This window comes from Neolamprologus multifasciatus, chromosome 22, assembly GCF_963576455.1.
Source record: "Neolamprologus multifasciatus chromosome 22, fNeoMul1.2, whole genome shotgun sequence".
In the NCBI taxonomy this organism is placed as follows: Eukaryota; Metazoa; Chordata; class Actinopteri; order Cichliformes; family Cichlidae; genus Neolamprologus; species Neolamprologus multifasciatus.
This window is the reverse complement of record NC_140459.1, coordinates 29947952-30019181: the sequence shown is the minus strand read 5'-3', so window position 1 is coordinate 30019181 and position 71230 is coordinate 29947952. Positions and strand designations below refer to the sequence as shown.

The following is a 71230-nucleotide window of genomic DNA, read 5'->3' as shown; positions in this document are numbered from 1 at the left end:
ATTTGACCATATTTTAAAAGCAAGAACTAGGTGACGGCTCTCTTAGTTTACTATCTATTAAAGAGAGTGTTATCTTACGTAATGTCTACTTTGGTGCACTGTGCAGCCTGTTGCTACTTATTAATTAATGTGTTGCAAAATAAAGTGAGATTTTTTTGTAATTCTTGTGTGCTTTGGTTACTTTCTTCTAAAAAAAAACAAAAAGAAAACTCAGGGAGTAACAAGTTGCTCTCATGTGTGTGAAAAGTGTCGATAAAAATAACTGATGAACATACAAGCAACAATGTATAGTGTTTCCATCCTCCTTCAAGCCCTCATGCTATAAGATCAACTCAGTAGATCCCAGCTGTGAGCAACTATTAATCTTGGTTCTCCTTTATCTCTTAGCAAGAATTTAATTAACTAAAGATTACTTATTTAATGTCATTATATTAGCAATTACTTACACTATATCATCAGAAATATTTGCTTGCCTTCCTTCACACATACGAATGTGAGTAGCATCCTATTCTTCGTAATCCACAAAGTTTAATATGAAGTCAGCCCATTTTTTGCAGCTATAACAGCTTCAACTTTTTGTGTAAGGCTTTCCACATGGTTTAGGAGTTTGTTTATGGGAATTTATGACCATTCTTCCAGACCCACATTTGTGAGGTCAGACGCTGATGTTGGACTGGCTTGCAGTCTCTGCTTTAATTTGACCCAAAGGTCGTCTGTCAGGTTGAGGTCAGGCCAGTCAAGTTCTTCCACACCAAACCTGCTCATCCATGTCTTTATGGACCTTGCTTTATGCACCGGTGCTCAGTCACGCTGGAAGAGGAAGGGGCTATACCCAAACTGTTCCCACAAAGTTAAATTGTCCAAAATGTCTTGGTATGGTGAAACATTAAAAGTTCCTTTCACTGGAACTGAGGGCAACTGAGGGGCTTAGCCCAAGTCCTAAAATGCAACCTACACCTCCAACAAACTTTATACAGCAAAACCCAGACACGTTGATCGGATTGCAAGATGAAGACGGGTGAATCGTCGCTCCAGCACATCTCCACTGCTCTAGACTCCAATGGCGGCGTCCTTTATGCCACTACATCCGACTCTTTGCATTGTGTTTGGTGATGTAAGGCTTGGATGCAGCTGCTCAGCCATGGAAACCAATTCCTTGAAGCTCTCTGTACAATGTTCTTGAGCTAATCTGACGGCCACATGAAATTTGAGAGTATGTATCAATTGACTCTGCGCACTCCACGCTTCACCATTTGTTGGCATGACAGCAATTCCCCCACAATGACACACACATTGTTACAATGCCACTAACAGCTGACTGTGGACAATTAAGGAGTGCGTGGACAATGCAAAACTGTGCTTTGAGCCCATTGTAAATGCATTCATGATTACACAGTTCAGCCAGTATCTCAAACTCATTTCTGTTCATCGCTGATCTGTACCTGCAAAGAGATGAGCAGGTGGGTTTCTAATAGGACACACATTTCACTGGTCCCGAGTCTTGCAAAATCAATTAGACAGATTGGTTGCAGTAAAGAACAATTTGCGCCACTGAACACTGGAGTCTTTGGCTTGCGTAACTGAGGTTTTTAACATCAGCAGCTGTTGTGAAGAATGTTTGTGGAGGCGAACGATCAGGTGGAATGTGCATGATCATCCCGTTGGCATATTTAAGCACTGGTATGTTGTTGACAAGCGGAAGTGAACAACAATTCTAGTCACGTAGACATGAGGAGACAGCGTGACATGCTACTAGCCTCAACAAGAATCCTGTTCTCCAATCTGATGGTCAGAAATGTGTCCTCTAAATCTACATCGAACAATAGAGTAAACTCTCATTCAGTTGTTTTCGTTCATTTGTATTGAATGACAGAAGTGAATCCACTTTACCATTCAGCTGCTCCTCCTGGTGGGAACAGATCTAGATGGGAAATAGTGTACCTGGAGGTAAAAACATTCCCAGTCTTTTTCTGTTTTAGTTTCCACCTGTTGATTTTGTCACAGTTAAGTCCTCTGTATAAATAATAATAATAATGGATTGGATTTATATAGCGCTTTTCAAGGCACCCAAAGCGCTTTACAATGCCATTATTCATTCACTCTCGCATTCACACACTGGTGGAGGCAAGCTACGGTTGTAGCCACAGCTGCCCTGGGGCAGACTGACAGAAGCGAGGCTGCCATATCGCGCCATCGGCCCCTCTGGCCAACACCAGTAGGCAGTAGGGTAAAGTGTCTTGCCCAAGGACACAACGACCAGGACAGAGAGCCCGGGAATCGAACTGGCGACCTTCTGGTTACAGATACGTTTCCCAACCCCCTGAGCCACGGTCGCCTAAATGAAAACTGTCATAAGATTTCTTCCATCACAGTGAGGGACTTAATGGACATACAGTAAAAGCATCATTAAAAAGTGCTGAACTCCAAGACAGCGGAGAGGTGATCCATGGGGAAACGAGTGGGTTACTGTTTTTTTTACTGCAAAAGAGCACGCTGGCCTTGGCGGAGCATGCGCTCCCTGAATGCCCATTTAGGTTGCGTTTATTTCTGTGTAACCAAGATTTAGATCTAATTCCTCTTCCAGTGTGCCTATTTCAGATAACTGCTATCCCATTAGTGGGATGCAGTGAATCAAACCCATGACAATCCAAAATTACTAGATTTCCACAACAGTACAGATTGTGGTAGAAGTATAACTTTTTAGAGCAAAAAGAAAAGCTGTTTAAAGGCTTATTTTAGGGCATAGTCATTTATATGGTTTGACTTGTTCTTCCATACATGCAAAATCAATAGTCAAGTGACCTCTGAAATTAAGGCTAATTTAGCCGTGCTTCAAAAATAGAGGAATTTTAAGATGGCTGTAGTGTTGCAAGAATTACTTCTTCTCGTCTTAAATTGTATTTCATGAGCTGTGTTGTGCTAGTAAAGCATAATACATCTACCTGATGGAACTACTATTTTCTCAAGTTATTTGACTGCCCAAGGGAGACTGTGCCTGTGATTTACTCTATATGGAGGCTTTTTCATACCATAAGATGACTTCTGGAAACGTGTTGGATTTTACTGACAGTCTGACTAATTGCTGAATCAGACTGTAATTTGAGATATGTTTTCGTCTACCATCTGTACTGAGACTGAAACCAAAAGATGTCCAGTCAGAATTCCCCCACTTACGGCAGGAAGCAAAAGTGAAACAATAATGGTGAAGTGCATTACTAAATGGCATGAAATAAGACAGTGGGAATTGGAGGTGAAAGGAAAATAAATCTAGGTAAAAAGGGTTGTCTTTCTACTTTTTAGAGCAGTTTTCACTTCTTTTTTTTTTTTTTTTGGCACTTTGAGGAAAGGATCTAGCAGTCAATTAATAACTCAAAAAAACTAGTTGCAGCCCTAAGGGTGCTTGTGCATCCTGTGTAAATAAACTGCTACAGTGAATAGAGTTGTTATACCGTGTTCATTATTTCTCACTGCTGATTTCTTGATCAAAGCAACTTTAAGTTCAATTTATGCTATGACTGAGTGTATCAGGTGCAATGCTATTAAAGCCCGCACACACATCCAAACAAGTGGTTTAATGTTTACTATAAATATACCTCACTCTCATCTGGTAATCACCTAGATGTTCTATGAAGCTATGTGCTCCATATCTTCCCTCTGAATTATCAGCCATCATGTGAATTGAGGTAAGCAAACTCATACAGTAATACTCACTACAAGGAAGGAAACTACTTTTGTGTGGGAGACTTTTCTCTTATCTTTATGCTATGTCAGCATTGTTTTTTTAGTTTCATGCCTATAAAACACTGCATTTAGTAAGGCTGAATTGATTTCATTGCTGGGGGTCCACTAGAGGGGCGGGGAAAATTAGGGAGTCAGAGGTGATTGGACAAAGCCGGGCTGGAGCAGACGATGATTGGCCGTTCATGAACAGGACCCGCCCACGGGTGGTGCCCTGAACCTGCTGTATGTTGAAGCGTCGCGTTCAGCGAGCTTCGAGTTTAGAGGGTCTCTCTCTATCGGGGTGGCAAGTCAGACAACGGGAACAACCGAAGGGGAGTAGCTGCTGTTTGAAGAAAAAAATTTAAAAAACACACACTTTTCACGGTTTCACCGCTGGATACGTAACTCGCTCTGGAGTTGGATTAACTTAAACGCGCCTTTTTTAGTTTTTCTTTTTAATTTGCTTTAGAAGACCGCTACTCACCGAAGACAATGGGATCCCAGGCATCCAAGGGAGAGGTGGCCGCGGAGGCAAACGCTGCTGCCGCTGATGCTGCAGCTGCCAAAACCAACGGACAGGTAAATATACCATCTAGTGGCTCCGTATGACTACTTTATCACAGAAGGACGGCATAATACATTGTTAAAAGTTGAGTTTCTCACACGAAAACCTCGCATATAGCGGATTTGGCTAACGATGAATCGATTAAACTTGAATGTGAGGACATTTTGGGGCAAGTCAGGTGGGGCTTTGTAGCATCTTGTGCTCAGACGGGTGTTCACAGAGCTCCCCCCAAAAACATATCAATCCGCGGGGAGGGGGGCTGTTATTTGTCACGGTTTTCCCAGTTTCAAGTAAGTATGTGTTTATTTATCACTGAGGTCGAACCGAGAACGCTTTTTGACAGTGCCAGTCACAAAAGGGGGAGGGGGCGGCTTGCTCGCACGTAGGCAGTCTACTACTCCTCCCTGAAAAGAGCCCTGTTGCCGTCTCACCGCAAATCTTGCAAATTGGTACTTTCCAAAACGTAATGTAAGTAAAATTAGTCATTAATGAGATGTCAAATGTCACTAATATTCAAAACGATGAGATCATCATGAAATGATTTTCCGTCACTCTTATCAAATAGTCTTTTTTTGGGGGGGGGGGGGGGGTAATTTCATAAATAAATATTTTTCTTCTTAAATGTTTTTCCCCTGGAAAATTATAACATTTTTCTTGGGTAAACAAAAAATAACAAATGAAGGTGTTTTCATTCGTCCGTCGATGAGCTTCAGCCTCGTCTTTGTTGAGCCCGTCTGTCTGGCAACCCGGGCGGTCTGTGAGGCGCTGCCGCCGCCTATCGCTTGATTAGGGTACTGCAAGGCGTCGCCTCTTGAGCCAGACGACATGGTGGTTAATTGATGAGCGCAACGATGCTCGCCAAAGATACGAGACCTCCCCAACAGCAGTTGTTCTTGTTTGTATTTTATGTTTGTTTTTTAATTAAAAAACACAAGACTTGATAGAAACCTGACTTATTTTGTGTCTTTTTTTCTTCTTTTTTTTGTAACCCTTTCTACAGGAGAACGGTCACGTGAAGACCAATGGCGATGTCTCTACAAAGCCCGATGGGGATGCTGCAGCTACCAATGGCTCCGCGGAGGCCGCCAAGGAGCCTGAAGCCAGTGCGGGAGGTGACACTATCGAACCGGCGCCTGCTGCAGACGGAGAGGCTGCGAAACCGGAGGGCGAGGCTGCGGCCAAAGAAAGCACCAAAGAGAAGAAGAAGAAGAAGTTCTCCCTGAAGAAGCCCTTCAACTTCAAACTGAACATCAAGAAGAGCAAGAAGAGCGAGGCTGTGAAAGAGGAAGCGGCTGCCGCTGCCCCCTCTGAGGAGAAGCCTGCTGAGAATGGAGCAGCTGCTCCTGCCGAGGAGAAGAAGGAGGAGGTGAAGGAGGAGGCTGCTGACGCCGACGCCGCTGCTGCCTCTGCCGCTGAGGCTCCGAAGGTGGAGGAGGGGCCAGCTAAGGAGGAGGCCCCCAAGGAGGAGGCCAAAGAGGCAGCTGCTCCTGCCCCCGAGGCCACGAAACCGACAGAGGAGAGCAGCTCGACCCCCGCTCCGTCTGAAAAGAAAGAGTGATTGTACGTTTAGCTCACAATGAACTGGGTGAACTGTTTTTCAAGAGAGAGAGAGAGAGAAAATTAAGAGTATATATATATATATATTTATATATATGTGTATATGTATACATATGTATATGGATATATGTATATGTAAATATATACACATGTATGTGAGAGACTCCTTTGACGTGCCACTTTTTTCGTCATGATAACAAGACGACAGACTAGATTCACTAGATCACTTTCCTGGTTACTGCTCGACATCTGAACCTGGACTGAGTTTTAGGCTGCGGGTTTGGTCGCTGTGCGTGGGGAGGGGGGGTTGGGGGGATTTTTAATGGCTAGCTGGCCGGCAAATGACACCATGAAGTAACGATGGATGACGAATGGAGGTCGAAGCATCTTTTCCCTTAAAAATCCACAGCTCAAGATGCCTCCTGCCGAAGGAACGACGCTAGATAAGATACTAGGACACCACAACCACTTGAAATGACTTTTAAATAGAAGAAAAAGAAAAAGAAATCAGAAAAGACTTGCCAACTTTTTACATTCCTATATTTTAACCCAAATTTGAAGTATTTTGTGGTGTATTATAGAGAACCATCTTAAAGATTCAGAGAAGCTATGTCTTGTTTGTTCAAAGAAAAAAAAAAGATAGACGACTTTGATTTTTACCTTACTATGAAAAAAAAAGAACACTTAAGCTTGCTATGTTCACTGTTGCGGTTTGATATGAAGCAGAGTTGTTTATCTGTCGTGTGTGAGCCTGAATCTGCTTTGTCTCTGTAAATAAATTGGATTGATTTCTGTTCTTTATTTTGCTAATGTTGACAGATGTTACTGGTTTTATTGTAAAGTTGATAATGGTAAATAAATGTTGGTTACCTGCCTGTTTACGTGTCTTCATGCTTATTTCCATCATGCACTGCTCTTGCCACGGTACAGTTGACTTAGAATCTCTTGAGCGTGCGTGTCTATCACATTATCACATTTTTAACGAGTAAACCGGCGTCCACTCGCAGTAGTCAAGCAACAGGAATTTGAGCAACACACATAAACACCATTAGACAAATAAGTCCTTAAAGAAGCACACCTTTCCACTTGGACGTAATCTCTGGGCAGTTAATCAGAATCAGAATACTTTATTAATCCCAAAGGAAAGTTATTACAAATCTTCTTTGGGCAGTAATGTATAGAAAACTGTAACTTTGTTGCAAAGATTTTGTTCAGAGTTCTTTGAGTACAAATTTCTCTACGAAAGCACCAAGAATAAATAAATGCAGCCGCTGTGCTGTCCCCTCCAGGTTTGACCTCAAAATTTATTAAAGTGATAGTATCTCAAGTTTTAGAAGCTAGAAATAATGTACCCACTCTTCCACACGTAGAGCAGTGTTACTACACGGTCTGTGGTTTGGTATAACCACTTTCATTAGTCACCACTGTAACATTATCTCTTATGCCTGAATTATGCTTGAATGGGACTTACTTTGTAACTGGAAACAGCTTTTAACGCTACACTGTAACCTTTGACATAACCTAATGTGCACCTCCTAAGAAATGTAACTAAAGATCACGTCGATGCAGCCCGCAACGACTTCAGTGGCATGGCAGGGTTAAGAGGGGTTTCCAGTTATGTTATAAGTAAGGTAGATGTAGATTTCCTGCAGAAGTCTTAATCAAGCTTTAGTCAGCAATTTATACTTGTTTTGTGTTTTTGTATAAATACAAAGTAGTTAATGGGTTAACGTCAGGTGGCTCTAGTGACAGATTTAACCTCCTAAGACCCAAACTCATCCACAGCATGCATTTTTAATTTCTCTTTGATATTTGGGCTGATTGGGACCTGATGAATGTAAAAACAAAGAATTGCCAGATTTTTTTTATCTTATTTTTGTTTCTAAGAAATATGAGGATATTCATTTAAAATTTCGGTAGAACAGTAGCAGTATAATGTCCTCGTAAGTGGATATCAGGCCCTTGTAGAACAAAATTGACTATTTTGGTCTAAATAATCCAAAATGTGACGTCCACATATGTGGACGCCAGGTCCTAGGAAGTTAATTTACTACTACTTTACTACTCTGACCACATGAAGGACTTCATACTATCTATAGATTCAGCCTTCTCACCTAAATCTATGGAAGAACTCCAGATTTCCATGAAATTTCACAAAATTGAAGATGTTAAAAAGGTAAAACTAAGCCTTTAAAAGCATCCTTACAGGGTAAAGTCTGCAAACTGTCTGTTAATTTTTATAATAACATTTGTACGCTGACACTGTGTGTGCATTGTGTTTATATTCCTCCTGGAATACGTGCTTCTTTTGCGGTGGAGGAACACCAAAGTAATTGCTTACGGAGCTTGCTTCTTCGACATCTTTAAGAGTTCTGAACAAATGTATGTCCTTCTCCAGAACATCTTATGTGCGCAAACATGCATTCCAACTTCTTATTTGGTGCGCGTCTTTTATTTTGACAGCGAATGCGTACCTGCGGACGACTTATGTGCACCCCTGTGGCACATGGAAACCATCTGAACAAAGGTTAACATTTCAAAAGTGCTAGGAGGCATTACAAGATGACTTTCCAGGGAGAACTTTGCTGTTGTTATTCCATTGGGAATGTTTTTTTTTTTCTAGATGTATACTTGTAATCAGAAACAACCCAGTAAATCTGAACAGGCAAAGTTTTATTCTACTAATACATAAGTAATATGTATTACAAAAGTAATAATGATCAAAAGGGAGTTTTTCCTTCCCACTGTCGCCAAGTGGTTGCTCATAGAGGGTCATCTGATTGTTGGGGTTTTCTATCAGATATTGTAGAGAGAAATATTACCTTACAATATAAAACATCTTAAGGCAACTGTTGTTGTGATTTGTTGTTGTATAAATAAAAACTGAATTAAATTGAATTAATACACAAGTATGAACTACAGGGTGGGCCATTTATATGGATACACCGGAATAAAATGGGAATGGTTGGTGATATTAAAGTCCTGTTTGTGGCACATTAGTATATGTGAGGGGGCAAACTCCTCCAGATGGGTCGTGACCATGGTGCCCATTTAGAAGTCGGCCATCTTGGATCCAACTTTTGTTTTTTCAATAGGAAGAGGGCCATGTGACACATCAAACTTATTGGTAATGTCACAAGAAAAACAATGGTGTGCTTGGTTTCAACGTAACTTTATTCTTTCATGAGTTATTTACAAGTTTCTGACCACTTATAAAATGTGTTCAATGTGCTGCCCATTGTGTTGGATTGTCAATGCAACCCTCTTCTCCCACTCTTCACACACTGATAGCAACACTGCAGGAGAAATGCCAGCACAGGCATCCAGTATCCGTAGTTTCAGGTGCTGCACATCTCGTATCTTCACACCATAGACAATTGCCTTCAGATGACCCCAAAGATAAAAGTCTAAGGGGGTCAGATCGGGAGACCTTGGGGGCCATTCAACTGGCCCACGACGACCAATCCACTTTCCATGAAACTGTTCATCTAGGAATGCTCGGACCTGGCACCCATAATGTGGTGGTGCACCATCTTGCTGGAAAAACTCAGGGAATGTGCCGGCTTCAGTGCATAAAGAGGAAAACATCATCATGTAGCAATTTCAAATATCCAGTGGCCTTGAGGTTTCCATTGATGAAGAATGGACCCACTATCGTTGTACCCCATATACGACACCAAACCATCACTTTTGTTGTTCCAACAGTCTAGGACGGATCCATCCAATGTGGGTTAGTGTCAGACCAATAGCGGTGGCAATAGCGGTGGTTTTGTTTGTTAACTTCACCGTTCACATAAAAGTTTACCTCATCACTGAACAAAATCTTCTGCGTGAACTGAGGGTCCTGTTCCAATTTTTGTTTTGCCCATTCTACAAATTCTGTGCGCCGATCTGGGTCATCCTTGTTGAGATGCTGCAGTAGCTGCTGTTTGTAAGGGTGCCATTTGTGAGTAGCTAATATCTGCCGAAGGGATGTTCGACTGATGCCACTCTCCAGTGACATGCGGCGAGTGCTGCGCTGTGGGCTCTTGCTGAATGAAGCTAAGACAGACACTGATTTTTCTTCATTAGTGACAGTTTTCTTGCGTCCACATTTTGGCAAATCCAACACTGAACCAGTTTCACGAAACTTAGCAAGCAGTTTGCTAACTGTAGCATGGGAGATGGGTGGTCTCGTAGGGTGTCTTGCAATGAAATCTGCTGCAATGACCCAGTTACTGCGTTCACCAGATATCAACACAATTTCGATCCGCTCCTCACGTGTTAACCTCTTCGACAATGGCTGTGAACAAAGAGAAACTTGTAAATAACTCATGAAAGAATAAAGTTATGTTGACACCAAGCACACCATTGTTCTCCTTGTGACATTACCAATAAGTTTGATGTGTCACATGGCCCTCTTCCTATTGAAAAAACAAAAGTTGGAACCAAGATGGCCGACTTCTAAATGGCCGCCATGGTCACCACCCATCTTGAGGAGTTTGCCCCCTCACATATACTAATGTGCCACAAACAGGACTTTAATATCACCAACCATTCCCATTTTATTCCAGTGTATCCATATAAATGGCCCACCCTGTATAATAGGACACCTGTAGTATTAAAAAAAACAAACATATAAAACAGGACTGGTTTACTTGCATTATATTTGGCTTAATACATCCAACTGTCATGCCAAATTATTTATAAATAGCTAGAAATGTCAAATGTAATATAAATTTTAACAATGTCTGGTTACATATAACTTGCAGCCCGAGGCTGTATTGACTTTGTGCTTTTCCACTAATGGAAAATGACTGGAGACATCTCAGTGGGTTAAAAAAACAAAGAAAAAAACCCCAAAACACATTTGTCTCATCATAGTATTGATGGTCCACAGCTCATTAAAAAACCAAAGCCCACTATTTCTATTCTCATTGATAAGGAAATCCCACATGGCCCAAGGTTCTAAGATAATTGAGCACTCTTGACATTCTAGTGGGAGTCCGCTGACCCCTAGCTCCTCAATTAGTCCCATGGCCCTGAGATCACTACAGCTACATCCACCCCCCCCCCCCCCCCCCCCCCGTCCCCTTCACATTCACAGTGTTCCTTCCATTAGAAGGAAGGCAACAAGGCAACCACCCTCCTGAACATGGCAAGCTGAACACATCAGCCCTGCTCTGGGTGATCTGACCTAGTTCACATGCTGATTTGATGAGTTGAGATCTGAGCTACATTTGGTTCCAGCCTTCAAACAATTCTGAGTTATTGAAAAAAAGCCGAAACTCCCAGCTGACGAGGCGCCAAGCCTCTTGTAGATTTCACTTATTAAACTTCGACAGCAGACATTTTCTTACTAATAGACAGAAGTGTGCATAAAATAATGGCAGAAGAAGCGCACTTAATTGTGTAAACCATCCACATCTGCCTACACTGTGCACAGGCATGGAAGATACAGTGAGCTACAAATTATTGATGGCTGCTCCACACGGAGTTCACCTCTCCATTGTTTGGTTTGTTCTGTACATCGTTGTTCTGTTTGCACTGCGTGATGTAGGTGAGATACTGTGACTGATCACTTCAGAGCTGCTGCATTTTTCATTCAGCGCTGACAGGTTATGCAGAGATTTGGGAAGTTCAAGCCAAACACAAATGAGCGCACACCGCCATCTGGTGGCCAGTCTCAACTCCTAATCTGTTTCAGGTTTTGTCATTGAGTTTGTTATTAAAAGGAAAATGGGTTCTTTATGTACTTCACTTTACGTACATTTGTTAAAGTATATTTAGTAGAAGAACAATACCTCTGGTGCATTGAAACGCTTTTATTTTTCAATGAGAACAAACAAAACAAACCGACCACCAGGTTCTTTCAATGGCCGAACTCAAATTTCAAGTTGAGACAACAATCAAGACCCAACCTTCCATACATTAAACTGTGTCTAAATTTTGAAGCTGATATCAGCATGTCGTAAAGATGTGAGAAAGCGGGAATGTTGTAGAGAGCCGTTTATAAGTATGGTCGTCCACAACACTCCCAGTTTCTCATGTGATCCCTTGGGAATAAGAATTGTTATAAGCCAATCTATGCAGTAGCAGGAACGGTTTGTTACTGCGTTTAAAACATAGACAAACATCAATAATCTCTGTCAAATTGAGTATATTCTCTGTATTATTGGAGGGTCCTGACCATACAATATAAAGCAACAGTTGTGGATTGGCGCCATATAAATGTTAAAAGGAGTCCAGGGATTTAGAAGTAAATGGGAAAATGATCCCACTGCTCCCTTCACCTATGACCTCAGTAAACACATTCCTGATGACTTTATTGATGTATTTTCCATTTTTTCTGGTTTCAAGTCATATTGATTCCAACATTGTGTTCAGTTTGACTACAGTCCCCGATTAGAGCCAAAAAGGACGGAAAAGGAGAGTTGTTTTTATTGTTGGCCTACCTAGCTATTGTTTCGCAGCTTTCCACGCCTCACTTGTCACATCTGGTTTCACAACACCAAGATGGCAATGGCCAAAACATCCAGCTCAAGGCTTCAAGATTGGACTTCAAAAAGCAATGGTGTCCATGTACTTCATTTTATACAGTCTATGGTTTCACCCTGAAAGAAGTGGGTGATGACAAATTGATGTTGTTGAGTTTGTCTTTTGTCTTTCTTCTCTTTCCCCTGACTCACAACCATTTGTGGCGACTGGATGCCCTGCTCTGATCCTGGTGGTACCAGAGGTTTCTTCCTTTTAGAGTTTTTCCTTCCCACTGTCACCAAGTGGTCGGTGACAGGGTTTGTCTGATTGTAGGTGTTGTTTTTCTAATATTTTAGTGTCTTTTCTTTATTCAGGAAGAAGAAGAAACACTCAATGCATCATCGGAGTCCTCCAGCAGCCTACACCTATTGCAGCATAACTAAGTGAGGATTCAGGGTCACCTGATCCAGCTCTAACTATATGCTTTAGCAAAAGGGGAAGGAAAGGAAAATGATGTAGGCCAATTTTATGATTATTGCCAATTATTTTGAAAACAGCTTGGTTTATGGTCATGGACCTCTGAGAGTCCCTAGACAACACATTTAATGTATTACAAAAAGTATTAAACAGAACCTTGCAACAACCTTGCAATAAGATAAAAGAGATTATTTAAAGAGATCAATAAAATGTTGGTGTAACTGGTGTGTTTATGTTAAAGGGTGGATCATACTGTGGAAGTGAGAGCTGAGCACAGACACTACCGTTCCTATACACATTCAGGTATTTCTTCTGTGAATATCAGAGGAGAGCCCAACAACCCCATCATCTCCTAGGAAATTTTAGGCATCACCTCATTTCCTGCCTTCACGTAAATTTTTATGTAACTATTTGTAGCTTTCTGTTTCAATTTATGGTCGATATGAAATTATTTATGCATAGAAAAGTACACAAATCAATGCAGTGAGGTTCCCATGCATTTGGCATTTTCCGTTTTTGGCTTTTCAAATAATTATTCTCAACTGAAACCATTTAATATCATTCCCTGTGTATCAACACTCTTACATGTTTACTCATCTGCCTTCAGTATATTTTTTCCCGTTTGTTCTGGTGACCTCATTTTGGCAGGTGGAGTGGGCTAGGGGGATTGGGGGGAGTCCGTGGATTTTAAATATCGGGGGGTCATTTCAATCCCTTCTCGAATCTACAGTAAAGCTGTTTTTCCTTGGGAAAAACCTTGAAGTAAAAGGTGACAGGGGAAGAAGAAAAGCTCATTCTTATTTCATCAGCTCACGGACTGGTTGTTGCTGGAGATTACAGTGATTACAGTGACCACCCTCACATTGTAGAACTGACACGGACTACTATACGTGCAGAAACTTGCCTTCATTGCTTCTTGCAGCTTGAACCCAAATACCAAGTGCAACTGAAAACGAAAGGAAATCTTTGCCATAGAAAGCCCTGAAGGCAAACGGCCTACGGAGCGCACTAGGGCGCTCTTCGGTTTGTAATACCGGCGCCTCCCTGTAGGGCGGTTCAGCCTCTGTGATTGGTTGACAGGACCTCAACGAGTGCTCCCTGGAGCCACAGAGGAACCGGTGAGCACGGAACAGGGGGGTAAAATGGCGCTGTCTCAAGGAACAAAGAAGAAAGTTTGCTATTACTATGACGGTAAATATCGAACGTATGCATCTTGGTTTGCCTTGATATCGAAGTGGCATTGGAAGAGTAGGAAATATTACATGTATTTCATAAAGAATCGAAAAATGTTGTTATACCACCAGGCTAGCTAGCCGGTGTGGTGAGCTAATGTTAGCTTGGCTAACTAGCCTGCTTTAGCCACACGGAAAGCATAGTTGGCTGTTAGCTTAAGCCTGCACGCAGCACACTGGGGGATCTTCATCGAACTTTCAAGTGCTTTAGTAAAGGGACCAGTTTCGTGAAATTGTTAAAGCATTTTAGTGGGTTTTAGATGCGTGTGGCTAATAAGGTTTTCCCTGCAACATGAAGGAGTCGTGAAGCGATCCGACGCTAATCACATCAGTGTTACTCGGGAATTGCTAACAACTTCCGAGAAGTGTGAACGATGTACCGGCTTCCTCTAGATTAGCGCTATCTAGCCCAGTAGTGTCATAGAAGTTAGAATGCGTTTGACTCCATTTTTTAAAAAAAGTAACGTGCAGAACCGCATACATAAGAAACTTCTATAACACTGAGCTTATAAATTCCTAGCCGAATGATTTGGCTACATTAACGGGTGTATTGAGCGTGGTCCTTCTCTCAAGCCTTCTTGTGTGCTTTTTAAAATGTTTGTCTGGCAAAATAATTCCGATAAAAACTCCCACAAGTCAGCCCAAGACGTCCACAGTGTATTCTGCAGTAGTCGTTTAGTGAATATGTGTTACAAGTTTTAATTTAAAAAAGGGGTTTAGAGTTGGCCAAGTTCACAAAAAAGTCATCCTTACACGAAGCCTCGTAGACTTTTTTACTTAAAGGTGTATTTGAAATGCAGATGAGCAGGTTTTGGGTGGAGCTGAGCTTGAATTTGGCATTTTTAGAAGAACTAAAATGCCTAAGGCAATGTGGCTTTTCTTTCTTTCTTTCTTTTTGCAATATCTAAAATAAATTTGTCTGGATGATGTTTTTGCCCACAGGTGATGTGGGGAATTACTACTATGGCCAGGGCCATCCCATGAAACCACATAGGATCCGTATGACGCACAACCTCCTCCTCAACTATGGACTGTACAGAAAAATGGAGATCTATGTGAGTCATACCACCAGACACATCAGACAGAGACACACACACAGGGTTTCTGCCAGGACTGATAGTACTCAGAGGCAAACTGTTAATGCAACTGTACCTTGCAACAGTTTTTAAATGGTAAATGGCCTATATTTGTATAGCGCTTTTTTACACACATAAAAATTGTTAGTTATTTGCTGTTTACTGCAGAACTGCGATGAGGTTTTATAAAAAAAATTAAAAATAATGGTCACCAGTTGCTGTTTTAACTGTGTTAAGCTTTGAACGATGTCCATGTTGAGTAACATTTATAGAGCTTCATGCAGCTGTAATTGTGGTTTATGAGTCTGTGACTTATTCCTGTGCAGCCACAGTGAGGGTTTGGTCTCCAGCAGTAAGTTCAATGCCAATTTGGAATGAATTTGACTCAACCAGGGATCCCCTTTGTTACTGAGTCCCTTTCTAACTTTTATGGACAGAATTTGTAGGCAGCAGGTGAAAAGCTCTAGGTTTGGTGAGCTCAGCTTCACATCTTTGCTTTTTGCCAATGATGTGGTCCAGAGGGAAACACCTATCAGGTGAGACGAACCTTCTTGTTTGCAGTATTCCCCGAGTATTTGGTGTCCCTGTATATCGCCACCCAAAATACCATGACGCTGTGCTGAATCTTTTTTTTTCTGCCCCCTACCTCTACTGGTTTTAATTGAGTGATAGTGTCTGGCTCAAACTGGGGGAACTGGGCTGTCAAATGGGTTTTAGCTGGAAGTTCAGACTCATCAGGTTCTTGTTTGTGAGCGTGAAGTCGTAAGGTCGTTTGTTTTTGTTCCTAATCTGATTTAAGGCCAGAAACTTGGAGTAGTGACCAGAATCCTTTAATAATCCCTAAGGAAATTATGTAAAGAATATGGTCTCTGATACATTCAGCTCAGAGCAGAGCTGCTACTCCTCAGCATCAAAATGAGCCAGTTGAGGTGGTACAGGTGTCTTATTGGGAATGCCTCTTGGGTGCAAACTTAGATGACATATTTGAGGTATGGTGAACCCAGAGGAGACTCAGAACATGCTGGAAAGATCGTGGCTCTCTGTTGCCGAACCCCTCAATATCCCTTCTAGACTGGTCATGTGACTTTGATGTCAATACGTGATAGACGATTGATAGATAAATGGATAGTTTGACTATGGAAGGTTTCCATATTTGTTTTATCTCAGAAAATTAAATAAAAATGAATTTCGAAATATCTCAAGCTGCGTTATATAGGACTGTCAGTTATATAAGACAGGTAAATAGGGCTTGAATGATGGGTTAGCCCTGTCTGTATTCACACACCTGTACCAAACTGCACGAAATGTTAGTTACAACTAACAATTATTGACAATGTGTGTTATTTCAGAGACCACACAAAGCCAGTGGTGAAGAGATGACAAAGTATCACAGTGATGATTACATTAAGTTCCTGAGGTCCATCCGACCGGACAACATGTCTGAGTACAGCAAACAAATGCAGAGATGTGAGTGCGCTGTTTTCTTCTCATTAATCCTCGGCTTTTCCTTCTGTTCAGGCATATTAAAAACTGTTTTTCTCTTTCTTACAGTCAATGTTGGAGAGGACTGTCCAGTCTTTGATGGTCTCTTCGAGTTTTGTCAGCTCTCAACAGGTGGCTCTGTGGGTATGTTTTCCAACACACTTCACATAATCTCAGTCCTTTTGTTTACAAAGAGCAGCTAATCAGAAGAAATTTAAAAGGGGGGTTGATGCTAAAATGACTTGTTTCAGACAGGGTCAACTGAGAGGCCCAGAATAACATACATGAGGAATATTTTGATTGTTCAAATGCAAACTTACAAGAATCAAAATACAGCTAAAGCTCCCCTTAAAAGCTCCATCAGATTGTTTAATGTTGATTATTCTCTTCATTCCTGTAGCTGGAGCAGTGAAAGCTGAACAAGCAGCAGACAGACATCGCCATCAACTGGGCCGGTGGGCTCCATCACGCCAAGAAGTCAGAGGCCTCTGGTTTCTGCTATGTCAATGACATTGTGCTGGCAATCCTGGAGCTGCTTAAGTAAGCAGCACAGCTGTGCTCTGTTTTTACATGACTGTATATCCTTGTCCTCTGTCAGCAGAGTGCATTTATGAAAGCATCCAGAAATGCTCTGTTAGGCTCGCTGTCTTTGTCCTGTGTCTTTCTGAGTGGTTGATTTGCATCAACATTTGTTTGCTTTTAAGTAGAAACACACACTGGGTGCACTTTTGACCACTTTTGGAGTGTTTTTTTGTGTTGTTTATGTTATTATACAGTAGTAGAACTGTATAAGTTTATTAACTGAGTTCTATGCCATGTTCCAGATACCATCAGAGGGTGTTATACATTGACATTGACATCCACCACGGTGATGGAGTAGAGGAGGCCTTCTACACCACAGACAGGGTCATGACTGTGTCTTTCCACAAGTATGGGGAATACTTTCCTGGCACTGGAGACCTGAGGGTTAGTTTTCTTACTCTTACGTCTGACACGTGACCAGTGCAACTTGAACATGTGTGACCATGAATTCAACAATATTCCCAATGTGTGCAGGACATTGGAGCAGGAAAGGGCAAGTACTATGCAGTGAACTACCCCCTCAGAGACGGTATTGATGATGAGTCCTATGAAGCCATCTTCAAGCCTGTAAGTTTTCTTTGATAATGTTTCTGTAGCCAGCAGAGAGTATGTTCACTGTTCATGTTCTGACTTTATTATTACTGTGTGTGTTATAGGTCATGGCTAAAGTCATGGAGATGTACCAGCCCAGTGCTGTGGTGCTGCAGTGTGGAGCTGATTCTCTGTCTGGAGACAGACTGGGCTGCTTTAACCTCACCATCAAAGGTATAACCACACAGTCCAAAAGATAATGCTCAGATCTGCCTTTGTACCATCAGGAATTTCACGCCAATATGTTCTGACTCCTACAGGTCACGCCAAGTGTGTCGAGTACATCAAAACTTTTAACCTTCCTCTGCTGATGCTGGGCGGCGGAGGCTACACCATCCGCAATGTGGCCCGTTGCTGGACCTACGAAACCGCTGTCGCCTTGGACTGCTCCATCCCCAATGAGCTGCCGTACAATGATTACTTTGAATATTTCGGGCCTGATTTTAAGCTGCACATCAGCCCCTCCAACATGACCAACCAGAACACCAACGAGTACCTGGAGAAGATCAAACAGCGCCTGTTTGAGAACCTGCGTATGCTGCCCCACGCCCCCGGTGTCCAGATGCAAGCGATCCCAGAGGATGCCCCTCACCCAGACAGCGGAGACGAGGAGGAGGAAGACCCAGACAAACGCATCTCTAGTAAGAGACTTCAGGAGGAATTATTTTTTTTTAGGATTAAAGGAAACAGTGGCATGAGGATTTGTACTGATGCCTTTTTGTGTGTGTTCTGTTTTTCAGTCCGAGCCCACGACAAGAGGATAGCCTGCGAGGAGGAGTTTTCTGATTCTGAAGATGAGGCGGAGGGGCAAGGCGGGGGACGCCGGAACGCAGCTAACCACAAGAAGGCTAAACGAGTGAAGAAGGAGGATGAGAAGGGAGGAGAGGAAAAGAAAGGTGAGGCTAGTGAGACAAACCTATCGTAGAACATGATTAAAGATAACAGGAACAGTATTTACGCATGTGTCTTTGCTTCCTAGAAGTCAAAGAGGAAGAGAAGGAGGAGGAGAAAATGGACACATCAGGGTAAGAAACATTCAGACTGGGACAGAGTGGTTCACTTTTACTTGTCTCAGTTGTTCACTGGATATGGAGTAGAGAATTTTGACACCAGGTTCCCAGCTTGAAGCAATTTCAGATTCATGACATTGTGGTTTGTAACTGGTTGGTGTAGTGGTTTCTTACGTTTATCATTTAGGGTTTTCAGTTAAGGCCGTGTGTGTAGTAAGGCAATGCTGTCTACCTCTCTGCATACTGTGTGGCTCACACACAACAAAGCAGCTAATGAGACAACAAGAGGCATATAGTGGAGTTGCATTGCATGATTTGACCTACTTTTTAGTTGTTCTTTAGTTGAAGTTGTTCAGTCGGTTTTTAAGTGTTTAAAAAAATGGCTTCATGCATAGACAGGTGTATTAAGCTCCAATCAGAGGAGCTGCGTACCACACACATTCATTTATAGAAAGAGGTGTGAGGCATGAACAAGCAAATGATCACCGTCCATCCTAATCTGTTCTGCAGCTGGTAATGTTGCTGTATGAAAGTACTAATGATTATTCAGTGCTGTTGGTAACTTGCTATGGTTAGTTGTTGTAAAGCACGAGGTTATTGGTGTGTCCTGGCACACTGCTGGCTAATCAGTTAATCAGTGATATGACCAAAGCTTCATCTGATTGGACAGTTGTTTTGATAAAGAGATACAAGAGTACAGTGTGGGTGTAATATGGTGCTTCACTACATGACGTTCATAGTTAGTGTTTGAGAAAAGGGCTGGTAACAGCAGATACGTTACTGAAACTGCTAAAAGAAAGGGAACCCTCTTTGTCTTTGTGTTAGCTGCTTAGATGATGTTTTCTGAGTAAACTCAGTGTAGTAACTGTAGCAACTTCTAACCCGTTTCAGACCAAAAGAAGAGGTGAAGACGACCTGAAGACCGGCACACAGAGGAATGGATGGTTTTATTGTTATCCTCAAGCCCCTCTTGATTCCTGTATTCTCCCACTCCAGTGATAGGGCCTTTTTCTATTCCTGTTTTTATTATGTGCTCTTAGAGGCAAGCCTGATTTACACTGTCACCTGTTTACAAGCCCAGTGATGCGCCGGTATAAACACCACCCGCCCGGTGCTCCATGTAGAATAAAATGAATCCCTGTGAGCTGGTGTGTAAACCAGGTTTGCTCTAATAATATTTGAAAGCCACCCAGAGTGTTACTGTTCCTATCCTGGTATTTCACTCGGAAGTCCCTGCAGAGATGTAGATGATTTCCAAGTGCTCACATGCAAAAAGGCTTCGTTAGTTTTCAGACATCTATTTATGATACTGTGATACTGAATAACCAGCATGAGGCACTGTTTGCCTCTGTGTTGCTTCACTAGTGAATGCATGTTTAGATAGGTCTCGCCTTTAGCATGTACGTATTACTGCCTTTGCCCAACAATCCCTGATCTCTGCTCAGTAACTTATTTAAAATCACGAGTACAGTTCCCTCAGCCCATCTTATGAATATCTGCTCTGTTTTTTTTATTTTCTTCCTCCATTGTGTGTTTATGTAAGGATGAGTGTGACCCTCTTCTGGGGTTACTGTTGGGGTATGAGTGACTTATTTTAGATATTTTGTACCATTATACATGAAGGTGGAGTGAGCCTCTACACGTGCTTGTTTGGAGTTCTATCCTTGTGAAATGTGCATTATCAGAACTTTGTTATAAAAAAATAAAAGATAAAACAGAACCTTATATTGTTCTGACTTGTTATTCGTACTGACACTGTAAATTAAAGATACAAAGGCAAGCCAGAATTTACAGTACAGTGCCACCTAACTTGTCATCAAGAGTGTTTTAAGAAGACCCAGCTCCCCATGTTTGCTCGATCAAACTTCCACATGCAGTGTACTGAACCCCAAATTGTCCGTGCACGTGGCTTTGAATGCTCAGATTCATTAGCAGATCATTGAGCTTAGTAGAGAGAATGGAAGAGGTATGTCCCACATGAGAGTATAAGAAATAAAATCACCACTATAAAGTTGTATCACTCCACACTGTTCAGGCTTATTTTTACTATCAAGTGCTATCAAAATGAGAGATGACAAACTGGAACAACTTTTTAAGGTATTTTATAGCGATTTTTGGCAGAATGGCTTCACAACAGAAAAATGATTGATAAGTCAAATTCTTGTCAAATTAAATACACTTCAGGAGAATGGGTTAAAGTCCAGTCACAAAATATGCAGAGATCCAGACGCCCCTGATGCCACAGGAGTGTCAAAAGTGATGTTAGATAAAAAGCCTTACAATAAACACCACACTCTCGTCGGCTCTATTCCTTTATTGTGAAGTAATCTGGGAGAAGTGTACAGCGTAGACCTTTGTTGTACCCTGACTCCAGATCAGTTCAGATGAAGGGGAGGAGACAAAGTGCCGACTGTCCGTTATTCCTCTTTCCTGACTGGACTGAGTCTGATGTCAGCTGAAGCTGTGGGATCAGGCGGGCTGGCAGTTTACGCCTCCAATTCAAAGTCAAAGTACTGTGGGTCAAAGTAATGAATCCTTACGTATCCGTCTTCTCCTCCACTGCTGTAACTGCACAAAACGACAACAGCAGGAGAAAAGTGTTAACAACTGCTTCAACCACGCTGTCTGTATATTTGAAGATGATGGTCAGGAAGACGGTCGTCTTTTACCTTTTGCCGTCAGGGTGGAATGCCACACAGTTGATTGGGCCGAAGTGACCTTTGACCCTGCCAAACTCCTCTTCATAGGCTGCATGGAAGAACCTGAGTACAACAAAGAAGGTGGTTACCACCACAACACTACGTCAGGTTCCCGAAAGGACTAAAATCAAGCATTAAAAGGGGAATCCACATCTGTCACGTTAGCTTACCTGGCCTCAAACTTCCCGATCCTGGTGGAGGTCGTAGTGACCTCCATGGCCTCCTGTCCACCTCCCATTACCACCTGAGTGACACAGCATTGAGTAAATATTAAATGTCAGACTGATCCTCTGTGCAAAGGACATGCAGCACCTGTGAGGGGCTTCTCTTACATGGTCCATTATCGGGGAGATGGCAGCAGAGTTAACAGGTCTCTCTGTCTTAAATGTCTTGATGTGATCCAGAGAAGTCGAGTCAAACAACTACAAGAATATGAGGAACATGACCAACACTCAGTAACAGCATCACAAACATCTGCATGTGACATTAAAGTGAACGTACATCATTGACCTGATCTCAGAGGTTGTGTTTAAAGGCTTACCTTAGCAGTGTTGTCCTTGGAGGCAGAGATGAACATCGTCAGATCCACAGATGTCTGGATGTCGTTGATCTGCTTGGTGTGCTCCTTGGCCTTCTTCAGGATCTCTCCAGACTGTCCAAAACATGAAGCATGTTTCAACATGACGCTTTGAAGCGGGATTCATTTTTTTCTTGTTTCAAGCTCTGCATTTTTATTCATGCACTCAACAATTCAAAATAAGTCTTGTTCCTTTCATGTTACAGTGGACCTCATCAGTTCATCCTGTCTGAAACAAGTCGTTTTGGCTCTGCTCCCTTTAAGCCATTTCTGTCCTGATAAGCTGCCTCTTGCATGTCTGAGATAACCATACAAGGACACCCTCTCTGACATCACACAGGACCAGGGTAGGAAAAAAAGATGGTGTGAAACTGTTTGGAGCAGTCTGGCTTACAATGACTCCTTGTACATACTCTGGCGTCATATGAAATTCTGGTCATGTTTAATATGAGCAATCACCATGGTAACAGCATATACAGAAATCAAGGGAAAGGTGAAGAGGCTCCATTTTCGTAGCACTGTGAGCTGTGTGTAGATAGCACGTTGCTTTCCATGTTGCCTGTTTAATACATTCCCACATGTTCCCAGTGTGTGTGACAAACCTTGGCACTAAACTGGTTGATCTCTCCGTTCTCATGGCCGGCAATGACAAATTCTCCCAGAGGTCCCCACACAGCACTGGTGATCTTGTGGTCACTGCAAGGTACGGTCAGGTAGGGCTGGTTGTCCTCTGCAGAGAGAAGAGAGAGAGAAATTACAACTTTATACCACTGACATGAGCCATAATCTACATATACGACAATAATTCCACAGATACAGTAAAACTCTCTCTAAATACATATAAAACTGCGGACAAAGATGAGTTACTTCACACTGGTCTATGGAGGAAAATGTGCCCAATGGTGGCTTCAAAGCACCTCTTCTGATGTGTGACTCTTTAGTCTCGTAGCCCTTTTTCTTTTAAGATCAACATGACTGCTAACACTGTGTATATGCACCTATCTGCTGTGGATCCCGCAGGTCAAAGAAGTTCAGGAAACACTGGTAACCCATCTGCTTGTCTGTGGAGAACATGATGATGTTGCCGCTGAAATCGAAGCCGCACGTTCGGACAGCAGAGTTGGTGTTGAGCAGAGCCAGCTGTTTACCTGTGGACGACACACTGTGGGCTTTATGACACTGTAGAACAAGCTACTTCCGGTTAGAGATTGTCTCATACCTGAGTGGTTCAGACGATGCTGCAAAAATGGCATTAAAGTGGATACATTATGTTTTTCCTTTTTCTCTTATACACTGTTAAAATGGTCGATGCTTTTATTAAACTCGGACAAAATTTAAAATGACAAGTAATCCCCACAAAATCCTCAGGTTTTTTTCTACTCTCTATGTCATTGAAAACAGAAATTTTTAATATGGCCATCTAAGGCTGTGAGCACCCATCCCTTGCTCAAATCCTTTGTTTACAAGAAGCAGCCAATCAAAATATAGTTAGACTTAACATGAAAGGAGCTAAAACAGCCAGTCTGAGACAGAAGATCAATTGAGGGAGCAGAGCAAAGCCAAGTATACCACACATGAGGATTAGTTTGAAATCATGCAAAGCTAGTGAAAGAAAAATGATTAACTTGTTTTCAACCTACCGGTCTCACAGTCCCACAACCGACAGCTGTTATCTGCTGATCCTGTTAGCACATTTTTAGTGTCCCCTGAGAGAAGACAAATTAAGGATCCAAACATGCGTATCCTCAGCACAGACACATCACAGGATTACAAACTCATCCCAGAAAGTTTGCTCTGTTCATCTCAATGTCACATATCTAAGACTACCTCAGCTCATGTTTTTATGATGAACATAATTACTTTAGTTAAATTTCCTTACCTGGATGATTGAGCATGCACGATCGATACAGTACAATCTCAAGCTACATCCGTTTGCTACAAAAAACATTTCCAAGCATTTTTTCCAGAAAAATAAGGATACAGTCACAGTCCACACACCACACAGCTCCTGTGTGTCCGTTGTAGGTACCAAGCCTCTCGCCATTGACCGAGTACCATACGTTAGCTACCTGTAGAGAGAGATGATCAACGAGTTAGCCAGCTTCAAACAAACTAACAAACAATGGATGAGTGAGCTTGGCTATTATGAACCCACCGTGTCTTTAGCTACAGAGAACAGCAAGTCTCCTTCTCTGTTGTACTTGATCTGAGTGATGGACCTCTCGTGGCCCTGGAGCAGGATCGGTTTCTGTGAACAACACCAACATTGATTTTAAATCAGCAGGTCGCCCTGTTTCAAAGGGGAAACAATGCGCAGGGCTCTACGATGACGAAACAACTATTAACGTTGAAATGCTTGGCAAAACAGCGAACGAGAGAAAAGTGCAAGGAAGAAAAAGGGAAAGCAGCTTTCCACTTGTAGCAACCACCACAGGCCGGCGAAACCTCTTTTAGCTACACCCAGCTAACACTAGCTCAAATATAAGCTGTCGCTGGCTAATTTTCGAGCTAAGCTAACGGTAGCACCAGCAGTTACGCTAGCTAAGCTGGAGGCGATCCTGGTATCAACAAACCGCTTCATTCGAAAACAAATATTAGCATCAGGAACCATTTACCAAGAAGCACACTAACCATTTTTGTCAGCTAAGTGTCGGCAGCAAGTCCAGTATTGTCACCGTTCCTCCCGTTGAAAGAGAAATTATGAAAACTCGTGTTTCAGGAGCCGGAGCCGCGGCGGAAGAGGAAATGTTCTTCTTCTCTTGGCGGGTGGGGAAATCGCATTCGAGCGCATTACCGCCACCTTCTGATCAGGAGAGTAGAGTAACGCTTAATAGTTATAGTAGTTAAAAAGAAAATCCCCCAAAATCTCTAGTCTGTTTATCTTTTTTGAACCCTATTATTCCAACATATTTGTTGAGGCTCCAGTCTGATTAATTTCGTTTTCACCCATACTATAAACAGCGTATATATTGCTACAGATAGCTGTAATTTATAACAGTATATCATTTTAACTTATTTTCACATGTATAATTTTCCCTTTGCCCTTTCCTCAATTTTCATTTCATTTTGATCCATTTCCATGTTGAATATAAAAACACATAAAACCAGTATCATATATATGTATCAGGTCACATTTCACTGTGTGTTATACCTGCATAACCATGCACATGACAAATAAAGAATCTTGAGTAATAATTCAATACCAAGTCCAATAATTTGTAGATGCAGGCGGGGGAAATGATTATTAGGTGAAAAATAATACATAAATAAATTAATTAATAAACCTATCAGGGACTTAGCAAAAAAGTGTAGGTGTGGAATTTTTTTTGTAGTATCTACTATAGAAATTCATGTTCTTGTTTTTTAACTTTGCAGCAACAAACTCAGCAATTTTCTGAAAATAATATAAAAATCTCCTGTTTTATAATACAGGTCAGTCTCAGCAATGAGCTAACAGAACGTTTTTTTCTGCAGCGCATTCATTTCTTACAGTTTAAACCCAAAGAGTTTTGTTGACAGATTACTTTACTACAGTAACATTTGTCTATCATGCAAGACCTGAGATGTACTATTTAAATTGCACATCATTTCCTTATAATTAGATAACTCTGGGATTAAACATTTAATTCAACTTCTTTTCCCGCTTATAGTATGGGGAGCTTTACTGGGCCGGCCCCTTAAAGCTCAAATTGGGCCATACATGGTCAATGACGTAAAACATCTTTGACATCCCTGATCTTAAAGGTCTGAAGGTCCAGGGACTTCTGACACTCTGAAAATTCGGCACAGTATCGAAAAATGTCTGGAATTCCTGAACAGTTAATGCGGCATTTTTGGAAAACCACCTCAACTTAAAATCCACCGTGGTGCTGTAACTGAGGCAAAATTACACACATACTCAAAACTCAAGCATCACTGACCAAATATTTATAGAAGCATCAGATAAAAGCTTGAGTCTAGAAGGTCAAAGCTAAGTCAGTTCTTTTATTTAACAAGAAACAAAATATACAGAGCCAGAGAAAAGTACTGCAAAAGACCAAAAAACCCCCAACAAAAACAGAAAGATCTTTGGTTCCTTCTTATGGTGAGTGAACCTCCCGGTCCACTGTGGGACAGGAATGAATCTGTCCTACAGGACAATGGAAGAGATTAGGTTTGTCATTGCGATATCAGATGAAAATGAGTCGTCACTCTGTTCCCAGTGCTACATATTATGTAGTACACAAGAATGTCAGAAGACACGTGTTCAATGGTCCATTAAGAGGCGGTCTAACTTTTCCATCTGTATTCACATCGGCTCAGTCGGTGCATCTTTCAAGAGATTCACAACATTACACTCAACATCGAAACAATCCGGTGTAGCTCAAGTGTGGGCCAAAAGGAAAAACAAATCTATATGTGTGTGTGTTCCTCTGTGAGATGTCATGTGTGGTACAGCACATCCATGCAGGACAGTGGATATAATAAAAATACATTCTCAGCTGAGTGCTTGTCAGATCAGACTGCTATAGAATAAAACCAAGACACGAGCGTTGCATAGAGGTCTTTGAACATTCAACTGGGAAAAACTGAAAGTACTTCTATCACACACACTCACCATACACACACCAGACAACCATGGAGTTTAAAGAGGTCATTACTGCAGAGTGACAAACCTGAACAAAATTAGCAAAAAGCAACTGAAGTCATAAAACTAAAACTCTTTAGCAATGCTCTAAATTAATGGCGAGTATAGCGTGCTCTGCCAGATTTCCACATTTCAATGACAGATTCATCTTCCAACAATGCAGACGGACCAAAAGTTCAGGAATGCAAGATATCAGAATATTGACAAGTAAAAGGATTGGTCGATCAGTGGCTGATATTTATCTGATGTCACATCAGTAATGTGCTGCCTTAATTTTCAAAAATAACATGCTTAAGTGCCATAAAATTGTCATTTTAAACATCAGTACGACGCTTTAATAAGTGGGACTCAAACTTCAGGACAGGCCTAAAAATGATTTTGTTTTTATGAATTGAACCTGCTAAAAATATGATGCTGCTGTTAAGACTTCACTTGAAAGAAACACATAATGTGAGTTTTAGGATAAATACTGACAATTAGCGGGCAAACTGAAGCAGACTAACTGGACACACACACACAGCCTCTGACTCTTTACACCATAAAGCAGGTTGGCTTCACCTTACACAGCAGTGTTGCTGTTGTTGCCGGGCCGATTGGACCGGAGGTGTAGGAAAACAGCACAACACAGAGGCGGTCGGTGGAATTACATGCACACTAGTAATGAGGTTATTATGGACATATATTTTGGGGTTGTCAGCTAATAAAATAACATTTATTAATTGTCAAAAAAACATGATGAGATCTGAAGATGATGCGACAAAAACCTCTGGGCCTGAAAAATGTGAACACACAAAGTGCCAGAAACTGCAATTCCTCCAGTGGCCACTTGAGGCCTGCTTCAAAAGTCGATCCCCAAAGCCTTAAACTTTAATAAAAACGTTTCCAGCCCGGGAAAACAAATCCCTTCATAACACCACCATGATAACCTGTTATCAATGTGAATCAATGCCTGCCCTGACCGACACAGGGAGCTAGAGTAGTTAATTGCTGTTTGCTAGGTCAGCTAATTCAAGTCACTGAGGTGGACAGCTCCACCATGTCTGTGCTGCTGGGACCTTCTGGAAGATTTTATTAAATGAAATTAGTTTGTAATCTAGCTTGAAATTCTACTATTTTATTCTGTTGCAGGCATGTGTGCCTTTGATTTGCACCCCTACAATTTATGAATGCATCTCGCTAACCAAGCTAATTAGCATTAGCTGTTAATTTAATATTTCCACCTGCTTGTACAAAGATGAAAAGTCACTTCTGACTTTGAAAATCCAACACAGTCGTGGCAAAAACACTAAATTTGAGGCTTTTAAATGTGACTTAGAAACCAAAGGGTGATGCCACTGTGGCCACCGTTTACATACAGTCTAAGAGCAATATTAAGGCCCTGGAGGTTATTTCAAATAAGTTATTCTAATTAATATGTTAAATATGGATAATGCTTTCAAAAGATGTTTCTGGAACTCTCATGGTGTGATTTAAAGCAGGAAATAAATTTACTCAGAGTATTGAGTACAGGATGTACATGTGTGAGTTCAGAAACAGAAAGGAAGAATATGGCAAACTTCAAAACAAGGGGAACAAACTCGAGAGTTAGAAATGAAGAGTCAGAATAATAAACACTGGCTCTGGATCTTAGGAAATAGAATGAACAAAGTGATGTAGTTCATGTAAATTTATTCATACGAGCTTTATATATACTTTTAATTTGCTAAAAATGCTTTGATAATTTGTATATACAAATTTAGATGTGTTAATATGACTACATGGCATAGTTTATGTTGTTATGGTGGTCCTTTATGTCATCCTTGGTTTCTGTTCTTTGATAATTTTTACACATGTTGACATTAATATGTAGATAATAACTTGTAAATATGATCACTATCCTTTCACTATAGTTATTTCTGAAAGTATTGTAATAGTATTAACTTGCGTGGCTGATTAGTTGCTTCCTGTAGATGATCACACTCGATAGATGCTAATAAAAACCATGAAAACCAATTTTTTGCAGAAAATTGCATTATACATTCACAGTAACTATGTGATAGTGTGCATGTAATTACACCAGCAGACTGTTTTGCAGAAGATTCTGGGAGATTACAACTAAACCCTTCTGTCAAACGCTGATCTGGTATTCTGGCCTCGTACATAAAGGTGTGACTTTGCAGTTTGCTTCCGTCCCAGTGTTTAACATGGGCTCCATCCAGCAGAGGAGTAGTGGCTTGCAGGCTGGTGGCTTATCTGTGGGTGGTTTGAAGAACGTGTGAGCAGTGCTGCTTCATTCCTGTGCCTGGACAGGCTGAGTGTTTGCCTCTTCCAGCAGGGTGTCTGTGTCCAGCTGTGGCTCACAGGGGCAGGAGTGGGAGCAAGAAGAGGTGGAGGCGGTGGTGGTGTCAGGGGCAGGGCAGGTGCCAGGCTCCAGCAGAGAGTCTGTAGGTGGTGGAGAGGGGGAGTCAGTCCCTGGGTTGGAGGTGGGGGCTCCCTCTGTGCCGCCACTGAGGCTCTGGACCTTCTTGTTCAGCTCATTCCGTTCGACTTTGAGCGCCCGCCGGAGCTTCTCCAGCCGCTGGACTTTTCCCTGAAGTGCCTCAAACTCACGATCCCGAACGGCTTTCTGTGAACACACACGTGAACACACACGTGAACACACACACACACACACACACACACACACACACACACGTACGTGAACACACACACACACACACACACACACACACACACACACACACACACACACACACACACACGTGAACACACACACACACACACACACACACACACAAAATTACAGCAACTGTGCTGTCAGCTTTTTAGCCATCTGTGCATTGAAAAACAGAAGATTCCACTTTCAGCTGTAAGGAAGCTGAAACATCGTCATGTTGTCACAGAAAAGATTCCCATTAGTGAGGTTTTTGGCTTCTTGTATCCATAAAACGAATAAGCATGGATCTGTTTAACACCCTAAGAGAGACCCAAAGGCGGTGACATCGTTAGGACTCTGGACTGAGCCACCTATGAAACTGTGATGTCGTAACCTTGCTGCAAAACAAGACTTGCAGGTTATTCTACTGTTCATGTGCAAAGTCACCAAACTTTTGGTTTGACTGGAGATTTGATGCATCCACTTCCTACACCCACACTTGCTTAAAAAATTAATAGAATCACAAATGAAAATAAACACTGCAGCCATAATAAACTGTCTACGTAAGATTCTACTGTCTAGAACCGTGGCTTGAAATTTTAAGGTTAGGTTACAAATGTGATAGTCTGTGAAGCAAATGTGATGTCAACGCAGCCCAGGGCTCGCAAAATTTCACAATCCCTGGTAGCCCTTCAGGCAGGGACTCCTCAGTTTTTGGTAGCCCAAAATAAATTTAAGTAGCCCAAATAAAAAAGAACATCAATCAAAAAATTTTGATTGATGTTTTGTTTCCTGTTTTGTTTCCTTTACAATATTATACATTAAAGTATAATATTGTAACGGAAACAAAACATTAATCAAAAAATTGTTGAAACACAAATTACAACATTGTATAAAAATTACAATCATCAACTCAAATATTTGGTTCTAATTGAACAGAAATTTCTATGAACTTGTAAGAACTGTGTAGAACATGAATCAGTCTGTGTCAGATCCTGAATTTGAAATTTCCACTGAAGTCACGGGTAAGAGGCAAGTGGAACCAAGATCTAGGCCATTTGCTTTCTGAAGTTTGCAAAGACTGCTAAATTGTGCCAGTGGTAGTTCACTCTTTGCAACATAGTACGCTGTTCTAAACAGATTTTTCAGGTTTATTTTTAGTATGTTATTTGCAATTGGTGTTTGTTCTGGGAAAGATATTGCAGACTGAGCAATAATGCATTTCTTATGGGTTCTAATGGGGGCCTTTCTTAAAATGACTGGTCCCAGTAACAAAGGCACTTGTCGACTCAGAAATCGAGGGAAAACCAACAACACACCCGGCAGAACATTATGTTATTTACACGGGTGCACATAAGTGGTCCGCATGTGCGCATTCGCTGTCAAAATAAAAGATGCGCACCAGATAAGAAGTTGCAACGCGCATTTGCGTCCATATAAAAAGGCAATGTTTTTGTCCGCTAGAGTGGGATTTTCACGGCACATTCTGCACCAAATCTCTGTGCGTTCATCATTTGTTTGAAGCCAGCTCATCTCCTGCAACCACTTTTCCGAGAATAGGCGCTTCTTTTGTGGTTCGGACTCCTTCTGACATTTCTTTGGAGGTGGAGGAACACCAAGTAATTGCTTAAAGGAGCTTGCTTCTTCGACATCTTTAAGAGTTCTAAACAAATGTCTGTCCTCCTCCAGAAAATCTTATGTACGCAAACACGCGTTGCAACTTCTTATCTTGTGCGGGTTTTTTATTTTGACAGCGAATGCGCACCTGCGGACCACTTATGTGCAGCCCTGGTTATTTAGCTCGTCATATTGCAGCCACAGAAATTCTTTTGTCCATGAAACCATAAAGCTGCACTTTCTTTTTGCCTTATAGTCTGATTTGTCATAACTTTTCCATTTTGTGGTAAGCTTTTCTTTAGCTGTCACTTCTTCACCCTGACCTGTCTTATTTGGCTCAGCAGAACTAAAATATATATCCTGCTGCTTTTACACACGCACTCACATAACGCTCAGCGATTCTCTGCGCGATCAACCTCTCACATGTTTAAGCTTGTTGCGGGAGATTTCACTTGTCATGTTTGCATAGTAAGCTAACGATTGATAAGACGATGCCAGAGGAATTGGTGCGCAAATTATCGTCACCCACCAATCAGTACTGTCGCTCTCTATACACAGTTCGCGTGATTGCAAAGTGAAAGCAAAAAACAAGCGCAAATTCAAACGCGATTTCAATAAGTCACATATTGACAGTGGCTCACCGATGCCAATGACATACAGTGGGGCAAAAAAGTATTTAGTCAGCCACCGATTGTGCAAGTTCCCCCACTTAAAATGATGACAGAGGTCAGAAATTTGCACCAGAGGTACACTTCAACTGTGAGAGACAGAATGTGAAAAAAAATCCATGAATTCACATGGTAGGATTTGTAAAGAATTTATTCGTAAATCAGGGTGGAAAATAAGTATTTGGTCAATAACAAAAATACAACTCAATACTTTGTAACATAACCTTTGTTGGCAATAACAGAGGTCAAACGTTTACTATAGGTCTTTACCAGGTTTGCACACACAGTAGCTGGTATTTTGGCCCATTCCTCCATGCAGATCTTCTCAAGAGGAGTGATGTTTTGGGGCTGTCGCCGAGCAACACGGACTTTCAACTCCCGCCACAGATTTTCTATGGGGTTGAGGTCTGGAGACTGGCTAGGCCACTCCAGGACTTTCAAATGCTTCTTACGGAGCCACTCCTTTGTTGCCCGGGCGGTGTGTTTTGGATCATTGTCATGTTGGAAGACCCAGCCTCGTTTCATCTTCAAAGTTCTCACTGATGGAAGGAGGTTTTGGCTCAAAATCTCACAATACTTGGCCCCATTCATTCTGTCCTTAACACGGATCAGTCGTCCTGTCCCCTTGGCAGAAAAACAGCCCCATAGCATGATGTTTCCACCCCCATGCTTCACAGTAGGTATGGTGTTCTTGGGATGCAACTCAGTATTCTTCTTCCTCCAAACACGACGAGTTGAGTTTATACCAAAAAGTTCTACTTTGGTTTCATCTGACCACATGACATTCTCCCAATCCTCTGCTGTATCATCCATGTGCTCTCTGGCAAACTTCAGACGGGCCTGGACATGCACTGGCTTCAGCAGCGGAACACGTCTGGCACTGCGGGATTTGATTCCCTACCGTTGTAGTGTGTTACTGATGGTGACCTTTGTTACTTTGGTCCCAGCTCTCTGAAGGTCATTCACCAGGTCCCCCCGTGTGGTTCTGGGATCTTTGCTCACCGTTCTCATGATCATTTTGACCCCACGGGATGAGATCTTGCGTGGAGCCCCAGATCGAGGGAGATTATCAGTGGTCTTGTATGTCTTCCATTTTCTGATGATTGCTCCCACAGTTGATTTTTTCACACCAAGCTTCTTGCCTATTGTAGATTCACTCTTCCCAGTCTGGTGCAGGTCTACAATTCTTTTCCTGGTGTCCTTCGAAAGCTCTTTGGTCTTGGCCATGGCGGAGTTTGGAGTCTGACTGGTTGAGGCTGTGGACAGGTGTCTTTTATACAGATGATGAGGTCAAACAGGTGCCATTCATACAGGTAACGAGTGGGGGACAGAAAAGCTTCTTACAGAAGACGTTACAGGTCTGTGAGAGCCAGGGATTTTCCTTGTTTGAGGTGACCAAATACTTATTTTCCACCCTGATTTACGAATAAATTCTTTACAAATCCTACCATGTGAATTCATGGATTTTTTTTTCACATTCTGTCTCTCACAGTTGAAGTGTACCTCTGGTGCAAATTACTGACCTCTGTCATCATTTTAAGTGGGGGAACTTGCACAATCGGTGGCTGACTAAATACTTTTTTGCCCCACTGTAATTACCCAGCTACATTTCCGAAAGAATGCAAAAGCATTGACATATATTTTTCCTTCCTATGATAGCCCGACGGGCAGGGCAGAGACAGATTTTGGTAGCCCGACTGGAAAAATCGCTAGCCCCGGGACGTCAGGCTAGCGATTTTGCGAGCCCTGCAGCCTGTAACCATTTATACTGCAGCTTCATGCCAATTTCACTGCAGTCTTATCATAGAGTATAAAAAACCCCGACTAGAATACAAATAAAGGAGGTGAATCGACAACAAAGCTCAGCTCAGCTATTGTAGCATCACTTTTAGCACACGCCCCTGTTCACAAGGGTAAACAGGTTGAGCATAGAAGGGCCAATAATCCTTGTTCTGCTCTGCAGCTCAAAATAGTGGCACATACTCCACTATTTATGTGGCATCCTTTTTTTTTTTTTTTTTTTTTTTTTGCCTGTCCCATTTGGTTCTTTAGCCGTCAGAATTGTTGTCTGAAGACCAACAAGGATACCCAATGGATTTATTTTGCCAAATGGATCATCATGGCATTGCCGTATTGGTCCATTTGATCGACCTTTGTTTTTATTATTTATTTTATTTTATTTTCAGTTGTTACAGACGGGACAGACATGAGTGAGGGATAGGAAAGGGAGAAAGAAAGAGGAAGGAAAAGAAAAACAGAAGGGGAGAGGGACAGTGAGAAAGGGGGGAAAAAAAATATCTCCGGGATCACCTGTTGAGAGAAAAAGAATAGAAAACAAGCAAAAAAACCAAAACAAAGCAACATACTAAACAACACCATCGCATTAATCTAGCTAAGTGTAAACAGCAGTAAATACTAAATATTGAATGTTGTTGTGCAGCACGCAGGACAGACAGCGCACAATGTGCTTTGAAGTAGCAGCCAAGAAAGGTGTGATTTAAGTCTACGAACAGTGAACACCCGTGTGCACACCTGTGTGGATCGGCGCGCTTGTATTCAAATGGTTTCCCCATGTAATGGTCTGCTAGAGGATGTAGAGAGCCATAGCCCTGTCCCCCAGGGCATGAAGCAGGCATGGAGGAGATCCAGGCCCCAGACATCCAGAGGCCCCAGAGTGCAAGAGCCCAAGGAGGACCACCGGAGGGGCATCCGTGCCACCTTCATGGGAAGGGCTGAGGATCCCCAGACGAGGGGTCACCCAGTAGCCACCGGGCAGAAGCTAGAGGGGGCTGCGCCGGCGTGCCCGCCGGCTCCGCCGGCAGCCAGCTGTGCCAGAGTGAACCAAGCCGCAGGCACAGAGGCCGGAGGCCCGAGGGCCCTCCGCGCCCCGGAAGAGGCCTGACCGAGCAACAGGCGCCAGGCCCCGCCAAGTAGCCACCAGGAGTGAGCTGGTACATACCTGAGCGCCCAGCCCCAGACACCAAGAACCAACAATGCACCGACCCCTGAGGGCATCAGTCACCGGCAGGGAGTGTGGTGAGGGGAGATAGGCCTCCACACTTGGAGGGCCTGGGAGTTCCCAGAGAGGTGGAGTCTAAGACACGACCTGACATATAGACACAGACAAACCGGCACACACAGACACACAGACATGCATTCCCACCCTCATGCACACATATACAAACACTCAGCACTCACCCAACGTAGGAATAAACATAAATGGATATGTACACACAATCACACTCCCCAAACATACTCTATACCCCGGGTCCAGGTATCCTCGCCCCCAGAGGGGGAAACGGCACCCAGACCCAAGAGATGTTACCCTTCCCTCCGGGGTGGAGGCAAGCAGACCGCCCCAGGCTCTGCAGCAGCAGGGAGGCCAATCGGACGGCCAGCATCTCTTCCCAGCCCCCCCGCCCCGATAGCTAGTAGAGAACGGGGGTGTGTTAAGACCCCATACCTCCCTCCTCCCGCTCAAGTGTAGTGTTGCTGCGTGTTGCTCTAAAGTGCATTTAAAACAAGGGAGAGCATGGTGCTGCTGCCAGAGAGCAGCAGGTGTTAGCACGGCCCCTCCCGAGAACCCTCAATGTCTACATGGATTTCAAATTGAGAGGTGGGCACCGGCGCCAGAGGTAGGTTTGAATACACAGACCGTCTACTGGACACCGTTAACGTGCCCACCCTCAAGGCCCTATATGTATGTGTTATGAGAGTGTAAGTAATGTGGATGTCTAAGTTGTGAGATAAAATTGAGGTACAGGTGGCCAGAAGAGGACAGTGAGGGGGGGGGAATGTCTCCCCTGCACCCTGGTGACACACCCGCACCCCAAGGCCCTACCTGTGTGGGTGGGTGTGGTGGAGCGGGAAGAGGGAGGTAGCCAGGGATGGGGAGGAAAAGAAGGGAGGGGAGGATGCCCCTCCCTAGGGCCAGCTCCCCCGCTGACCCCAGTAGGCACCCCCGTCCTCTGGTATCCACCAAGGCAAGGGAGCCCAGGCCCATCCAGACCGGGGCCTACGGCAGCAGCACCGCCAAGCCCCACAGGACCCGGGGAAGCCCACCCTACCCCACCGCAGAGGAAACTGTACCCACCCCAACATTCAATCATCTCCCAGACTACACAAGACAACAGACACCCAGGTTAAGTTTATTCTCCACCTCTCCTATGTCTCTCCCCCACCTGCAGAGTGGACTCCTGCAAGGATGCCACAACATTTATGTGGCATCCTAAAATAAACTAGCTGCAGGTTAATTTGGGGATTGCCCTTCATCTTGCTAGACAGTTAGCAGTGACTGAACCTTCAAAATAAAAGCAAGGATGTTGTCCACTTGTATACTAGCTGCAGGTGGGGCTGTTCTCTAAGACAGCTGAAAAGATATACAGATTTTTAAATAGCTACACTATTCAAACACTGGTTTACAACTTCTTAACAGCAGATGTGGACACAATAAGCACAAACCAGCTTTACCTCCTCGGCCATCTCCAGCAAGGCCTTGTTGCTGCTCTCCCACCTGGAGCGATACATGGCCGTCTCCTTCTCGAGCTTTTTGATCTTTTTAGTCATCTGTAAGCACAAAGCGAACAAGACTGTCACCGCAGCCAATAACCACGGAGACATTTCATTCTTACACCTTCAAGTTAGTGGAGTCGCCTCACCTTCTCCATCTCCTGCTTGAAAGTGGTGAAGACCTCATTGCTCTTGGACAAGGTGGTCTGAAACTCTTCAAACTTCTCCGTGTACAGTGATAACTAGTGAGGGAAAACAACAACATTATTTAAATGTTAAAGTCATTCCCGAGTTCAGCTGAAAAATCTGAAAGGCTGATGGGAAACCTGCTGCTTGAGGTGAACTTCCTGCTGCTTCATGAGCTCACACATTCTCTGGGATTCTACTGCTTCTTTTAACAGCTGTGGAGGGAGAAAACAAAGCCGTTAGAGATTGATTGTTGCATGTGTAGATTCAGTCTTGTGCTTGGACTGTGTGTATTTATTTTAAAAAGAAAAGGATAATTACAAAGTCTTTCTCTCTTTCGTGGCGGTCCTCAGACTCCTTGAGCAGCTCCTGGGCCTGGTGCAGTTTTGCATCCACCAGCTGCTGCTGCAGGTCTTTGTGCTTCACCACTTTCTCTATGTGCTGGTGGGATTACAAGGTCAGAGAGGCGAGAGTTTCAAATAACTGAGGACTCACTGGTGGCGCTTTAACCAAGCGGGTGAAGAAAAACACTGCCTACTCACTTCTTCGCGGAGTTTGTACTGTTCATACAGTTTCTTCAGCTTCTCGGCGAGCTCTGCGTTCTCCTGTCGAAGGCTGGCGTTCCTCTCGTCGTGCTGCTGCATCTGAGCCTGGATGTCGTTCAGCGTCACCTGGAAATGAGAAGTCACCTCCTTCCTTTTCTCCTCCTCCAGCCGGGTTCTTTGCATTCCTTCGTCCTGCGGAGACACGATGATGATAACGACAACGAGTGCTTGTTTATGTAATCGTCAGCTTTACCCTCCAAACTGTTTTCGCTTCATCAGTAAAATAAGACTAAAGTTAAGGAGTCTCTGTGCATGTGCGTTGTGTATACATGTAACAGATAGAGGACAGGGTCTGTTTTTGTACCTTGAGTGTGCGGTTGTGTCTCTGCAGCTCCCTGCACAGACTCTCCAGCTTGCTGCGAGCCAGGATGGCCTTGCTGTGTTCATTCCTCAGGTTGTCTTTCTCCTGGACCAGCTGGTTCTGCTTCTTCTGCAGCGCCCTCATCTGCTTCTGGGTGTTTCGGTGCTCTTCCAACTGTAAAACACAAACACGCTCTTTCAGGTGTGACACCGCCAAACTAACATTTATATATTTTTATGCAGGACGCTGCCTTGCTTTCCTATAAGACACGACAGGACAAACTTGCCTTACACACTTTCAAATGTAAGAATGGTGCACGTAAACAATATGATGCTTGGGTTGTTTTTTTTGTCCTTAGAGGCAGACTGGAAATTTTACAGCAGTTAAAATGTTTTGAAGTATTTGTGATCGTTAACATAATAACAAAGACGTTTACAGCCAAAGCTACAAACTTCAGAAGAACTACTCACCAGTTCAGCATACTTCTTACAGAGGCCTGCAAGCTTCTCCTCGGGGGTGCTCAGTGTGTTTAGAGTCTGCATGAGAAGTGTGATCTCCTTCCCTGCTCACAACAAAGGCAAATAAAAACATCAGGATGGAACCTCGCCCACCTCACACAAATGTTAGCAGCTTTTTAAACTACTACAAACTGATGGATTTTGGATGGACATTTTTAAGAGATTTACAGAGGCAGTGTAAGATACTTATTTGTAGAGGTAGCAGTAGTGAGGCGGGATGCACATGTGCACACATGCATGAATGAAGCAGCAGCAGCAAATCCTGCATACGTTTGGTCTGCAGTAGGGGTGGGCGATAAACAATATACGATAAAAACGATATAAATTTGGCCAACGATAGAGATTTTGACTATATTGCCCTATCGTGATAGTGCATGTTGATGATGTCATCAAGCTGCGACTGTTTTGGTCGAAAGCATTGCAGTGGCTACAACCATTATCATCTGCAAATTATGGCGGGCGACAGTCATAGCAAAGAGATGAAGCACTTTTGAAATATGGGGAAAGCCAAAAACTGCGCTTCCTCCACTTCCGTAACATTGATTAATTAATGTTGAATTCTCTCGCAGCTGCTCTATTCCCATGTTGTTGCAGTATGTTAATAACTAACCTCGTATTGTGAATAATCTCAGTTGTTCTCCTGACTGAAGTTTGGCCTGTGTATAGCATCCTGCTATGCGATTGCATTTGTCCCTAACCACCAGAATCCCTCACGTCAACTTTTATTGAGTGGAAAAAAAAGTTGGTGTTCATCCTCCAGCTTCACTGTGCTAATGTTATGCTAACATAGCTGTGTCGCTAGCAATCACGTAGCACAACATTATATACCAGGTAGTCCAACTTCAGTAACCCTGCAAACTCCACTGCTGTTTAGTTTTCTGTCTTTATTTATGTTGGAAGTGGTAGCAGAGCTGTACGTTTTAATTAGTTTCAAAAATCTCTCAGTCAGAACATCGTATGAAATGTTTAGGTGTAAACTAGCGAGCTAACTTCCTGTTAACTTCTAACTCCGTTAAATTTAATAAATTCGGTTTTCATGGATGCATGGATGTAAAACTTAACTGTCACACCCGATAAAGCAGCAACGCTGATGATTTAATTAAAGATGAAAGAATTTAGACCGTTTTTAACTCTTAGTGTTCGTTTGACTTTGGGACCTGAAGTGGACGGAATTTTGGACCCAGATTACTCCGCGAAGCTCCTCACTACGGCAGCCGTAATGCTCTGACAATCCATCAAGCAGTGCAGCTTACCAAAGTTGTACTAAAACATTTTTCAACAGATTTCTGCACGCAGAAATCGGTTCGAGGTCAGTAAGCACAACCAGAATTCATACATAAGGCACACTCTCGATTTTTGAGAAAATTAAAGGATTTTAAGTGTGCCTTATAGTGTGGAAAATGCGTTATACAGAAGAAAAGAATATATTGTGATATATATCGTTACCGCACGTGCTTCAAATTATATCGCGATATGAATTTTAGGCCATATCGCCCAGCCCTAGTCTGCAGCACTGCTATTTTAAAAGAGTAGATGGGAATAAAAGGCCACAGATGTATTACAGGCAGCACTTTTACAGTGAGCCGAGCAGTTTGCGGTGTTTCATGGTTTTAGTCACATTTCAAAAAACTGCAGAGAGCACAAGCTCAGCAGTGAACACACACAGAGCTCTGTGCCACAAATCCACTTATTTTTCTAACTTTCCTTAGATATAGAATCTTTCACTTAACACACTGAAGCATCTTTAAAAATTAATCTTTTAATGTGACTCAGACAGACCTGACGCAAACGTAACAAGCAAGAATGTCTGACTCGCACGTTATGTCGTTCAGGTACTACTAATTGCAACTCGAGATTCTGCTACTCGCAACTGTCTGAGAGTCACATTATTTTCTTTTATCTTTAATAAACACCTGCAGACACAAATGCAGGAAAAAACAAGAGTCATGCACACGTTTACACAAACATTACATTAAGTCCAACAAGACATTAACAATATGGTATCTAATGTTTTGTGTCCTCCTTCTAAACATATCACAGATGAGCTGCCATATACAAACTTCAGGTTTGTCGAGCAGACAACAGCAGCCCTTCTCTGGATGAATACTGCTGCACTCCATTAGCGCTCTCAGAGAACAGCTGCCTCAGCCTGTAACATCCAACACAGTCCTCACTGATTTCTGATCAAGGCCCTGTATTTCAGATCATGTTGAGTCTGCTTCTCTTTGACCTGAAATGCTATGCCGTTATTGAAAAGATACACAAAACCTACTCGTTTTATATCGCCTGATTTGTATTTCTGGACTGTGCTGGTGATTACCGAAACAAAATGGTTTTGTGTGCAGTCATAAATTAGCATTTTTTATTAGATTACTCACAATCTTTCCACTTGTGCAGCGCGCTCACACTAATTTCTCCCACTTATTCCTATAAATCTGGCCAAAACACAGAACACACTTCCCCCTCTTACCTAGACCCTTCACTTTTTTCTTCTCGTGAGTTTTCTTCTGCTGCTTTCCCACACCGCTGTCACCACCGTTGACTTTGCTTTCCTCTGGCTTGTCATCTTCCCTCTCATTGGTCAGGCCATTGAGCTCTGGGCTGTGTGACTGGCCGTTAGCTAAGTCGCTGGCATCGTCTGAAATGCTTTCCCGACAGTAGGTGCTAAGGATGTCCTCCAGCTGCCGGCTCAGCTCCTCTGCCATGTCACACTGAGACAACGGAGCCTCTGCAATTACACAGAATGGAGGGACTTTTCTTCTTCTAAAGTCAAATATGTTGCATTTTGGGTTTTCAGTTCATAATATTTAAAAAAACCAAATAAATAATACAATGTAGAATTAAACAGTTACAGCGAGAGAAATATGAAGCTCACTCCCTACAAGACCGTGTTGGAAATGATACTCCTTTTATAAAAAAAAACAAAACAAAAAAAACAACCACCCAGATTATCAGCTCAGCAACAGTTTAGAAGTTTTATTTACAATATCTTGAAAATAAATGAGAATCTTTAATTGATTTGTGATTTTGAGATGCTTTTAGGCACCGTCCTCAACCATGATGCACATCTGAAGGCCTGTGACTGCCGTTATCATCACCACAGATGATCACATGGTCAGCATTTCTACTTCCTAACTGTCACTTTGGCCATGCTGGATCTCACTTAGCAAATTAAAGGCGTAAGAATAAAAATAAATGAAACAACAACAGAGAGCAAACTATTCTAAGCAGTGTAGAGTCAAACATTAGTGGTGCCAGCATTATAATATGGAGCTGGAACCTGCTGGGGCAGGGATGGCTCAGTAGGTAGAGTGGTGACCCCATGATCGGAAGGTCGGGGGTTCGACTCCACTGAACGGTTACCCTGAGGTACCCCTGAGCAAGGTACCGTCCCTACACACTGCTCCCCGGGCACTGCATTGGTGGCTGCCCACTGCTTCACTGGGTGAATGGGTTAAATGCAGAGGAGCAATTTCCCTATGGGGACTAACACATACACACATTATTATTGTTATTAGTAAATTCTGCTAACACTGCTTATGATGCTTGCATAGTACTGAAACTGATGCAGACACTTCATAGCTGGAGTTTTACAACTGAGATGCAGAAAATTAAAGAGGCACTGAGCTTTTTGATTGTATACTTTATCATACTGCTGTTAAATGCTGAATGCTGTTTGTCTGCAGAGGGTCTATTGTAGGGTACTTTACAATATAAAGTACCTTGAGGAGACTGTTGCACTGGATCACATGTTGCTATTAGCAAGCTTCCTTGCTTCAAATCAGAATAAGAACCATCACGGCCAACTGCCAGGCCAATTAGGTAGACAGCAGATGAGTAATTTGCAAAAAGATAAAGATTTTAGCGCAGGAATTCATAAACTATACCGGACAACTGAAAAAAAATGTGTCCTCCTGCCTCCTCCTTTCACAGGGAATAAACAGGTACATGCACCCTTCGGGTTGGCAGGTTAATCAATGAAATAGAGAAAAAAGCTCTACTCCTACATCTTGGTTGCTTGGTAGACATACGCATGCACAACTGGGAAACAAGATGATAAACTTGAGTCACAAAGACTGATGATAGGAAGGTTTTAGCCTACTATATAATGTAGTCCAGCTGGGATTGACATGAATTCAGTTTACCTCCCCCCGCCCCCTCCTCGCCCTGTGGAGGAGTATCCGTCTGTGGTGTCTGTGGTTCAGACTCTTTGGGGCTGTTGCTTTCCAAGCTGTCCCTTGCAGCTGCAGGTGACTCTGTCCCTGCTGCTGCTGTGGGTGGAGCATTCTCCGCAGCCTGAGTGGTGGACTCTTCGGTATCTTGTTTTTTCATCTCTCGTTACCTGTTACAAGGAGAAAAACCTGCCATGGTTAGCTCAGAGGGATGGAAATAATAACAGCAAGTAGACTTATTTATTGAGCAACACTTAACCGTCAGCGCAAATGAGTCATAGAACATTAAACGTAATAAAGTTTCTCTTTCCTAGCCTAATAAAGCATCGGCTGTATGGGGACACAAACAAAGTGGCAGCAGCTGAACCACAAGCGAAATAAACCTATAGTTACTCCTGCTAGCTGTGCTCCTTCGCAGTGCAGTAACGTTTTCTGATGAACTTGTTTTTAAGTTTTGGTTTTAAGACAGGCTCCGCACGATTGGTTTGGTGAAACCTGAACTTTAGCCTGGAAATTCATATACATTTCTATCCTCCAAACATTAAAGAGTAACTTTTTCTAGCTACTTTCTTTTCTACCGTGCCCTGTCCCCATTAGCTTTTACTTTGCGTTAGCTAGCACAAGCCGCTAGAAGCAGCTAAACTAGCTTACACAACTGCCAGGTAGCCGCTGTGAGCTCGTATATATCGGGCACAAACTACTAAAACAAAAAGACACACTACACGGCTACTTGCTTATAAATGATACATGTTGTTTGTAGGTAATACACAACTGTTTACCTTTAGAGTCAAGGAGGAAATTGCTAATGTGTCTGTAGGTTTTCTTAACAGCGTGAGACAGAAAAAAAAAACCACACTTCCGGTAATAACTTTGGGGTCTTCTTCTTCTTTGAGGTTTATTGGCGCTTTGGCAAACAACTGGTTGGTGCTTTACCGCCACACGCTGATCGGGAGGTGAATTACAACGTTACAAAGCAGCCCCTCAGTCAAATTAACTAATGCTGAAATTAATGCTTAAATATGGCGTAATAAAACACTTACTGATAACTTTTTAATTGTATCTTTTTGAGCTTTTCAATAAATTGAGTTATTTCTTCCTATATTTCTTATAGCATAGCATGTGTTCTATTGTTTTCTCCTATCCACAGTTGTAACTCTTGCCTGTTTTATGTTTTCCTATTTTAAACAGTGCACGTCAGGGGTGTCAAACATAAGGTGCAGGATTAGCCAGACAAAGACCCACTGGGTGCATTTGGAAAATGTGACAAAAGACATGAATTTTTGGACTTATAAATATAAATTTATATGTTTCGCAGCTTTTCTTACTGATAAAGATCTTCCCCATGGCTATTCCAACTACAGCAAATTAGTTAAATAACAGGTAAACAATTACATAACAGAAAAGTTTGTTGTTGTTCTCACTATTGACTATAGAATTATTTATTTTTTACACAAAGGGTCCACAAAAAAGGAAATATTCTGTGAATTACCAGAAACGTTCTGGACCATCTGAGCTACAACTGATGTTTTTGTAATTTTATACATTTACCTCTTATAATTTAAGCCCAAAGAGTCATACTGAAAGATTGGTTACAGTAGCATCTCTTAATTGCAGAAAAACTAAATAGTAAACACTACACACTAAACAGTAGTTTTATATATAAAATAAACCCCAGGTAGGCCAGTTATGGATCTTCGGATCCACATTATGTCAGCAGCTCCACCGTGAACTATGTTAAAAACAAACACCACTCACGCCTCACAGATGACAGCTTACAGTCCTGCGTAAAGATGAAAGTGACTTCGTACAGCCCCGATTTGCAGACGCTGTGCGCAGAGGTTCAGGAGCAGAAGTCCCATTGTAAACATACCACGGCAGACCCACTGCTTTTTAGCATCTCTTTATTGACCACTTTTTACACACAGTTGCTGTACACATACAGCCGGCTGTAGTTTTTCAGCTCACAGCCCGACACATACCAACAACAGCATAGACAGCACAGACGTTAAGGCCGCGAGGCTGATTGCGGGTGCCGCTCAGGTGCGTCCGCCTCCCCTACAGCGGCGCTGCAGACCACGCCCCGCCGCACGCATTAACCAGGTAAAATACATATTTAGGCAGAATTTTGCAAATATCTATTTTTCTTTTAGCAGCATAGTGCTTTTTTTGCAATTCAAGGTCAAGGTTCCATCACCAAGCCCAAAGGTGATATAAGGGTGGTGGCTCACAACAGTTTTTGTTTGCTACATGGATCATTTTAGTTCAAGTTGGTGTCTTTCCTTTTGTTATATTTCTTTAAGATTTCAAAATGTGTTAATTTCATAATTAAAATGTAATTTTCTCTGTAGCAATTCATGAATTTCATAAGCAACACACTTTAGTTGTTCACACAAAGCATAAAGGTAAAAAACAATATATAGTGTTATCTTCATTTTAGATGTCAAAAAGTATTTGCGGCTCCCAGTGTTTTCTTTTGCGTGGAAACCAGGTCTGGAGAACTACTCCTGATAAAAAAAATTTCCTTAGAGACATTAAAAGAAAGTTTGCCTACGAGAGTTCAGACTGTGTTTAATAAAACTGGTCATACCAAATACTGAATATCAGGCTTGTAAGAATTATACCAACTGTTTTTGCCTTCTACAACATATTTACATTAATGTTTCCACATTTCAATGAATCGTTATAAATCTAAACAAATGTTGGCTCAAAACCTTTACAGAGTACTGTTTGTTGTCTTCTTTCACATTAAATATCACCATCAACACCCCAACATGAAAGAACATTGAGGAAGAAAAACTCATTAAAGGGGTTGCAACATAACTTTATTTGATTTGCACAATATTTCCACTGAACAGTTTTTTTTCTTAAATCTCAATATGCTTTCTTTACACTTATATTGTTGCCGTTTCCTGTATGCATCTTTTTTTTCATGTTCATGTTTGTGTGTCATGTTCAGTTTTGAAGTGTACTAGTTTTTCGTCGCTCATTCATACCGTCGGTAAAAGTCAAGTCGAGTCACAGTTTAAAGATGGGTCGTTTGGAGCAAATGAAAAACCATAAACAAGAATAGAGAAAATAAATACGTGTAAAAGAAATGAGAGGACCAGAGCAGAAGATACGTCACGACTGGTCAGTGATGGCATATGAAAAGTATTTTTACAAACACGTAGCATTGTAAACATTTGTAGCGTAGACGTTACTTTAGATTTGGATAAAGACACCAATAGCTCCTAGGACGGAAGACACGTCGGATTTGTGATTTTTAGTGATTTCTGTTCAATCCCCGATAGATTACAAGATTCCTGATCACGCAGCCTGACGAGGAACTTTAAACACATTTATCCAAAAATATAGCCCAGAATATCCTGATCAGGAAAAAGATCAAGAAAAGCAAAAACAAAAAAGAGAAGCTTGTATCCTCACCACCTATTTTTTTTTTTTTTTTTGGTTTTTTCGTGTGACATGTTCTAATGAGGCTTTTTCTCCACTTCTTAGAAGTGATTAGAATTACATCTGAATCCCTGTCAATGTATCAGAACATACATATAGTTTAAATTATAATACTTTTAATGTAAATCATTGTACTATTTCTGAATCCCAGATTTATTTAAACTTCTTTTGTTTTTATCTTAGAAAAATGTCAAGTAGTAGCCTGTGTTCGCTCCACCCAGTGGAAGGAGTGTCACCTGTGAGAGCTGCTCTTCCTGTAGGTGGGCCTTTGCCTCTCGGGGTGTGGCTGATTTTCTTTTTTTTGGACAATGTTTTATTGCAGTCTTCTGGATTAATCTGCACATTTTTCCAACTCCTTAAACAGCGCCTGAATTTAAGAGAAAAGAAAACTCAGGAGTGACATAGAGCATGCCATCTAGTGCGGCTTCTAATGAAGAGAAGCAAGGTTTAAACGGCCTGAAGGGATCTGTCAGTCATTCTGACCGGGTCGACACAAGCCAATCACATAAAAGTCATACAAACTAACCATCAAGGAAATTTTTCAGCCTTCAAGAGGACAAAACTTTGGTAAACTAACGTGGACAGTTAGGTCAGTACCTGCATCTGTCTGCCCTGACAGCTGCTTAGGTTTCCATTATTTGCATTATGTGCCACATCATTACAAAGTTTGTATCAGTGCAGACGTTTTTTGTTTTTGTTTTTTGCAGAGGGCGACTGGCTGCAGGTCGTGACATCATGAACATGAACCCACTGCTCATCTATGCACAGTGAAAACTATTAGAAGACTGTTACAGAGGGGACCATCACACCAATGGACAGCAGCTGGAAAAGACCAGTTTGATTCGTTCGTTGAGTCCTTTTACCCCCCTGACACATGACAATTGGCTTTCTTTAATTAAATTCCTTTTTTTCCTCCCTTTTTATAGGCGCCCACAGTAAAGAATGCCACTTATCCACAGAAACCATGGCAAATTGTGTAACTTTAAAGATAAGAAAAATAGAGCAGCAATGTTTTTGCACAAAAAAACGTGTGCAACATTCAAGTAAATAAAAGATATAAAGAAAAACAAATCTTTAAGTCAAAGACAGATACATAAGAACCTCAAGTCTTTGTTGGTCGGATTGGCACTTTTGTGAATAGGAGTGCATTTTTATTTTACACTTTATTCCCCCCCCCCTGGTTGATTCACTGATTTATTTATGAATATTTTTAAAAACTGCAAATTCTGTTATCATCTGTTGGCCAAGCACAGACTTGGCCATCAAATCAGAGACTTCAGTCGTAAATGCTGCCCCTACACATGAGGAGTGTAGAGGCAAGTTCTTGATCCTCATGTAACTCTTGATTCAGCCTTTTACATCTACTGGGAGGACACGCGTTCAGTGGACAACATCGCAAACCCAACGTGAAAACACAAAAATCTTGTCACCATCACGTGCTCTACTGCTGATCTACGCTGGAAGTAAGAGTGGAACAATCCTGAATGTGAAATCGCCGATCTACCTGTGCAGCAACACCCAGTTAAAATGTGCTGGTCTGGTGAAAGGTTGTGCATCACAACAACAGATTTTATTTGTTCAGAATCCAATCATGATAAGTCGTGAAGAATTTTTTGTGTGTGTGGCATTTTTTGCCTTGAAAAACTCTCTCTCATGATTTTCTCTGTTACCAGAGTTCAGTCTGTAGTCGTGTGTGAGGGTGAAGGTCTGGAGTACAAAATGTAGCACAGTAGCAAGAGAGATAACAGCGCCGGTGGAGTCGATTACTGCCTGCAACAAAAATTTTCCAACAAGGATTAATTCCCCTAAAAGTAATGACGCATACCGACCGACTGCAAATGTCTGTCTCATAGGAGGACAGGTTTTAGCTCTCACTGCACTTTACAACACCCAACAGTGCCTAACACCCCTCCCAAGCTATGAACCAATAGAAGTCTCCCATGACGGTGTCATCCACTGAGACAGAAGATTAACACGGACGTCAAAATGGAAAAATATGCCTGTGAATTTAGTGTTTTTTACCAAATAAAAAAGAACTGCCTTTGTCAAAAAATATTTGCTATTAAGCAGACTGATCCATTCCTAATCTCGGTGATAAAGACTTAATGTAGAGGTTCATGGTCTTAAGTTGGAGATGCTTCAGTAATCCACAGAACAGAGGGCTCCCAGACTCTGATTAGGACCTAGTCACTGAGTCAATCGATCCCTCCCTCACAGAGTGCCCCCGTAAGTCGAACATCACACAACCACAGTTCAGCTCCATCCACAAAGCCTGAGCGCTGACCTGAGAACAGCTTCTGTTAGAGGTCAAACTGCCCTCAGGTCAGAGTTTACAGGACTCACTTTAACCATCAAAAGTCACGAGGCTAGAAACAACTAAAACAGTTTCAAAGCAATCCTTAGGATTTTGGGAAATAATCCTTCATCTGCTCCAGAAAGCAGGATTTTTTTAAAATATAAAATAATAAGTAAAAAACAAAAAACATCCAATATGTTCACATTGTGGAGAATCAAAACAAACCCTTTTAAATTTAGTTCTTTTTAAATCCAAAGATTATGGAAACCATTTTAGTTACTACTAGCCACTCATCTGTGTGAGGTGTGTGTACAGTGTGTCTGCTGGTGTATGCAAGTGTGCATGAAGTGTGCGCAAATATATTTATATAATGAAAATACACCAAAATTCAAATATACACTTATACTTGAATTTCTGTTGCAGTTAGGCTTGTTATTTCTCTGAGCTCCATCCCCGGCTAAACACCATTTGTCGTTAGACACACGAGGAAGTGGTGCAGACCGTCCCTGCCAAGCAGAGAACAGGCAATTTACATCGACACATATTACAATGAACCCATGCAAAATCATTATGTCACGGCCATTCCTCAAAAATATATAGTGATATAGAATGCCATATATTATAGATAAACTCTACCACTATACACGACACCACCACCGTCAATACACAATCACTGTTAACATCACCGAATCCGGCCCGGTTCCTGCTTTCGACTCCAAATGCTGTTTACAAAGAAGCAACGACTCCTCGTAGTGTTTGGCCAGGGATGCTCAGGGCTGTAGGCAGGGTAATATAACACCATGCAAAAACCCTACCACATACACCAGGGGAAGTGGAGGGGGCTTGCGGGCCAGCAGCAACCAGTTAACACTGGGGTTCAAGACATTGTCCCCAGGCTCTTAATTCTTGCTGCTTTTGCTGCCAACAGCTCTTCTCCTCCTAAATCCCCAACTATGCCTTTTTTAATAGTTAGATCACTTCATAATTCAAATGTTATTAATAACACGGCACACTACGAACATTGGGTCTCTAACTATTTAACCCTCAAAACCTGGATATTTTTTCTAGACGTTTTAACATAACCTTTTCAAAAAAACAAAAAAAAACAAAAAACATTCACAGCCCTTCTGTTTGATAAAGTTTCACCCTTCTTGCCACCCGCTTAAAAAAACAAAACAAAAAACCCCCAAAACAAATCATGCTTCCTAGCTTGGGCATCCAACTCAGGGCGACAAACTTTGGGGTTGACATCTGTGGCTCTAAACCCCATAAAGACTATTTTTTCTTCTCACCTTGAGCAGATATGCAGAGAACAGGCCTAAGCCTACTGACTGGGAGCAGGCAAAGCAAAAGAAAATATCACAAGCACTAAAAATAAAACAAAAAAATGTAAATAATTTAAAAAATAAAAAAGGGGCGGAGGCAGATAAATAAAGGGTGAGGAGGGAAAAAAAAAAGGGATCATGTTAAGTATTTTTTGAATTGCACTGAGTCATAGTGACATGAAGAGTTGGGTAGATTCTGCTCATGCACCCCAGTTTGCACGCTCTGTATGGATAATCCTGAAAACAAAAGATTTCCGTTTGGAAAAGAAATGAAAGTGTATATAAAGACACTAACAAATCACCACTGCTGCCAATGAGAGAATCTAAGCGCTGTCAAATGACAGGAAGATGTCTGGGTGTGCGTTTTGATGATTACTGGTGATTACTTCCTCTTCTAGCTGTAATGGGAGTTTGTGTGGCGCCCTTCCCTCAGCCAGGAAACATGAGAGTCTGCCCTGCAGGAGGTCAGTACACTGGTTGGAAACGATGAAAGGGGGCGAGGCATTTTCAGGCTGGAGAGTGGAACAATTTTAGCATTCCTCCAAAGGGTAGGGGGCGTGGCCTCATGGTGATTTAGTGGAGGTTCAGGGAGGATGGCACGGTGGTAAAAAGGAGCCATCTATGAGAGGAGGTATGAAGAGGAAAGGGTGGCTGACTTATAGCTGAAAACCTTCCATGGGGGCCTCCTGCTGAGGGAAGAGAAACTGCTGGTTGGCCTGGTCCACCTGAGGGGCAAGACTGCTGTCCTCGTCCTCCACACCAAAGTAGTGCTCAATTAGGTCAAAGGCCTTCTGGTAGATCTCCTGGTTGTCGTGACTCTGGAGGAACTCAATTTTGTCAAGACCTGGAAAAACAAGGAATGGAATACCAGAATGGCTGTTAAACTAAAAAACAAAAAAAACCCCAAACTGATTTTTTTAAATTCAGCTGTCCTGCGTTCTGCCTCTGGTGGTGTAGTATGTATGGCAGCCTTAGAAAAAAGCAGAAGCTTGACATTTTATTTGCCCTAATGGAGGAATTTAAGTAGCTGCCTCTCCAGAGAGTCTAATCCTGTGGTAAAAATCACACTCTGGGCTGGACTGCAGCTCACCACAGTAATCAGTATTCGGTCTTGCATGTGAACCAATTTCAGGTTGTGTGGTTTGTTGCCCTCCAGCTCACAGGCGATCTCCAGAACAAAAGAATGAGTACTACTACCAGCTACAGATCATATACAGAAGACAGATGTAGCGTCCGTGGCTGCAGCTAATCCAGGCCTTAAACATGCATTCTTTCAAATGGCCAGCAGAAGGCAACTAGTATGGCGTCAAAAAGACTGGTAGCCTCCGTACTTTGTGACCTCAAGAAACTTTCCTGTTAACTTTATGGCCTCAATCATTAGTTTTATGCCTTTATGCCTATGAGGTTCATTTAGGGAAATATGGCCTCAGTGTCTGCCAAAGTGATAAAGCTACGAGCCTATCAGCACTGATCATCTCTGTGACACTGAAAGTGTTCCAATAATGCTGTGTTATATGTAAACTGCATCAAATCTAAATCAAATGTTTTTTCAGCATGCATGTTTGTGTGCATTTCCTGCAGCGTACCATAGGCTTCTTCGATGAGGCTGCAGTAAGGATTAACTCCAGTGCCGTTGTTCTCCTGTTTGGCTTCCTGCTCGCCCAGTCTCAGGATGTTTTCTAGTCCATTGAGAGCAACCTGAACAATCTTTGAGTCCATCACAGTGAGCAGGTCACACAGGGGCTTAATACAGCCCAGGTTCACCAGATATCTTTACGCAAACAGACATGGATAAGGCAGATGAATGCAGGTGATTCATTTATTTACTTTACAATTAAGTCTGAGTTATTCTTCACAGCTCTTTCACATTATCGCCTCACTTTTATGCACTTATTATACCTCCTTATTTTTCTAATCACCCAAATTCTGCATGGGGATTTTCATTTCTAACAAGCTGTTAATTGATTTTCTCCTCAAACAGAAAACCCCATTAGACTCATCAACCAGCTGAAACCTTTTTTGTTCCTTGAGAAAACATTTTGCTGCAGAATGCTTTTTGAATCAATACAGTACTACTGAAATCCTACTTTAAATCATCTCCAAAAGTCTTATCATTAAAACCAGCAATTGACTTAAGCTACTCATCTGATCTGCTGATGTGATTAAATGACAATGGAGGGACTGTCAACTAAATGAATCTTGCGAAGCTAACCTGATCTGCTCTGGTGTTCCTCCAGACGTGGCATTGGTGATGGCCCAGGCTGCCTCTTTCCTGGTCCTGAATTCAGCTTTCTGCAGAATGTCAATCAGTACTGGAAAGATGTTTGCATCGATTACCGTCTGTGGAGGAGTATGAGAGATCAGTACAGGAGAAATGCAAAAGACATTCAAAACTGATTTGCAATCATCAACTTGATACACTAGATAAAACTAGCAAAAACTAATGTTATTTGACAGGGCGTTAGAGTTTTAGGAATTTTTAATATGAATGTTACAATTTGACAAAAATACAGAAACTGACCAACATAAAAATAATTCTTCAATATAATCCAACCTTTGCACCTTGAATACAGTTACTGGCTAAGGTTGCAGTCAGTACAAGTTGAGTTAAAATACGTTTGAATTACAAATAAGGCACAGCATCTCCACTAAACAGCCACCCAGTGCAGCCAGACACACAGATTAAAACAGAGCTGAAAAGCTGTGACACACAAGACACTTGTTTTCTGGCCCCACACAAAAGAAGAAACCACTAAATATATAAAACACAGTTGACACTGTATTGCAGCTGTGATTACATAAAATTAATCAACACTGTGTAATGCTGACAATTAAGTCCTACAACATTCAAGCAGCAGGAGAACTAAATTTGCACCAGAATAATGTGACAGTCATGATCAGTGTCTGAGTCTAACAACACCAACCTATATGATTTAAGTAGACTAATATTAGCTGAACTACTGACAGTAAACAAATGCTTTTTAAAAATCAGTTTCAGTTTTGACTCTTGCAGGTTGTTTAATTTGGATTAATAGTTGTAGTTTGTGTCTAAAAAAAAAAAAAAAAGTTTCAAAATACAAACTTCACAGATAGTTTGGCAAACACTAAAGTGCTTCCACAGAGCTTTTCCTCAGGTAAACTGAGAAATTAACTCAGGGTGTGATACCTGTATTTGTGCTCTGTTTCCTGCTGTAATGTTTGAGATGGTCCAGCATGCCTCTTTGCGAATGGACTCTTTAGCACTGCTGAGGAGGTGAAGCAGACAAGGCAGGGCTGAGCAGTTCAACACCACCTAAAAACAGCAAAGCAGAGGGTAAAACTTCACACGCTCTTTATAACATACCTCAGATCTTTGAACTGCATCACTTTGCAGCTGTAGCAACAATTATTAACAAAGCAAATAGCATTTGAAACATTTGGTAAGCTGAGAGAAAAATTAAGATGACACAAACGCCTCTTCAACATGCAACAAGCTTTGGAGTCATCAAACCAACTTCAGTTTATTATTGTCTCACCTGTGTTTGGATATCATCTCCTGTGACAATGTTTCCTACAGCTCTCAAGGCGGGTGAAGCCACCTTATAGTCAGTGTGCCTGCAGAAAGATGGGGTTGGGAAATATTTTAATAAATGTACAGGTCAAATTTACAGGTTCAGAAATAACGCACAGTAAAGCCTGATCTTACATGAGTAGTTCTACAAGGCGCCTGCAGACACCAGAGTCAATGACGGCTTGGATCTTATCATTGGGGCCGTCTGAGAGGTAGGACAGAGCCCAGCAGGCATCTGCCAGCAAGTCTGGGTCACTGCTAAATAATAGCCTGGACAACACTGGCAGGCAGGGTGACACCTAGACAACACAAACATAATGCATATGTATCATGACAAACAATGTGAATTCAGCATCAAACATAAATCACTGAGAGACAACATATCAAAATTTTCCACACAAAGGGTATTTGAGCAAAGCAGAGCCACCAGACTCTTTAAGGTGGCTGAAATGGTCACACAAAGCAAGAAATGTAACAACAAAAGAGTCACTGTTTTAGAAGAATGCTGCAAGAAAAAGTCCCACAAAATGTCAGCTAGTACACAGAGCTGCAGAAACCAATGGTGCCGCCTGAGAAATGTTATTGTAGAAGGATTCAAGAGCAAAACCATTCACATGCTGCAGCTGTGACAATCCAGCATCTAGTGTTGATCTGAATTGGTAAATACAGGCAACCTGACTGGTTGTGGGACACAGCCATGTGTTCCTCACACAGGCTGGCTTTTACAGACTTCTGTTTACTTTAGAACGTGTTTAACTTTTATCACAAGTAAATATTAGCAGCAACTTCCTGTCATATTCAACAGAAATGTTGCTTTTTTGAAGTCCAAATCTCTGAAACTTTTGAACTTATTAGAAGTTAAATGCATCTTTTATATACTGACCATAGGAAGACAATGCATAATGGAAAATTACAATTCTCTTCCCACTCAACATTCGATTTAATCTGATATACATTTCACTGGTATTAAATTAACTTCTTGTAGATACATTTTTTTATGGTTTAGCCAGAAAACTCGTAATAGTACGGAGTGATCGGCTGATATAACAAAGAGCCTTTATCCGTACTTGAATGTTCAGCTTTGTCTGCATAGAAAAAGCAGCTAATTGAAACTATATTGACATGAATAACCCTAAGGCCATGAGAGTCTCCTGGGAACACCCCTATAGGCACTCAGAGGGGTTCCTAGAACTTTCTGACCCTAAAGCATCCTTTGTGTTGACTCGATGAGTGGTACCTTGTCAAAAGCAGGTGGTGGGTTTTTTCCTCTGCACAGATTAGACAGAGCCCATACTGCATTCCTAGTCATAGTCAGTCTAGTGGACTTTGTCAGAAGCCTGAAATACCAAAGAAAATCAAAAGCCCATACAGGAAGTCATATTAGAAATTTGTCGCAGGGAGAAAAGCTGTAGGAAGGTTTGACTCAAAAGCAGAAATAAAAGAACTTACATTAATAGTGGTGGAAGGATGTTGCAGTTCAGCACATAGTCCCTGCACACGGCACTGTCCCCTGCAATATTACCGAGGGCCCACACAGCCTGAAGAAACAGTGAGACAAAAATCTTGGGTATAGCACAGTATGGAAAGATATCTATTACAGCGAACAATCTATGAACCGGTGCATTACTTGTTCTTGAACATCCTCAAAATCAGAGTTCAGCAGTTCTATGAAGATGGGCACTGCTCCAGCCTCAATCACCGTCTTTGTCTGCAAGGATGTTCCTGACGCAATGTTGGTCAGCGCCCAGGCGGCTTCAAACTGCAGCAACACGACATAGCAGAGAAACAAGCAGCAGTTTTTAGTGAGACTCTCATGAACTGTAGATAACAGCACTTACTATGTGCAAGAATGATGGCAATTCAAAACACTTTTCAAGTTTCTACTTTCTTACAGCTGGCTGGCTGCATCAACATAATCTAACACAGTGTCATGTAGGACTGATGAACTACTCTTGGTATTGTTTGAAAATTTTGAACCGGGTACGTTGTACTGCTGCAGCTGGGTTGAAGACATGAGTGTACAATTGTGTCTGTTTTTACAGTCATTCCAATGATAGAGACTCACAGATTATACACAGGGAAATATTTCCACAGTTTGAAAAGATAAGACTAAGGAAGTTTTGACTTCTTCTCCTCCTATATCAGCACTGATGAGGCGATATTGTCTGAGTGGTGACACCTATCATTTAGGAGAACACTGCAATGGCTACCTCTGCAGTAAGGTCGAGCATAACAAGCACTATTTTCTGTTAAAGGCATCCTAAAAAGCAAAGTAGCATGGTTGCTACCAAAGACATGGTTAAAAAAAAAGAAAAAAAAAGAAAGAAAAAAAAATCACATTTTTTGCACTCAATTCAGAAGTCTCTGTGTGTTCTGGAGGTTTAACACTGTATATTTAACAAATAAATAAATAACTGACCTGTAGTGTGCAGTTGCTGCTCTTCTTTAGGAACTCCACAAACCTCTCCACTACTCCAGGGGTGTTTATAACTTCATCAATTGGTGGGTTAGGCTCTGGAATAACAAAGAGGCAAAACTACATGTAGGCTTTTTTGTGGTCTATGGGGAACAGCACGAATGGTTTCACTCTTATGTAGAATCACTCTCAGTACACTACAATGACTGGGTACCTTTGGAAAGTAATTTTCTGAACTTCTGTGTTGTAGCAAGCTGAAGCTCTGGGTCCTCTGAGAAAAGCATCTCTACCATGTCCCTGGTAATAACTCCTTCCTGCAAGAGGCCATATACAAGCACTTTAAACACTTCACCCACTCACCATAGATTCCCTTGTTTACAATCCACAAGCTGGACAACAGGCTAAAAACTGCTTTACACAAACGTGATGTAAAAATGCATCTAGTCTGTGATCATCTTTTTGTCTATGCAAGACTTGTTAAAAAAATAATGATCATTTACTCACAGTTACTGGAGAGCTGAGGTAAGAGTCCACCAGTGGGCTCTCTAACATGACCTCTTCTTCATTGAGAATGTCCACATTCCTCCGTTTGAAAAGCTGGGATTACAAAAAGCTGTTAAGAGACCTAAACACTCACATGCTGAACACAGACTACACAGTGACATAATCTCATCCAGGAGACAAATAACCTGATGAACTGGGAGTTTGTCACATTTGGTCTCATACCTGCTGTTCTCGTTTCTGTTTCCTGAGCTGGATGCCCTCCTCCTCTCTCCTGCGCCTCATCTCATCTGCATTCAGTGCTTTGTTCTTGTATCGGTTCATCCTGTAGTTATCCTTGGCCGGACTGGCTGACGGCTCTGGTGGGTCAAAGACACATCACGATTAAATCAAAAACCAACGTTTGCACTTACAGAGGCTTTTTTCCCCCCCCATCCTTCAGAAACCAACAACTTTTAGTTGTATGTCTACAACATGTTTTAGTTTAAGCAGAAACAAGAAATCTGAAAGGCTTTCCCTTCTCACTCTGACTCTTGTCACATTCGGTGTATCACTTGTTGGGAACCTTTAATTGCCCTTAAAAAGCAACATGACTACTATTATTTCATTTCACCTGTCTAACACCACCTCTGCTCCACATGAGACCTCTGTGTGTGTGTGTGAGAACGTCTATGACACTAAGAGCAGGAAAAGAAGGCGCCAGGTGACCATTCATGATCACAGCATGCAGTAAAGAATCTCACACTGAGGTGAAATGAGATCTTAAATGTCAGATGTTAAAATTGTATTATTTTATTCATAACTACCATTTCAATAGACATAAATTGCATTCTTGAAAATATTTAATTGTATTTTACAAAGCTGGGCCAAACCTGATGTTGCCTTACACAGACTGATTTCACAGGTCTTTAGATGGCTTATAAATTATACTGGCTTGGATCGGTACTTTGTATCATCAGATACCTGAAGGCAGTGTATTGACATAGCATCTGAACTGGAAGGTGCTGGATCCGTTCATTCCTACTAATAATAAGCTATGATGATGATGAAACAGCTGTCACACATGCCTCAATATAAAAAGACCCTGCATAAACAAGCTCATGAAAACCGGACAACACAGCCTAAAAATACACATGCACGGACGCAAAACCCCCCACACAGCCAACCTATTCATGTACCAGTCAGCCAGCCCAGAACAAACCTATTTATTCAGTTAAATCGCAGAGTTAGCATAAATCGGTGCCCACACAGGCCAAACTGCCCATTCTCAGCATTTGTGCAGTCATGCCACCAGAACAGGATACCAGGCAGACTCCAGAGTCACATGTGAGCCTATTGGGGAGTGAAAAAGAGGTGGGGGACAGCACCGAAACCTGTCGACACCACAGAACGATGCCAACCATGTGTGCCAAAAGCCCTCCACTGTAACAGTGGGGAGGTTCTGAGGTTAAATATCAGAACAAATGTAACAAATGTCAGAAATTGAGGTCATGTTATGGTTTCAGGGGATTAGCACAAACCCCTGAAATGCTTCAGCACGTGTGTGCAGATGGCAAAGCCACAGGGATGGATGGCACACATGAACAGGTTGCAGCTGGATGCTCTCATTTCTGCAATGTGTTTGTTAGATTAACTGCGGCACAACAGTGCCAGAAGTCAAACGCAGTTTAGTTCAGCTCGAACGAAGATGTCGCAAAATGAGCCTTTGGTGTGAGAGATGCAGCTATAGCAGAGGTCAGCAACCCACCTGTGGTTCGTGAGTCATGGGTTAAAATTAGGGGTAACCGTAACACTATTAATACATATACTATATGTATTAATTTATCATCTCCCAATTACAACCATCACCTGTCTGTCTGCCCCCCTCATCACCCACATGTGCTGCTCTTTTTTCTCCTGTTATTTGGTAGGAGGAGCTAAAAAGGCTCTTTTGATGTTGAAGGTTGCAGACACCTGATCTAGAAGAAGTAAAAGTCAGAGTAAGGCTTCTGTAGGAGAACCTATGGAAGGATCAGCAATTGCAGCTACCCATGTTTCTGGATCTCTCGGGGTCTGTCACCCAGTCTCATTTGATGGTGCACGACTGAGGTGTTGGCTGAACGTCCTGAAACCCACGAGTCTGCTGCATTGGATTTCTATTAAACTTCCAATATCTCCCACTTCCAATATCTAGTGTGTCTGCAAACCAGATCATGTCGGAATCTACAGAGTTGTTGTGTGGAGCTCCTCGGGGCTCTGTACTGGGACCTATTCTGTTTTTAATATACATTCTTTAAGCCAGATAACACAGCAGTTTCCTGAAGTATCTCATCTTTTTGCTGACAATATTCAGCTATATTATTTTCATTTAAGCCTGCTAAAGCTCATAAGCTCTCCGATCTGATTGACTGTTTAACCAACATTAAACAATGGTTGAACAATAACTGCTTATAGCTAAAACAGAAACTTTGATTATTGCACCAGACAGTGCAATACCTGATATTTAACAGCGACTGGGTGACTTGGGTTCCTCACAGAAACATAACCTTAGAAACCCAGGTGTTATTTTTCATGAAGCTTTTTCTTTGGAGGGACATTTAAATCAAATAGTAAGAACCTGCTTTTTTTCACTTGAGGAACATTTCAAAACTTAGATCCACCGTGTCAACAAGTGAACTCAAGATGATAATACATGCTTTTGTCTCTACAAGATTCGACTACTGTAACAGCCTGTTTACTTGTCTAAACAAGAAAGGGCTAGCTCGTCTACAGGTTAGGGCTGCCACGATTAGTCGACTAGTCACGATTATGTCGACTATAAAAATTGTTGATGACTAATTTAATAGTCGATGCGTCGTTTGAAGCTTTGTAAGATCCAAAAGACGCAGGAATAAGTAGTAGGATTTAAGAGTGTAATAACGAACTTAAACAGAAGATGGCAGCACTGCATGTACGAGGATGCCAGCTGCCGTTAAACTCCGAAGAAGAAGAAGCAGTGTCCGGTATCGTAGCTGTGTCCAAATTCAGGAACTGCATTCTCCTGTGCCCGCATTTGTAGGCCGATTACGTTACAGCGACACAACGAAGACTGTCCAAATTTGAAGACTCCGACAAATGCGCCCTTCATTTCCCCAGATTTGAAGGATGGATCGGGTGTATACTTCGTGGCCCAACCTATCCCAGAATTCATAGCGCGTCCCCGCTCAGTTTCCAACAATGGTGGCAGCTAGTTAGTTTTAATATTACTCTTATTATTCTTTCTGGGTCACAAAATAAACGTTTAACATATTTTCAGGCGAGAATGTAACTGTGTAAACTTCAAATATCTGCTCAGTTTATCAAGACACCACATATTTTCAAAAGCGCTTCTACGTTTTCGGAGACGTCTGTTACCCACCAGCTCGATAGCTAGCCGGGGTTCAAGGCTCACTAGAGCCGGTGGGGAAATAATTTTCAAATCCACCGCCGGCTTTTGCTACTCAGGTTAAACATGATAAATAAGTCACTTAGATAACTTAAAAATGTTATTGTTTGGCTTTTTGCAGTATTTTATTTGTTCCTGAGTAAATCGGTTTGGCTGAGGTTAAAGTTATAGTTTTTACACAGCTGAACAAACGTCAAGCAGACAACTGATTATCAGAAGTGTGAGATGCTCGAGAATATACTCCGGTGTCCTGTTATATTTTAGATAGCAAGGAGCAAATGTCTGAGTTTATTAAACTCCACCAAAACAATCAGCAAGTTTCATTAAAATTTAATAAACTATCATCTTGTCTTTATTTTTAGTTAGCACATACCTTAAACACTTAAAGCTGTAAGCTAATGATAGATACAGTGGGGCAAAAAAGTATTTAGTCAGCCACCGATTGTGCAAGTTCCCCCACTTAAAATGATGACAGAGGTCAGTAATTTGCACCAGAGGTACACTTCAACTGTGAGAGACAGAATGTGAAAAAAAAAATCCATGAATTCACATGTAGGATTTGTAAAGAATTTATTCGTAAATCAGGGTGGAAAATAAGTATTTGGTCACCTCAAACAAGGAAAATCCCTGGCTCTCACAGACCTGTAACGTCTTCTGTAAGAAGCTTTTCTGTCCCCCACTCGTTACCTGTATGAATGGCACCTGTTTGACCTCATCATCTGTATAAAAGACACCTGTCCACAGCCTCAACCAGTCAGACTCCAAACTCCGCCATGGCCAAGACCAAAGAGCTTTCGAAGGACACCAGGAAAAGAATTGTAGACCTGCACCAGGACTGGGAAGAGTGAATCTACAATAGGCAAGCAGCTTGGTGTGAAAAAAATCAAACTGTGGGAGCAATCATCAGAAAATGGAAGACATACAAGACCACTGATAATCTCCCTCGATCTGGGGCTCCACGCAAGATCTCATCCCGTGGGGTCAAAATGATCATGAGAACGGTGAGCAAAGATCCCAGAACCACACGGGGGGACCTGGTGAATGACCTGCAGAGAGCTGGGGACCAAAGTAACAAAGGTCACCATCAGTAACACACTACAACGGCAGGGAATCAAATCCCGCAGTGCCAGACGTGTTCCGCTGCTGAAGCCAGTGCATGTCCAGGCCGTCTGAAGTTTGCCAGAGAGCACATGGATGATACAGCAGAGGATTGGGAGAATGTCATGTGGTCAGATGAAACCAAAGTAGAACTTTTTGGTATAAACTCAACTCGTCGTGTTTGGAGAGAAGAATACTGAGTTGCATCCCAAGAACACCATACCTACTGTGAAGCATGGGGGTGGAACACATCATGCTATGGGGCTGTTTTTCTGCCAAGGGGACAGGATGACTGATCCGTGTTAAGGACAGAATGAATGGGGCCAAGTATTGTGAGATTTTGAGCCAAAACCTCCTTCCATCAGTGAGAACTTTGAAGATGAAACGAGGCTGGGTCTTCCAACATGACAATGATCCAAAACACACCGCCCGGGCAACAAAGGAGTGGCTCCGTAAGAAGCATTTGAAAGTCCTGGAGTGGCCTAGCCAGTCCTCCAGACCTCAACCCCATAGAAAATCTGTGGCGGGAGTTGAAAGTCCGTGTTGCTCGGCGACAGCCCCAAAACATCACTGCTCTTGAGAAGATCTGCATGGAGGAATGGCCAAAATACCAGCTACTGTGTGTGCAAACCTGGTAAAGACCTATAGTAAACGTTTTGACCTCTGTTATTGCCAACAAAGGTTATGTTACAAAGTATTGAGTTGTATTTTTGTTATTGACCAAATACTTATTTTCCACCCTGATTTACGAATAAATTCTTTACAAATCCTACCATGTGAATTCATGGATTTTTTTTTCACATTCTGTCTCTCACAGTTGAAGTGTACCTCTGGTGCAAATTACTGACCTCTGTCATCATTTTAAGTGGGGGAACTTGCACAATCGGTGGCTGACTAAATACTTTTTTGCCCCACTGTATATAAGAGCAGATGCATGCTGGTGCAATAAGCTGTACGTTTTACGTCCAATGAATGCATGATCTGATTAGTCGACTAATCGCAAAAATAATCGGTGACTAGTCGACTATCAAAATAATCCTTTGTGGCAGCTAGAGCAGGGCGATATGACCAAAAATATTTATCACGATATACATTTGAAAATTTGCGATAACGATATAATTGACACTAGTCAAAATACTTTACAACTCCACAACTTTATTAGTGCAAAAAACCCATCAATGTATTTTTACTTAAACAAGCAGCTGTTTTTTATGTGCATTAAAGTTATATAAAAACGTAACAGTGCAAATTCCTTGCTGACAGTTTAACCAAAAGGCATTTCCAGTGGAAACTGGCCGACATATCCTCAGCATAACCATGTATAATATTTACAAAACTTAAAAAAAGGTGTTACACACACACAATACGGTAATATTATGTTGAAGCACAGTACGTATCACTCCGCGAGGCTCCTGACTACGAAAGCCGTAATGCTCCGACAATCCATCAAGCGGTGCGGCTTCGTAGCTTAGCAAAGTCGTACTAAAACATTTGACAGATTGTCGAGCGCCATGTACATAAAATTGTTGTGAGGTCAGTAAACACAACCAGAATTCATACATAAGGCACACGGGATTATAAGGGGCACTGTCGATTTTCAGAAAAATCAAAGGATTGATATTAAGTGTGCCATATTTTCCAAAAAACACGGTAATAACGACGGCCCGCTAGCATGCTCTACCAAAAATAGTGCTTTGTTGTGTATCTGAAGGACGAAAGCCAAACCAGTTCCACACCACTGAAGTTACAGCATTTTTACAAACCAATTCTGGTTCATCCGTTTCATTTAACGATCCGCTTTCACCCTTCTCATTCTGCATCGCCGCCATGTGCGTATGTAAACAAAGGCACTGCGCACGCGCGTTTTACCCATATTCTATCGCGATATTTCATTTTCCTATCGTTGCCCAAAATTACACCGGTATTACCGTGAACGGTATGATATAGCCCAGCCCTAGTGGCAGCCCTACTACAGGTTGTTCAAAACTCTGCAGCAAGGCTGCTCGAACAAGGGAGCTCATGTGACCCCTGTGTTAAAGTCGCTGCACTGGCTACCAATCAGATTTAGGTTCCATTTTAAAAGTCTAGTTTTAACTTTTAGAGCATTACATGGACACCCCCCCACCTTGCCAATTTGATTCATACACATGCCTCCACTCATAACCTCAGGTCATCAAACCAAAACCTTTTAGTGGTCCCCCACACTCGTTTTAAAACTCGAGGAGACCGATCTTTCCAAGCTGTTGCACCCAGACTGTGGAATGCACTTCCCCTATTTCTACAGTGTTTGGACTTGGTGGAGACCTTCAAAAAGCAGCTAAAGACATTTTTATATCAAAAAGCTTTTAATTAGACCAGGGTATTTATGACTGTATTGTGTTTTTACCTTGTAAAGCACTTTGTGACATGTCTGTGAAAGGTGCTATATAATAAACCTTTAATTACTTACACCCCCATGTGACAGGCTTAATAGCTGCTGCTGCTTGGACCGTTCTACAAGATCACCCTATAGAAACTATTTTGCCTGATAGCTGCCATTTTGTGGGCATTAGAGCTTAAAAAGATGAATGTTTCTCCAATCATACTGTAGCCACCAGCTTCACCCTGTCATTCCAATACGTTCACTTTCAGGCTTGACTCTAATAGGACCCCAAATTTACATGTTTAATTCAATAAGCACTGAAACAACTCAATGAAATGATAAGCTCATCAGCAAGGTGTTTGCTGAGATCACAGACAAAGAATGCCTTGCGGACAGGATTTAAGGAACTTCCCCACCAGTTTTGCTTTTCATACCTAGAACTTACATTCATTTTTAATATACAGTTTATATGCGCAGGCACAGTAACTGTACTTCTTACCCCTAGCTTTAGATATAGCTTTTGAACACGACATACTCCAGTAATGTCACTGCAAAGTGTATTTATCACAGGACTGTATAAGAACAGTCTGGAAAACATGTCACATGAGCGCTCTGTCTCATGAGTTCACAGTCGGCTGTGATGATAGCAGTCTGTCATCTACTTGCCGCATGGAATCAGTTAGCTCACATTTCCACTTCACTGCCGACTGACTGAACATAGGAATTAAATTATTATAAATATTTTACCTTATTATATAATTCACCGAGTTTGAAGAGCAAGGGTGAAATTACGCAGCTTCACTTGCTAAGTGAAGGCGCCAGCTACTGGAAAAAGTCAAATCACTGCCTCTCGAACACCACTATTAAACGTGTCACCCCAGAGGCTTTGATTTAAAACTTTTTTTACGACGCTGGAAGTCTCTCACCAAGTTACAGTCGCCATATCCGCCAAACAGCAGCGACCAGACAGATAGAAAACGTTCATAATATAAAATAAACAGCAGTAGCGCTTTAAAGCGCCTATGTAATGTGATAACTGTAAAGCTACAGGCGGTTGCAAAACAAAACAAATAGAGAAAATTGACAACTCTACAGTCGTATTTTATTCGATAACGCCGTTATATTGCCATGACTAATACTAACTTGAGCTCTAAGCTATACGTGCGTCTTCTCTGAAATAGTACAACGCGGTGCTAACGTGGTTAGCTGTTAGCCAAGTTTCCTCAAGTTGGCTAAAAACGGCACTAGCTGTTATCTCTGGTTAAAATTGCCCTAATGTGTCTAACATGATATACTGTAAAAAGGGAAACACTGTCCAAAGACCTTTATAATTTGGAGACATAGCAAATGACTTAACGTAAAATAGCAACTCATCTTTCCTTACTACGTAGCAACGCCGACTAGCACCTAGCTAACGAGTTAGCGTACTGGCTAAACAACAGTAACAGGATGAAGATTTCATAACCGTCAAGTCCGACGACAAAAGTGAATCTTAAAACCACTTTGAATACATGCCTATAGTAGGAACTTGCCAAACAGCTTACCCATTGTGTCCTATGCGGGTTTATTGTGCTAAGTTGTGAAGACGTGATTCAATTTTAAATCCTTTCCCACTTCTAGCTTTCCAGAATTTGCTCCGGTAAGCAATATGTCTGCCGGAGACGGAAACGTCAAAATATAACGTCGACTTCCTGCCACTAGAGGACGCCCCAGCCCCACAAAACACGTCACACTCACGCACCTTCAGTAACGAATGCCTTATAGCCAAAATATATTCAAAATGTTAAAAAAATAATATTTACTACAGGATTAATTTCATTCTTAAAATTTTCAAAACGGAGAACCATCTGTTTATTCGTAAATTTGCCAGTCATTAAAGCACCACCGTGGTTGGTAGGGAAGGACATGATTTAGGGTTACAGTGCATCCTACTTCCCAGCCAGCTGTTACTCACATCTGTATCTATTTTACATACCCACTGGCATGTTTCAGGTAGCTCAATTTCTCTTGGATCTGCATATCCCTCTCTAGTTTTGAAATGCTATTTGACCCGCCGTGCTTCCCCAGTGTTTTCCCTAAATTGAATGTGACAGAGTAATACAGGTGAGGTTCATCCACGGTCAATTTGCTGGGAGCAAGTGGTGGTAAATTACTGCACTATATTGTGATGCAGTGTCCTCCTGACACGGCCCCCGAGGGGGCCTGCGGAGATACACCAGAAAAAAACTTTAGGGGGCAATGTTGTACAAATAAAGAAGTAATTGCTGCTGCCAGGCTTGCTCTTTTCCCCTATTAGAAAGGGCGGGGGAGGTCAAGTCAGCTGTAGCACAACTGAGATACTTCCCATGATACAATATCTAGCAGCCGTGAGCAAATATTGTTCATAGATTCCATGCTTTCTCAGTGTATCCACGGGCTCCGGATTGAGCTCCGCTCGGCCGAACCATAAGGGCTGAGAATTCACAGCCTTCAGCAGGTGTGCTGGTGCAGAGATGAAACAACTGCCGGCTGGATAGCAGCTCTCAACTGGTATCAAATAACACAAACACACAGGACCAATTTGTGCTACAGAGTCAGCACTGAAATGCTCTCAGATCCAGTCCGCGGGGCTGTAGCCAGGGCTCATCGAGTCTGATTTTACAGGGTCTCTTTTATGAGTTCTTTACCTTTCTCATTTCTAGACCTGCTGAAGCACATCATACAGCAGCCTACACTTCACACAGAAGCAAAGGCTATCCATTAGTCAATGCCACAGCGTAAGGAGAGCTTCTGTAATGGAATCATGAGAGCAAAGCAAGGCGTATAACTGAAGGATTTTAAACGGCGGTACATGGGGAACGGTCACATTTTGCTGGAGTCTCCCACTCACTATCACTTCCTAATGGAGACATAATAAGCACTGTAATCAATACACAATTTTTTTCCCATCCAAATTCAAAATGTTCTAAATTAAAGTGAGGCGGGGGACATCTAAATGAACAAACAGAAGGACCCGTCCTTCAAGCCTCATTATTGGTCGTTATCTATCCAGACTGAGTCAGCAATATTGAGAAAATGCACAAGGAAAATTAGGAATGTGGGCAACAGCTCAATGAGTACGGCAATAAGATGTTGATTAAGTGTAGATTTAATTAAAATGTTTTTTTTTCTCCTGTTTGTATCTGCAAAGAAGCTGCAGAATGTACTGTGTTGCATTTCATCTACTGAGGCTGTTTTGGTGACAGTTAAAAGACCTCTGTGTACAGATCTTCACTTCTTTGTATGCTGAATGCTGACAGAAATCCTTTTCATTTGCGAGCGGATTGTACTTTATCCAGTGGAGAAGTTTCATAGGCAAAAAAAAAAAAATGTCTGCTCTGTTCTGCATCATGCTCCTGGCAGTCTATCCATGATAAAACATCAAGCAGGACTCAGATCTCTGCAGGTGGATACTGCAACAAGAGACACGCAGAAAAAAAAATGCCTTTGTGCATTTAGTCCGCTCAGACAAAAATAATATGTCTCACACAAATAGGCTAATAACATCAAGGAGCATGTTGGCAGAGCAAAAACTCAATTATGAGGCGTCAAAAGCAGTTTAGTTTTGATTGTGCTTATTTGATTGTGCAAATACGGCCAATTTAACCGCTCCTTAATTCAATTATGGCAAATATGATAATAAGGCTAGTTTGCTGAAATGTGAGAATGTGGTCGGGCCGCCTGCGGAAGAGAGCATCTGCAAGGCTCGGTGCTGAACGCTTTGTGCGAGAGTAATAAAGGCTGAGAGAGATAACGCCGTGGGGAGGATAGTGTGCGGAGAGAGCGGTGTGTCAGTGCATGTGGGCTCTGAATGGAAAAGAGGAGATATATCTTCATAATATAGTGTCGAAAATCCATTCAGCGCCATCCATTCCATACTTTTTTTTAATCTGACGACTAAGGGCCCCTCTCCCTCGCTCTCTCTGTCCTGTCTTCTGCTCACTTTCTGACATCTACCAGGTGGGGGGGCCGATAAGTAAGTTGCTGACTATATGATTTTTGAATATTCTTGTGGATCATTCGATCACTCCCCGTGTGTCTGAGAGGGAGATTTGTGTGAAATATTTCAACACTGATATATAATTTTTACCTCGCTGGATAAAAGAGTCACAGAGACACATCTGAAGCTAACAATGGCATTTTTCATTTAAGAGAAATAGATTAGGTGGGATATCACATTGCATCTAAGTCATTACCTGAGATGTCCTGCTGCTCTAATCTAATTGTTTTATGCTACAATCCAATGAGACCTGTCAACATATCATATGGGGAGGTTTTTCTGTGGGTTTCTGTATGCTGGATTGCATAATAAGGAACACGGACATTATATGCCAGTGGTGGTTTAATTCAAGTCAATTCAGTTTTATTTATGTAACGCCAAATCTCAACAACAGTCATCTCTAAGTGCTTTATATTGTAAGGTAAAGACCCTACAATAATACAGAGAAAATCTCAACAATCACAGTACCTCCTTTGAACAAGTACTTGGCAACAGTGGGAAGGAAAAACGTCCTTTTAACAGGAAGGAACCTTTGGCAGAACAGGATCAGGTTGTGGCACCAACCTGCTCTGAGCAGTCGGGGATGAGAGGAGGAATACGGGACAAGAGACACACTGTGGAGCAAAGCCAGAGATTAATAATAACTAATGATTAAATGCAGAGAGGTGTATAGAGAGTGAAAAGAGGTGAGTGAAGAAAAAACTGCCTATTGGAGCATAACTAAGGGAGGATTCAGGGTCACCAGATTCAGCTCTAACTATAAGCTTGGTCAAAAAGTAAAGTTTTAAGCATAATCCTAAAAGTATGGACATTGTCTGTACCTTGAATTCAAACTAGGAAACTAGTTCCACAGAAGATGGGCTCAGGAAAAAAAAAAAGGCCACAAAGAACCAGGTTTAAGGCACTTCCACATTGGCTTGACTTTTGAGACTCGACGTTCATCTTTAATATACAGTCTATGTTGCAGTCACTACGTAACTAGAGCATAATTTCCGAATTACACACAGTTTTTGAAGTTAGCGATGTAGTGTCAGTGAAGGTAACTGATAAAAAAGTGACAAATGACACTGACTAAGAACTGAGAACTTCATCTAAACGGCAATAGGTCACATCAACTCCAGCTTCCTAGTAACTAATAAGGTTCTTACTGACATTAATACCAGTCAAATATTAGTTTGCATCCCTAATGTGCACCCCAACAAATGTTCTTCAGGGACCCAAAATCCCTCACTGCATCCTTCCTCATTTGCATCCCAGTCACTGTGTTGCGCTTGGTTGCTGGATGGCTCATCATCGGAGATAAATGATCCTGTGAAATGGCGCAGCAATGTCACAGCGTGGGCTGAGGTGGCTGCATGTAATACAAGCTTGATGCCAAAGAGTGAGTGAGAGAGAGACAGACACAGACAGAGGCGGGTGGTGGGGCGGGGTGGGCCGAGATAGTGTTGCATCAGGACAAAACTTAGGGATGCCAGCAGAGTAGATGAAGGAACGAGATCAATATGGCACAATTATTGTACACTCACTGTAATTGATGAACACGTGGCTTGGAAGGACTTCCTTTCTACTCTTTAAACCTTACAAGCCAATTTTAGCCCAATCGAATTGGCTCAATAAGGTCTATTAAGTCAAAGTGCTTTTATTTACCTTGCCATTGATATCGGAGGACTTATCTTTATTTTTAGGCCTTCTGCTGCGAGGTGCTGTAAACACTTTGACTATCCAGGGAAATTCCACTGCATCAATGCAACACTTTCAGTACTTTAAATTTATAATCCCTGAAATGCAAACTCTTTCAACGTACCTTCCTGTTGTACACCCTCTACAGGAAATGTAACAGCTTTATAATAAAGCGACTAAGGGACTAATTATTCCGCTGTAACTAAATAGAATTTCACTACATTGTATTTGAAATTACAATGTAATTATAGTTACCTACAAATGCTTAAAGGTGGGTACACTAGAATGAAAAGGTAACGGGTCAGGTAAAATAAAAGCACAACTGAATAATAGAACATCCATCATTTACATCTACATAATGAATATTAAATAAAGATTTAAAAAGGCAAAATTAATCCACTTAGTCCATTAATTCAATTGTACTTACAATTTAAGATAGGAAAATATTTGTTAATCTGAAAAATTAACATGAAATTATGCAGTACTACTTACAGTATAATTGTTTATTGTGTCCTGTAAAAACCTGACTAGTTACCTCTTATTCTGGTCTGTCTACTTAAAGTATTTGTAGGTAAATATAAATACAAATCAAATAATTTCATTAAATTATGGGGGAATTACGCCCTGAGTCGTATTTTAAAGTGTTACTGCAACCAGTTCTGAAAATATTCCGTCTCCAGTCCTGCTTGGATGCTTTAATTGAGCATTTCGACTCCCACTATGGCCGGCTCTACAAGTAGGGAAGGGAAGGACTGACCATAAAGTTGATGTGTATGGCCGTGGATGTGCCGGAGTGCCTATCTACAGGGATTCATAGCCTCCCTGCGGCGGCCATAAATCCACCCCGTGATTGGAGAGAGGAGGTAATGAGGGGGCCTGGCGCACTACTTGGCCACACCGCCAGACTTGTGAGTGCACACACATTTTTCCGTAAATAACACCACCACTGACCCTGACAGCAGTCTGATCATCTTGGTCTGCCACAATCACCTTCCTGCAGTAAATCTATCTAATTAACTCTGCAGCTGAAGCCCAAGAGTCTCTCCTCCAGTCAATCAGAGGTTTCTGTGGCATAACAGTTTCTGACAGGACACAAAATTAACTGAATAAAATTAAAAGTCTTTTGACTGTGGCGTTCTCGCTTTCTTCCACAATATTAATTGTTGTTTTCAAAAGTGCTGGACGTGTGGAATTGATGGCCGCAGAATACAATTTAGTTCAAGGCGGACAAATGGCTTTTAAGTTAACGTCAAAAAACAAGGGCTGAATTTTCTTTGACAGCGTGTCACTTAACTAGATGTATTCCTGTACTGTGCATAACGGCGCGCTGCCTCGGCTTGTTTTTTAAGCGGTCTATTATTGATATAACACTCAGATTGAGTGGAAAATGGGAAAAACAGCACAGAGTGATGATAAGTGGATTAGAAAATTGCCTCCGTGCCCTTTCAGAGGCTTGAAAAGTTCCTTTCTTCTTTGTTACTTTTGACTCCAACCAAACCAAACCCAACCTTTGCTGACCTTTTGCGTGTTGCATCTGAGTAATTGAATGAAAAACCTGGATAGAGTTAATTGGCTGTTTCCATATACTCTGAAAGCTGCTGATAATTAATCAGAGAGAACAAAAGCCACTACATCACCACCTAATTATGGGTGAACACTTGGCAGGCTCGACACACAGGATCCTCATCGGTGCGCTATTTCTTTTATCCGCGGCACGTCTGTGTGTGTGTTACCTGCAGTTTTGCCTCATTACATTCCCAACAATAGGTTTTGATTACAGCGAGGGAAAACATTCTTGTAACATATTTCAGATGTTTGGAATCGTTTGTCAAAATCTAATTACCTAATAATTACAGAACGTCAGAGAAATGTGTGAGCAGGCTTTTCTTTCGAGACTTTCGAGTTGTGGAAATGTAGACGAGCTTAAGGATAAGATTCATCGCTTCACACATCCAAGTCCCATTTGTCCCGGGGTTTTAAGTTATTACAAATAAATGTATTTAAAGTATAAAAGGTCATCGCTGAGTATGATTAAACACTGTGGGCGAATGCATGAAAAAAGGAAGCTCGGCCTTGTGTTTTGAGGGCACACAGACAAAACTAGACAGAGGTTGTTTTTAAATGAAAGAGGCGCTGCAAAGAAGGTGGCAAATTTTGACTGAAAGTTAGCCGTGTAGCCACCATGATATGACCCACTGGTTTGTGAACTGCTGTTCTGAACCCTCAACTTTGGCTGTTGCTGTGTTGATTCTATTGAGCCAGGTGATGCAAGCATGGTGTGGACCTGACTGCAACACCAAGGGATGTTGCACCTCGTATCTTAGTGACGTGTCAATCACAAAGTAGACCGATCATAAATAGGGCTCATTATGTAAACAAAAGAGCGGTCATGGCACCAAAAGTCCAAAACAAGACTCAATAGGTAGAGAAGACACTAGTAAATGTTAGCATTGGTAGCAAAGATTTGCTCTTTAAAGTTCTTTATGGGAGCAGCCTGAATGCTCAGCTTTGCTGCTCAACCCACAAATATATGTTCTTTACAAATTTGGTTCCATTTAGGAGAAAACAAACAGGCTTTCCAATTGTATAAGATTTACTGCCAATAAGTATTGTTACAAATAAGAAATAATTGACCAAACACAAATTTCATTACATTTTGTGTCAAGTTTAGAAAATGAACATCGTGTTATGCTAAACAAGGCCTCAAAATAGCGACTGAAAGCATAAATTTAGAGGAAAGTGCTCACTGAGGTCATAGTTGGAGGAAGCCAAATGTCATTTCCCCACAGACTTTCAGAGCCAAAAACTATGTCCACTCTTTAAACTGTGTAGTTTCTAGAAATGACAACAGTAGGCCAGGTTTTCAGTCTCCAGGGGTTGAGGTTAAAGTGATATTTTACCTTGACTTAGTATTGGTATATTCTGAGGTAGAAAGCTAGTGTTGATGAATGTAAATAGGAGCAAAAACACTGAATTTCAAATTACACTGGGTGAGAACTCAGCTGTCAGCTTAATGGCAATAGATCATGTCATGGCAACTACCCAGTTCACTTAATAAGGTCAGTACTGACACCAGTCTCTGGAGGCGAGTGCTGTTTTCCTGCAGACTTTTCCACTATTGGACTTGTTTTTGTAGTCAGAGTCACTCCTGATGGCCATTAAAAAGAATGCATGTTTAAAGCAACACCACTGGCTTCACTCAGATCTAGAAACTCTGTGCATTTTTTTTTTTATAGTCTTTTCAAAGCTGTCGAAAAAGGCTGCACAGA

The 71230-nt window shown here is 41.9% G+C and overlaps 5 protein-coding genes across 5 annotated transcripts; 2 read left to right on the top strand and 3 right to left on the bottom strand.

Moving 5' to 3' along the window:
* The first annotated feature begins 3986 nt into the window (after window positions 1–3986).
* On the top strand, window positions 3987–6717 carry marcksl1b (MARCKS-like 1b). Its single transcript, XM_085148229.1, has 2 exons — window positions 3987–4299; window positions 5286–6717. Exons 1-2 carry the CDS (start codon window positions 4213–4215, stop codon window positions 5841–5843), a joined length of 645 nt encoding a protein of 214 aa, XP_085004355.1. The 5' UTR covers window positions 3987–4212; the 3' UTR covers window positions 5844–6717.
* A 7115-nt stretch (window positions 6718–13832) lies between these two features.
* On the top strand, window positions 13833–20469 carry hdac1 (histone deacetylase 1). The gene is given in 13 exon segments (XM_085148227.1): window positions 13833–13966; window positions 14950–15062; window positions 16433–16550; window positions 16635–16709; window positions 16966–16976; window positions 16978–17105; window positions 17390–17531; window positions 17622–17714; window positions 17804–17912; window positions 17999–18379; window positions 18479–18634; window positions 18718–18763; window positions 19640–20469. Coding segments are annotated over 13 exon segments (1449 nt in total). The 5' UTR covers window positions 13833–13917; the 3' UTR covers window positions 19668–20469.
* Window positions 20470–20834: 365 nt separating this feature from the next.
* On the bottom strand, window positions 20835–24799 carry eif3i (eukaryotic translation initiation factor 3, subunit I). The gene is made up of 11 exons (XM_085148228.1): window positions 24656–24799; window positions 24180–24272; window positions 24006–24093; window positions 23665–23730; window positions 23023–23172; window positions 22627–22754; window positions 21989–22099; window positions 21780–21869; window positions 21618–21691; window positions 21418–21510; window positions 20835–21316 (listed from the first exon to the last, which is right to left on the bottom strand). Exons 1-11 carry the CDS (start codon window positions 24656–24658, stop codon window positions 21235–21237), a joined length of 978 nt encoding a protein of 325 aa, XP_085004354.1. The 5' UTR covers window positions 24659–24799; the 3' UTR covers window positions 20835–21234.
* On the bottom strand, window positions 24656–42768 carry txlna (taxilin alpha). Its single transcript, XM_085148225.1, has 11 exons — window positions 42642–42768; window positions 41836–42032; window positions 40161–40418; window positions 37643–37734; window positions 37176–37346; window positions 36809–37003; window positions 36588–36707; window positions 36407–36481; window positions 36230–36322; window positions 36042–36137; window positions 24656–29256 (listed from the first exon to the last, which is right to left on the bottom strand). The coding sequence occupies exons 2-11, from the start codon at window positions 42020–42022 to the stop codon at window positions 28921–28923; spliced, it is 1623 nt and encodes a 540-aa protein (XP_085004351.1). The 5' UTR covers window positions 42023–42032; window positions 42642–42768; the 3' UTR covers window positions 24656–28920.
* A 1894-nt stretch (window positions 42769–44662) lies between these two features.
* kpna6 (karyopherin alpha 6 (importin alpha 7)) lies at window positions 44663–63945 on the bottom strand. Its single transcript, XM_085148226.1, has 14 exons — window positions 63808–63945; window positions 55626–55759; window positions 55404–55496; window positions 55114–55213; window positions 54903–54997; window positions 54111–54242; window positions 53933–54021; window positions 53721–53820; window positions 52619–52782; window positions 52449–52527; window positions 52100–52225; window positions 51146–51273; window positions 50520–50704; window positions 44663–49777 (listed from the first exon to the last, which is right to left on the bottom strand). Exons 1-14 carry the CDS (start codon window positions 63809–63811, stop codon window positions 49590–49592), a joined length of 1617 nt encoding a protein of 538 aa, XP_085004352.1. The 5' UTR covers window positions 63812–63945; the 3' UTR covers window positions 44663–49589.
* Between the last annotated feature and the right edge of the window lie 7285 nt (window positions 63946–71230).

Coding starts and splice junctions, on each gene's coding strand:
- marcksl1b (XM_085148229.1), top strand. CDS start 4,213: ATGGGATCCCAGGCATCCAAGGGAGAGGTGGCCGCGGAGGCAAACGCT. Junction 4,300..5,285: donor CTGCCAAAACCAACGGACAG/GTAAATATACCA, acceptor CCCTTTCTACAG/GAGAACGGTCACGTGAAGAC.
- eif3i (XM_085148228.1), bottom strand. Junction 22,100..22,626: donor TCAACCAGTTTAGTGCCAAG/GTTTGTCACACA, acceptor TGTTTTGGACAG/TCTGGAGAGATCCTGAAGAA. Junction 21,692..21,779: donor TCTCCCCGATAATGGACCAT/GTAAGAGAAGCC, acceptor TGTGTCACTCAG/GTGGTAATGGGAGGTGGACA.
- txlna (XM_085148225.1), bottom strand. CDS start 42,022: ATGAAAAAACAAGATACCGAAGAGTCCACCACTCAGGCTGCGGAGAAT. Junction 40,419..41,835: donor CGAGGAGGGGGCGGGGGGAG/GTAAACTGAATT, acceptor GTGTAATTGCAG/AGGCTCCGTTGTCTCAGTGT. Junction 37,735..40,160: donor GAAAAAAGTGAAGGGTCTAG/GTAAGAGGGGGA, acceptor TGTTGTGAGCAG/GGAAGGAGATCACACTTCTC.
- kpna6 (XM_085148226.1), bottom strand. Junction 52,783..53,720: donor CACCACCTGCTTTTGACAAG/GTACCACTCATC, acceptor TGTGTTGTCTAG/GTGTCACCCTGCCTGCCAGT. Junction 50,705..51,145: donor GGAACACCAGAGCAGATCAG/GTTAGCTTCGCA, acceptor GTTTGCGTAAAG/ATATCTGGTGAACCTGGGCT.